Source organism: Scyliorhinus torazame, chromosome 9, assembly GCF_047496885.1.
Source record: "Scyliorhinus torazame isolate Kashiwa2021f chromosome 9, sScyTor2.1, whole genome shotgun sequence".
NCBI classification, from domain to species: domain Eukaryota; kingdom Metazoa; phylum Chordata; class Chondrichthyes; order Carcharhiniformes; family Scyliorhinidae; genus Scyliorhinus; species Scyliorhinus torazame.
This window is the reverse complement of record NC_092715.1, coordinates 266,934,925-267,006,939: the sequence shown is the minus strand read 5'-3', so window position 1 is coordinate 267,006,939 and position 72,015 is coordinate 266,934,925. Positions and strand designations below refer to the sequence as shown.

The following is a 72,015-nucleotide window of genomic DNA, read 5'->3' as shown; positions in this document are numbered from 1 at the left end:
CCTAACCCACTTTTCTTCTTTTGGATGCTGCTTAGAACCTGTCTCTTTAATAAACATTTTGGTCAATTACTCTAGCGTCTCCTTATTAGCTTGGCATCAAATTATCCCGGCCGAGTGTGGCAGCGATGGACATTGTCCGCAGCCGGCACACCAGCACAGTCGTACAAGTGATTAACACTGTAGCTTCACAGTGCCAGGGTCTCAGGTTCGATTCCCTGCTGGGTCACTGTCTGTGCGAAGTCTGCACGTTCTCCCCGTGTCTGCGTGGGTTTCCTCCGGGTGCTCCGGTTTCCTCCCACAGTCCAAAGACACGCAGGTTAGGTGGATTTGCCATGATAATTTGCCCTTAGTGACCAAAAAGGTTAGGAGGGGTTATTGGGTTACGGGGATAGGGTGGAAGTGAGGGCTTAAGTGGGTCGGTGCAGACTCGATGGGCCGAATGGCCTCCTTCTGCACTGTATGTTGTATACCAGGTTCCTCACCGCTGGGACCACATGCGGCCCGCGCCGTCGGGAACTCGGCCCATCAGGGTGGAGCATCGCAGGTGGGCCAGCTGATTATGCGCCAACGACGTTGCGACTGCGTGCGGTACGTGGCCCGATGACACCGATTTGGAGGGGGCAGAGCATCGCGAACCGCGTCAAACTGATGCCTTCCCCGATTCTGGCTTCGGAAGTCATTCCCCGCCCGATCGCCGATCCCGATCTCAGCGGAGAATTCCGCCCAATGACTCTAGTTATCAGGCGCGAGGTTCTCCGACCCCCTGCCGGATCGGAGAATCGCCGGGGGCTGGCGTGATCCCGCCCTGCCGGTTGCCGAATTCTCGGGCACCGGATATTCGGCGGGGGCGGGAATCGCGCTGCGCCGGTTGGCGGGCCACCCCCCCCCGCGATTCTCTGGCCCGGATGGGCCGAAGTCCCGCCGCTAAAATGCCTGTCCCGCCGGCGTAGATTAAACCACTTACCTTACTGGCGGGACAAGGCGATGCGGGCGGGCTCCGGGGTCCTGGGGGGGGCACGGGACAATCTGGCCCTGGGGTGCCCCCACGGTGGCCTGGCCCGCGATCGAGGCCCACCGATCCGCGGGCGGGCCTGTGCCGTAGGGGCACTCTTTCCCTTCCGCCTTCGCCACGGTCTCCACCATGGCGGAGGCGGAAGAGACTCCCTCCACTGCGCATGCGCAGGAATGCCATCAGCGGCTGCTAACGCTCCCACGCATGCGTCGCCCGGAGATGTCATTTCCGTGCCAGCTGGCGGGGCACCAAAGGCCATTTCCGGCAGCTGGCGGGGCGGAAATTCGTCCAACGCCGGCCTAGCCCCTTAAAGTTGGGGCTCGGCCCCCAAAGATGCGGAGCATTCCGTATCTTTGGGGCGGCGCGATGCCCGACTGATTTGCGCCGTTTTGGGCGCCAGTCCGCAGACATTGCGCCGATACCGGAGAATTTCCCCCCAGGAAACCTTTATATAAGCAAAATGAGCCCAACTTTTACGATGCTTTAATTATACCTTTTGTTGCCACAAAGCCTGGCTGTCTTTCAAACCAGGATTCTTATAAACATTACTGCAGCAGGCACATAGTAACTCCAGCTTTTAACCCTCACTGTACCAAATACATCACACTAGATTACGTACTCAGGGTTTTGGAGCGGACATTTGATGAGGGCAACAGGGTAGCATAGTGGTTAGCACAATGGCTTCACAGGTTCGATTCCTGGCTTGGGTCACTGTCTGTGCGGAGTCTGCACGTTCTCCCTGTGTCTGCGTGGGTTTCCTCCGATTTCCTTCCACAGTCCAAAGATGTGCAGGGGTAGGTGGATTGGCCATGATAAATTGCCCCTTAGTGTCCAAAAAAGGTAAGGTGGGGTTACGGGGAAAAGGTGGAGGTGTGGGCTTAGGTAGGGTGCTCTTTCCAAGGGCCGTGCAGACTTGATGGGCTGAATGGCCTCCTTCTGCACTGTAAATTCTATTCTACGAAAGAGGAATTGTTTCAACTGTTCTGTTCCCTGTAGTTTAATATCCTGCTGATACTAAATAAAGGTTACACAGTCTGTCCATTCACACCCAGTCACACACTCCTTCAAATATCTACCTAATTCTCCTGTACACTTTTATGCACTACCGGCCTCTTTGTACTATATGTTCACCATCCTCTGCATGAATTAGATCTGAGTTATCCACGCACTTTGCCGTAACTTGAAAACTTGCCTCCTTGAACCTTCCACCCCACACTCTCCCACTTCTTTATTCTCTCACATACTTTGTAACCTCTCAGTCCCCATAATCTCCACTTCCAAAAAGCAAGATTACCATTATGACCAGCACAGGCCACAGCCTCCTCCACAACTCTCTACGACTGCAAAACCCAGCTCTTACAACAAAATTCCAACCTTGTATCAGAAATGGTGAACATTTTGAAAGACTTGTCTAATTTAGTCTGTCGCCCCATCTTTTTTCCCAAAAGATGTGCAGGTTAGGTGGATTGGCCATGCTAAATTGCACCTTAGTGTCCAAAGGTTAGGTAGAGTTACTGGGTTATGGGGATAGGGTGGAGGCCTGGGCTTAAGTAGGCTGCTCTTTCCAAGGGCCGGTGCAGACTCAATGGGCTGAATGGACTCCTGCACTTTAGGGATTCTATGATTATGCCATTTGGTCCCAGATTCCCCAACCAGCAGAAATAGTTTCTTACCTCTGAGGTCAGAGGAGATTTAGAGCTTTTGTTGGCTATATGCAACTGCTTCGCTGGTAAGGAGAAGACTCCAAGCATAATTGCAAAATATAGTCTAATTTATAAATAAAATCCAGGAGAAAATGTTGATCTTGGAGGCGGCTACATTAATGCATTGGTACAAAGTGCTGTTTAATCGTTTTGCTGAGAGAGAATAGTCTGACCTTTGTATCTAATCATTGCAACGCCTGAGAATGGGGCTCCCTTCTCTAGAAAAGAGAAGATTACGATGTGACTTAACCTAAAAGTAATTCAAGTTATGAAAGGATTTCAGAGGGTAGAGAAGGTGTTTCCACTTGCAGGCAAGACCAGAGCTAGGAGCCATAGGCCTGAGACAGTCACTAATAAATCCAACAGGGAATTCAGGAGGCACTTCTTCACTCAGAGAGTGGCGAGAGTGCGGAACTCGCTATCCCAGGGAACGGTTGAGGTGAATAGGGTGCAGTAAATACAATTAAGGGAAAGCTAGATAAACATACAAGGGAGAAAGGAATAGAAGGATATACCAATGGGGTAAAATGAGGAGAGTGGGCGAAGGCTCAAATATAACCCCATTGTGGTCCAGATGGGCTGAATGGCCCGTTTCTGTGCTGAAAATACTTTATAATATTTGACTAAAGCAATTCTGAATGGTGGCATCAGATGTCCAAGATGCAAAGTGACCTATTCCCAGCACAAAAATCTAGCACTTGCTGTTCATGAAATTCAAACAACAAAATTAAAAGAGAAACCTATCCTAAAAGATAACGTATTGACATTGCATCATCATGGGCAGCATGGTAGCACACGTGGTTAGCACTGTGGGTTCACAGCGCCAGGGTCCCAGATTTGATTCCCTGCTGGGTCACTGTCTGCACAGTCTGCACAGAGTCTGCACGTTCTCCCCGTGTCTGCGTGGGTTTCCTCCGGGTGCTCCGGTTTCCTCCCACAGTCCCAAGATGTGCAAGTTAGGTGGATTGGCCATGATAAATTCCCCTTAGTGTCCAAAAAGGTTAGGAGGGGTTATTGGGTTATGGGGATAGGGCATGTAGCCATCTAAGATGGCCACCTGCAAAGGACAATGGGAATTATGGCCAACCCGGGACTCAGACAGGTACACAGCCTATGTGTATCTAAAACACAGGTAACCAGTCCCGACCGAAACTCCCGCTCGTTTACATTTTAATGCCCCATTTTCCCAGGACAATAGAACTCTAATCAAGCAACCGGTATAGCCACAGACTGATCGGTGCCACTCCCCTTACTCAGAAAGCACGACTGCCAAGGTCAATGACCGCTAAGGACCCGCCCAGCCACCAATGCACCCGCCCCTTTATTGGCCGAAATCGAATACCGTGATCAGAGCCCTGTCGAGCTATTGGGTCCAAGGTTAAGGACCGTCCCAAAGAGCGCAAAATCCCAGAGGGATAAAAGAGAGCACAGCCATGTGTTCTGTCTCTCTTGGATCTGGCCTGTGCCTAACCCAATTTCAGCAGGAACAGCCAGCTAAGTTCAAGACCAACGATTGCTACCTGACGGATGAGCCCAGCAGAGACAGAGCCACTTTCTTCAAACCAGCCAAGTGAAATCCAGATAAAGGCCTTTGTCCATTTGCACAGTGCCGGTCGCCCTGAAGTTAAGTATAGGTTATTGTAGCTGATAGGTGTAGTTTAACTCGTAGTAGATATTGTGTTTGCATGTTGAGATAACTCTTGTGTATGTAAATAAACCATCTTTTGAACTAACTAACTGATTGTTAGTTATGATCGATAATGAGTGGTCATTTGATCGATATAAGGGAAAGGATTGTGGTTCACCGAGAAATAAATAGAGCAACAGGCGGAGGTGAGGGCTTAAGTGGGTCGGTGCAGACACGATGGGCCGAAAGGCCTCCTTCTGCACTGTATGTTCTGCGTATCAAATATTCAGGAGGACATAAGACTCTAGGTTCTTTTGTTAATTCTTTTTGTTCTTCCATACACCTCAGGAGGGAGCTACAATACTGCTAATAGAGTCAAGTTATCTGGTTACAAAAATAACTTGAATTAAGAGTGCTTTTAAACCCTGGAGAGCTAAGTGACAGAAAAAAATACTTAACTGAAACGTTGCCCCCGAAACGCTGCAGAAAATCTCAAATGTCACAGTTTTGCAAAATGTTTTTCAAATGGTATATTGGGAGCTGAATAAATAGGTTGTATTTCTATAATGCCTTATATGACCTCAAGACGCTTTTGAGCCAGTGGAAACCTTTTGAAGTGCAATCACTGCAGTGATGTAGGAGACGTGGCAGCCAATTTGTGCACAGTAAGATCCCACAAGCCACTGAAATAACTGACGAGTTTATCGCTTTATAGATGCGCTCTTTGAGACATAGATATTGGTTAAGAAGGTGGTGAGAGCTCCCCTATTCTTCATTGAAATAGTGCCATGGGATCTTTCACATCTGCACGATAGGGCAAGACAGGGCTTTGATTTAATTTCTGATCTGAAAGACAGCTCTTCCGTCAATGTGCTTAAGCCTCAGGAGTGGAAGTTGAATCTATGAACTTCTAACTCAGAAATGAGTTTGTTACCCGCAGAGTCAGTGATGCCGGGCACGATTCAGTTGCCTCGTCGCGCTGGACTTTGTGTTGGGACGAGGCTATTGAATCTTGCGAGAGGCCTCTGACGTGATTTGTGACGCTCAAAACGTCTCGCAAAATTCAGCGGAATCTTGCGCGACGTCGCGATCCGGATCTCGCCCTCACTGGCCCATTTAAATACCTGGATTCATTCTCTGCCCGGGACTCACCGGCCACACTTGGGAGACCTTGCCAGGGTGCCGTTTAGTACTGGTCCACACAACCGTGTGGATGCAGGATGCCAGGGGTCAGGCCTGGGAGGCTTTGCCAGGTAGAGGGGGGCAAAGGGGGGTTTCCCAAGGGCCTCTCCAAGTTTGAGGGGTGAGGGCTTAGAAATGGGGGGTGCCTGAAAGGGGCGGGTGAAAGATCAGGGAAGCCTTCCTAAATGGCACCCCGATCTGCTAGGAGCCTTACCTGCTGGTGAGCTTCTGCTCGCCAGCAACAAACCCCTCCAAGTGAGGCCTTGGCAGAAGGCCAGACGTGAGGCCAAGTGCGGAGCTGAGAATCACCCCACTAAATGTGCCATTCAACGGACTTTGAATTGAGTCCACTGAATTGCACCCGACATCCTTCTTTATACTTTCCTCATGGTAGTGAAATATTACCAAGTTTGATTTTGCGAATAGGTTTGGTGGCACAATGGAAGCGTCCCTACCTCTGGACCAGAAACTCTGGGTTCAAGTCCAACACCAGCGGCATGATCTACCGGCCACGCTACACCCGAAAAGCAGTGTGCCATGGCACAACATGGCCAGTAAATGCCGGGAGAGCATGCTCCCAGGATCTACTCAGCTCACCGGGCCTCGCGAGATCTAACATGATGTCACAATGTGAAGCTCGCTTTTTGGCAAATCTGCATATTAAAGTGAGACAGCTAGTCTCACTCTAATATGCGGTTTCCTGAGATAAGGCGTTGGGATTTATCCCCTTCACCTCGGAGACCTCGGGGGAGCACTGTTCAGTACTGGTCTCCATAAATGGGGGCCAGACGGAACGGCACTCGTGGGGGTTTCCCAGGGGACCGGAGGCCCCCAGGTGCTTGGGCAAGGTGGCACCCTGGCACTGCTGATGCCAGCCTGGCAGTGCTACCTGGGTGCCAGCCTGACACGGCCAAGGTATCCAGTGCCAAGCTGAAATGGCATGGCGGGGATCAGGCCGGGGGAGGTGCCATGCGTGGGTGAGGGTGTGCGGGGCGGCCCGAGGACTCCATTATGTGTGACTTGGAGCTGGGGGGGTGTTCGGGGGTTGCATCGGGGGCTCTCCCTGCACTGAGGAGTTTCGGCGAGTGGGGGTCCTCGGTGCAGGAACTGGGACTTAGTGCGGCCTCCCAAACACAGCCCATGAGATTTGGACCTCAGGATCAGGTTTAACATCAGTAAAGTAGGTTTGTGCAGTCTTGAGGTCACAAAGGCTTGGCTTCTTGGAAGTCAACAGCTGAAATTTATTTTGTGTAGCCTCATCCGTGTCTGTGTTACCTCCAGACTACAAGTACTGCATTGCTATCCTGGCCAGTCTCCTATCGTGCACCCTTCGTAAACCCAAGCTCATCCTAAACCCTGTTTCCTGAGTCCTAACTTGAATCAAGTCCCGTTCACCTATCACCCCTGTGCTTGCTGATCTCCACTGGCTCCTGGTCTCGCAATACCTTGACTTTGAAATTCTCAACCCTGCTTTCAAATTCCTCAATTGCGTCGCTCCCTCCCTATCTCTGTAACCACCTCCAGCCCCATAATACTGTAAGATATCGTCGCTCCTTAAATTCTGGCCACGAGCACCCCCAATTTCTCTCGCTCCACCATTGGCGGCTGCGGTTTCAGCCGTCTTGCCCATGAATCCTGGACTTTCCTCCTGAACCTCTCCCTCTTTTTGCCCTCCTTCAATCCTTAGAACCTAAATATTTAACCAACATTTTGATCACCTCTCCTAATATCTCTAATTTGTCTTGCAGTCAAATTTTGTTTGACAATGTTCCAGTAAAGCATTATTGCTATGTTAACTATATAAATGTTATTAAGTCAGCATAGTCCCAGATGACCATAGGCTGCTTTCCCCCTGAGGGGGGAGAGCTGACTGGTGGTGATTTAACCTGAGGGTCACCACACCCTCAGGCAAGGGGCAAGGTTGAGAAGGCAGGGCCTTCACGAATAACCTCAGCCAGTACGGGGAATTGAACCCACGCTGCTGTCCTCACTCTGCATCATGAACCAGCTGTCTAGCCAACTGAGCTAAACCACCACCTGATATTAATGTTATAGGTGCTATATAAATGCAAGGTGTTGTTGTTGGGCCCCGAGGGTGCACTGCTGCTCCCATATATTTCCAACTAGAGCTCTACTTATGTCATAGGACCCCAATCTCTTCATTAAAAAGGGGTCTGATGCCTGAAACAGTTGATAGGTCTCAGGGTTATCAGGATGTAGTAAATGACCCGGTTTTGAGGCCATTACAGCTCCATTAATATCAGACAAAAGCAGCCGGAAAATACAGTGAGCCATTCAAAAGTTAATTGACTATGGTGGGACTGCAAGCTCCCGCTGGTGGGAGGGGCCTTAACATTCCGCCCTCTGCGCCTGAAGACAATTGTGAGAGCACGTTGGAGGTCACTTGTCCATCCTAAGTAAGAATGCTTTAGCAATTCCTGCTGGAAACAAAGATTAATTTATGGCACAAACTTAGGGGGCGGGATTCTACACTCCCACGCCGGTTGGGAGAATCGCCTGGGCCGCCAAAATTTTCCGCGACGCCGGTCCGACGCCCTCCCGCGATTCTCCCAAGCGGCGGGAACGGCACGGTCAAGTTTCGCGGGCCGCAGGCCGGAGAATCGCCCGAGACACCCAAAAAGGCGATTCTCCGGCACCCCCGCTATTCTCCGAACACCTGCTATTTAAAGTCGTCAGCCAGTCGTGCTGGCTGACGCTGAGCAGGGAGCAGGTGAGCGGACTGTAGCGCAGCGCCCGGAGACCGGGTCTCCTTCCCTGAGAAGGCTGCGGCCAAAGGGGGGGGGGGGGGGTACGGGAGAGTGTGCAGGTGGGAGGGGGGATGAGGGAGAGTGTGCAGGTGGGAGGGGGGGGCGGGAGAGAGTGCAGGTGGGGGTGGGTGCGGAAGAGTGTGCAGGTGGGGGGGGGTGAGGGAGAGTGTGCAGGTGGGGGGGGTGCGGGAGAGTGTGCAGGTGGGAGGAGGGTGCGGGAGAGTGTGCAGGTGGGAGGGGGGTGAGGGAGAGTGTGCAGGTGGGGGCGGGTGAGGGAGAGTGTGCAGGTGGGAGGGGGGGGCGGGAGAGTGTGCAGGTGGGGGGGGTGAGGGAGAGTGAGCAGGTGGGAGGGGGGTGCGGGAGAGTGTGCAGGTGGGAGGGGGGTGCGGGAGAGTGTTCAGGTGGGGGGGGTGCGGGAGAGTGTGCAGGTGGGAGGGGGGTGCGGGAGAGTGTGCAAGTGGGGGGGGGGTGCGGGAGAGTGTTCAGGTGGGGGGGGTGCGGGAGAGTGTGCAGGTGGGAGGGGGGTGCGGGAGAGTGTGCAAGTGGGGGGGGTGAGGGAGAGTGTGCAGGTGGGAGGGGGGGTGAGGGAGAGTGTGCAGGTGGGAGGGGGGTGCGGGAGGGTATGGGTGGTATCGTCCATCCCCGGATGCCACATGTCAGCCGCCCTGATATGGCAGGACGGTGACGAGGGCACGGCCGCAGGGTGCATGTGGCTGATGGGCACAGGCGAGTGGCACACTGGTGAGCAGTACGGTGTGAAGTGACCGTTGGGCGCAGACAGTGACCTGGTGTTAGGCTGGCTGCGTGTCTGCAGCGCGACCAGGCCACCGGGGCACACAGGGATCCCAGGCAGCCCGGCTGGCGAGGTGTGGAAGAACCTCCGTGTAACATGTCGTTTCTCTGCCCCCCACCACCCTCCTGCAGGTCACCATGTATGCGAACCAGACAGCGTTGTTCACTGCCGTGGTTGGAGCCGCAGTTCTGGAGTTTGCCATCCGGCAGCGTAGAGTCGGACGGCCCACAGTGGCTGCAGATGCAGCGGTTGCCGGCGCAGCAGAGGGGATGGCCGCGAAGTGGCCCGTCGTCGCCGCGCAGGCCGCAGGCGCTCAGGACCCGAATGTACAGGGGGATGCCGAGGGGAACATTGACCGCCAGACGGCGAGGAATGCAGAGGAAGTGCTTGGGGGGGAGCAGGAGGAGGAGCAGGTGGAGCACGAGGATCCACTGATGGTGGTGCCAGGGCGCCACAGGCGTCCAGCATGGCCGAGGGTGTACCGTGACAGAATGTCGTTCAAGACCCTAACGGACATCACATGCAGGAGGAGACTACGGTTCAGCAGGGAGACGGTCGCACATATATGCTAGCTCGTGGCGCACCTCGCACCACGTGGAATGGGAGGAGGACACGCGATACCAGTCTCCGTCAAGGTGACGGTGGCCCTAAACTTTTACGCTACCGGTTCCTTCCAGGCGCCGAGCGGGGCCCTATCCGGGATCTCACAGGCATCGGTCCACAGGTCCATCAGGGCCGTCACCGACGCCTTGTACGCCATCGCGGACAGGTACATTCAATTCCCCGAGGACCGAGCACAGCAGGAAGCACGGGCACGTGGATTTGCCAAGGTGGCCGGGATACCGATGGTCCAGGGTGTCATCGATGGTGTGCACGTCCCCATGCGCCCGCCTGCAGACAGCAGGGACGTGTTCATGAACAGGAAGGGCGCGTACTCCATGAACATTCAGGTGGTGTGCGACCCCCACATGAAGATCATGCACGTGTGTGCAAGGTAACCCGGGAGTGTGCATGACACCTACATTCTAGCACAGTCGTTCATCCCCGCAATGTTCGATGGATGCCCCCCCGGCTGAGGGGCTGGTTGCTGGGCGACAAGGGCTATCCATTGAGGTCATGGCTGCTGACGCCAATACGGAGGCCTCACACCAACGCGGAGAGCCTATACAACGAGGCCCATGCAGCAACCAGGGGTGTGGTGGAGCGGTGCTTCGGGCTGCTGAAGATGCGCTTCAGATGCCTGGACCGATCAGGAGGGGCCCTGCAGTACCGGCCCGACAGGGTCGGTCGCATAGTTGTGGTCTGCTGTGCGCTGCACAACATTGCCATGCAGAGGGGAGATGACCTGGTGGAGGAGCCGGAGGGAGGACCCGACGGCACCGGAGCCAACGCAAACGAGGGGGATGGGGAAGAGGAGGATGCGGAGGATGAGGATGATGGGGCGCATCAGGGTGGGGGGAGGGGCGCAGGACGCAGACACTGCCCGGCTGCTCGTTACGCCCAGGAGGCTGCGCGACGGCACCGCCGGGGACAGCGGGCACGCGACACGTTGGTGGCCGCACGGTTCACGCACTGTGGGGGTTCCGATTAGGGGGGGCGGGGGGGGGGAAAGGGTCACCACATCCGGAACAGACCTTGAACGGCTCGTATACCACAACGCCAATCGGGCACCCTCCCGAGCCCCCTGGCACCGGACATAGCACACAGTCTTACAAGTCAAATTTAACAGTGCGTTTATTCGTGTGGTGAACATAGGTGCCCTACCCACTACAACTAGACTGTGCCCTGCACCCGTGCCAACTTCTTATGTGCCTAATGGCTTTGCCTTACGGGCCCTACCACTACGCCTAGGTGAGTTCCCAGATGGTACAGCAGGAGTGGAGGTGGACTGCTGTGAATCACGCCCTTCGACATGGCTCCCCTTCGGCACACGTTTCCTGGGACGGCCCGGCTTCGATGGGCCAGGCTGCTCTGCGGGCGTGCTGGATGGCGTGGTGCCACCCTGACCTGCCCACTCCCCACCAGATGCGCCAGGGACGGAACGGGGGGAGGCCGAGTGTACCGGGATGTCCCTTGGTGGAGCTACCGGGACGGGCCCCAGAACCTCCTCCTTCCTTGGGGTGCCCGGTGGCCCCCGGGCCTCACTGTGGGACGGAGATGCGCTCGGAGACATGCCCCGTCGCACCCCCGACACCTGGCGCTGCCAGTCCTGGAGGCCTGCAGCGGTATCGACCACGGTCCGAATGTTCGCCGAGACGGGGCCCAGGGAGTGCCACATTCCTGCCAAGGTCTGTGCGATCTCGACCTGTGAGTGCGCGACGCCATCCATCACGTGCGCCAGGCGGTCTATGCTCTCCGCGACTGACTGCTGGGACTGAGCCATCGCTTGCTGGGACCGGGCCATGGCATGGTGAGACTCGGCCAGGGCCCGGAGAGCGGCGGCAATGTCCTGTTGGCTCTGGCGCATGGCTACCTGTGAGAGGGCAGCCCGCTCCTGGGCCATGGGTGACGCGTGCACGTGAAGCCCAACGCCTTGCAGAACCTGACCCATGGCCAAAACCCCTTCACCCATTGCCTCCACCGCGGACGCCACCCGTGCAGTGTCGGCCTGGGTGGTTGCGATGAGCGGTACCACTCCCTGCTCCTGGACGCGGATAGACTCCTCCAGCTGCGTGTGCAGGTCCTGGAAGATGGCCGTCATCCCGTTACTCAGTCCCTGGGTGTCCATACGCATCAGTTGTCCGGGTGGGTCAATTACATCCAGGAACCCGGGAACCGTCTGGGTGGCAGCTGGTTGCTGGGCATGGGCTGCCCTCCGACCGTCCAGCCCCTCGGCTGCTCCAAACTCCACCTGCTGTACCGGCTCGGCTGTGGGGTGCGCACCAGACCGTGACCCGGGAGCCTCATCACTTATATGCCCAACCAAGGTGAGTGTCTCTGCGATGGTGAACAGTGTGGGAGACAGCAGTGCCGCAAGCTCGAGGTCATCATCCGTCAAGAAGTCTGGTGTGTACTGGTCCCCCTCATGGCCCGGCGCAAGCTCCATGCGGGCCATGTCGTCTTGACCTCCAGTTCGATCCAGCGGGTGTGTGGCCGTGATGTGGGCTTCGGCATGACTGTCCACCCTGTGCCCCTGACTAATGTCTGTCCCGGAGGACTCAGCGTCCCGGTCCTGTGTCCCAGACTGTGAGGTCTGCCCTCCTGTCTGACCAACTGGCAACCTCTGGCGTGCGTCCCTGGGTGCCGTTGCAGTGGGTGGCGTTGCGCTGCTTCCTGGACGAGACGTCCCTGAAGGTTCGGCGGATGGCCCTGGGGAACATAAAAGATTCGGGGTTCGTTAGACACGGTGGCCCGGGTGTATGGTGGGTGCACAGTGTGAGGGGGGATGGGATCTGGGGTGCAGTGGCCAGAGTGTGAGGGGGGATGGGATCTGGGGTGCAGTGGCCAGTGTGTGAGGGGGGATGGGATCGGGGGTGCAGTGGCCAGATTGTGAGGGGGGAGGGGATCGGGCGTGCAGTGCCCAGAGTGTGAGGGAGGATGGGATCTGGGGTGCAGTGGCCAGAGTGTGAGGGGGGGGTGGGATCTGGGGTGCAGTGGCCAGAGTGTGAGGGGGGATGGGGTCTGGGGTGCAATGGCCAGAGTGTGAGGGGGGATGGGATCTGGGGTGCAGTGGCCAGAGTGTGAGGGGGGATGGGATCTGGGGTGCAGTGGCCAGAGTGTGAGGGAGGGATGGGATCTGGGGTGCAGCGGCCAGAGTGTGAGGGGGGATGGGATCTGGGGTGCAGTGGCCAGAGTGTGAGGGGGGCGATGACGGGTTGGGGGTGGAGAGGACATGCAGGGTTCTCTCACTTGCTTCTGCGCCTCCGACCTGGCATGGCGCGATCTCCCGGGTGGCGGATCCCCCAGCGAGGTCCAGGGCCCTCTGCTCGTGAACGGTTAGGGCTGCAGGACCGGAGAACCCCCTCCGGTTCTCATGCGCTCCCGCTGGTTATGCGCTGTCTTGTCCTTGGGGGGGGGGGGGGGGATAAAGCATCACCATTAGGCGGGTATCATCAGGGCATGCAGATATTGACAACATTGTTGCTGGTTCAGGAGACAGCACGCCATGGCTTCGCTCCAGGGGGGTCCCGGGGCTCATGTGGGTCGAGTAGATAGTTGGGCACCGTGACCCCCCCCAAACCCCCTGACCCCCTCCAACATCGCCCCTGATGCCCCAGTCCCTCCCAACACTCCGAACGCCCCCCCCCCCAACCCCACTTTCCCCCCTGTGCCGCGGGGGGGGGGGGGGGGAGCCTGGGGGCACCCTCATGGCACTTACCCTGGCAGCCCGGGTGAGGTCGTGCAGCTTCTTGCGGCACTGCTCCCCCATCCGGGGGGTCTGCCCCACAGCACTGACTGCAGTGCCCATCTCCCGCCAGCCGCGCCTCACCGCGCTGGATGGCTGGCGATGCCCACGTCTTGGGCAGAGGGTGTCCCTTCTCCGCTCCACCTCATCCACCAGGGTGTCCAGGTCCGTATCCCAGAACCTCGGTGTGGCTCTTCGGGGCTCAGCCATCTCCTCAGTTCTCCTCCGGGTCCTCTGTGCGCAGTTCGTGCAATTTATGACGCAGCGGTGCGTCATTCGGGCGTCGCACGGTGACGACGCGGCCTGCGCGGAACGCCCCCCCGAGGTTCTCGCGGCCCCGATCCTAGCCCTTTTTCGGGCCCTGAATCGGTCGGGATCGGGGCCGTTCCGCGCCGTCGTGAACCTCGACGGCGTTCACGATGGCGCGGCCACTTCGGCGTGGGAGTGGAGAATCGCGCCCAGGTTATACCGTTGAGCCACATTTAAGAGCAGCATCATAATAAGAAAGGTAAAAGAGGATCATACGTAAATAAAGATATTTGCCACTGTAATTTAAGTAGATGGATAGCGATATCAGCAGACGATCTAGTCATTTAGCTCATTGTTGTTTATGGGAGCTTGCTGTGCACAAATTGGCTGCTGCGTTTCCTGTCATTACTACAATGGCTAGAACTTCATTGACGGTGAAATGCTTTGGGACATCCTGAGGTCGTGAACTTTAGGTCAAATGTCAAGGAAGATATGCCCAACAACCGAACCCTGAAAAGGTGTGGGTGTCAGTGGCTGTCAGCAAGTCTGGAAGCATGTTGCCAGGATTTTTAACATTGGGGGGGGGGGCGCCATCACATCCTTCCCAAATCCAAAGATAGTGACTGCTGTCACATATTGATTTGAGGCCACCATTGCACAGGTCGCTTCATACCAGCACGATGTTATTGAGTTACAACACGTCATGCAGCAAGGCCGAGACAAAGTTTGTTTCAGTAGCCAATCTATTGATCACTGATGAGGATCGCTCTCTTTCACAAAGTAACATTGCAATTGTTAGTTACCTAACAACTGAATATCATTAAAGCTGCCCTTCAAAGCCATTAGCAGCTGTCTGACAATTCTCTGAGCTTTTTTCTGTGTAGGTTCCAACCACAGAGCCAGATTAAAATACTCAAACTCTCAATAATGTCCCTTGTCCCCTCATACAAAGAGACACATGGAACTACTGTGTGTGACTCTCCTCTCTCCCTCTTTTTTATTGAGAGGACATTACGTTTAATCAGTGAATCCCCTGGTCTGTACAGCTCAGATCAGAAATGCAGTGGAAGGATTAAATCGATATTGGGCCACGTTCCATGGTTCAATGCCATTCTTTGCCGTCCTACTATCTCTCCCTGTCAATTTCCCCCAGTTAAAATAGACAGTACCCATTTCACAAGTAATTAAAATGAATTGGAACTTCAGTGCGCAATTCAGCATCTTCCAGAAAGGAGCGAAAATTGGAAAATTTGCAAATCACTGAAGAGAAAAAGGACTTGCAATCCTGTTGCCCTTTGCATGACGCCTTGATATCTCAAGGTGCTTACTAATGAAATGCTTTGCGAAGTGTAGTGACTGTTTTAATGTAGGGAAGGCAGCAACCAATTTGCACACAGCAAGATCTCACAAACAGCAATGTGATAATGACCAGATCATCTGTTTTAGGGATGTTGATTGAGGGATGAATATTGTCCAGGTCAGCAGGCAGAACTCCCCTGCTCTTTGAAACAGTGCCCGTGGATCTTCTCCATTGGAGATGACAGACAGTTTACCACCTTATCTGAAAGACAGTTCCTCCAAACGTGCTTCTGTGCCCCAGTACTACACTGGAATGTCACATTAGTTCTTTCTTTTTTGACAATCTTATTCTTTCAAATACATCTGGACAAATTGTGTGGCATACCTTATACTTTTTGGAACATGTCAGCCAGTAAGTGATGGATCAGGGAGGAGATATTGATATAGAGATGTTATTAAGTGCCAAACTCAGCCATGTATCTGTCTATCCCAGTTTTTCTATTTTGCTCTAATGTCTGCAACATATTGTGATGAAAAACCATATAAAAGTTAGGTAGATTGTGCATTATCATCTGCATCTGAGACAGCACTGAGGCAGAGAGGGAGAGATTAGAAACCATTCACTGTAGAAAATCATGTTTGACAGTTCCATTGTTTAAATACAGTATAACCGTAATGTGACTGGATGAATGTTTATATATGTATAATTGAACTTAGTGAAAGCTAGCAAATGAATACGATTTTGTAAAATGCTGCACTCCAGTTAGTTGTTTGCCAACTTTATTTAAACATCAATGTGTTTTATTTTAGTAATTCGCGGGATGTGGGGCGTCGCTTGCAAGCCAACATTTATTACCCATCCCTAATTGCCTTTGAGAATATCATGGTGAGTTGCCTTCCTGAGCCACTGCAGTCCGTGTGCTACAGGTATAACCACAGGGCTATTCGGGTTGGAGTTCTAGGATTTTGACCCAGTGACAAAGAAGAAACAGAGGAACATTTCCCAGTCAGGATGGTGTCTTGAAGTAATCAAAATCTTGAAATGATTACAATTGAATTCCTTTTCACATCTTGAAAGACTTTTCACAAATTATAAAGTATCACATTAAATGACATAGATTATGCAGCAAAGAATGAAGTCTGTGGACTCTAGGAAGTCTGAGTTAGTGTCTCTATTTTACAGGAGCATCCGCCCACCATGTTTAATCTCACTCTATCACCTTAACCTCGATTCCTCTTTTCCTCATGTGTTTATCTAGTTTCCCATTTGACATAGAACAGAACAGCACAGAACAGGCCCTTTGGCCCACGATGTTGTGCCGACCATTTATCCTAATCTAAGATCAACCTAACCTACACCCCTTCAATTTACTGCTGTCCATGTGCCTGTCCAAGAGTCGCTTAAATGTCCCGAATGACTCTGACTCCACATACCTATACTGATCACCTCAACTACTCCTCAGGTAGTGAGTTCCACATTCTTTTTTTTTCTATTTTTATTCAAAATTTTACAGAATTTTTACAAAACCACTACTAACCAAAAGGCAACAAACAACAAAAAAAACCAAAACATATGGACATGGTTTGCTCGAGTTCCACATTCTAACTACCTTTGTGCAAATTTTCTCCTGAGTTCCCTCTTGGGTTTATTAGTGACTATATTCTATCGATAGCCTGTATTTTTATAGGGCGCAATCTAACGGGAGAAGCACTAAATGTGGTCGCGAGTGCGACTTGCCGGGAACTTCCCGAAGACCGACCCGGTGAGACAGTGATCATCAATTAGGGCTGGAAATGAACTCCCACAGGCTTCACGGCGGAGAAGGCTGTCCCGCCAGCTGATTCGCCTGGGCCTTGCCCGGCAGCTTCCCGCTAACCAGGGGGAGCAGCTCCTAAACTGTTCCCTGTGAAAACTGTTCCCTTTGAACACAATCCAGACAGCATACAGCCATGGCATCACGGAGACCTGCTCCACGTTTCGGAGATGCTGACCTGACCAGGCTGCTGGACGCCATGGAGTGGGGACGGGCATGACACCCTGTTCCCCCAAGGGGGTAGGAGCATCCACCACAGGGCCTCCGCTGTCGCCTGGGAGGCAGAGGTAGCAACTGTCAGTTTGGTCAGGGTCACAAGGAAAACCGCAGTACAATGTAGGAAGAGGCTCAACCACCTCCACCGGGCAGCATGGGTGAGTTGACATCGGCCCTCTGGCATCGGTCCCACCTGCCACCCCCAGACCTCCTCCCCCCCACAACGAGTCGGCAGCTGGCAGTGCACTTCACTCCCCCAGCACAACACCGCGCCCTGAGGAACGGGCCCTGGAGGTGGCGGGAATGACCGAGGAGAGAGCAGTCACTGACAGCGAGGATGGCCTGTGCCACAGAGATGAAGATCCACCTGCTCCTTCACCCAGATGACCTGTCTCAAGTGAGTCGTTCATGCCAGACAAAATGATCTTTCCCTTTCACTGACTACATGTCCATTCTCTCGCAGGATCTCCATCTGATGGCGCCGGCAATGCGTGGCACCGGGGCCAACACTGCTAGGGTGGCAAGTGCAGTGGAAAGCCAAGAGCATGACGTCCGTGCCATGAGTGGTAGTATCCAATGCGTGGTGACAGCCATGGCTGAGGGCCTGAACAGCATGTCCCAGTCACTGGGGGATGTGTCCCAGATTCAGGTGGACATTGCCGAGGCGCTGCGGTGCATGTCTCAGTCGCAGGCAGACATTGCCAGGGACTAGAGCATATCCCAGTCATTGAGGAGCAATGCTGAGGGTATTTACACCATGATGCAGACAATGGGGAGCTCACTCCAGATGCCCCTCAAGTCTCTACAGACACCATCCGGTAGGAGGGAGCGCCGGAGGCCTTCCAACAGGGAGACGATGGTGGTCTCCAGCTCTCCCGAGTCCTCCCCTTCATACCCCGGCGGGTCTTGAGGTCAGAGGGCAGAACAGGGCGGCATGGCGATGCCAGTGTCACTGGTAAGGAGGCCGGGGCCGCTAGGATGCCCGCGAGGGCCATCAAAGGTCAGAGGACATGTAAAGCAGCAGGCTGCCTCCACCTCTGATGTGCATCCTGGGGATACAGCTAGACATAGCGGCAGAGCATGAAGGCTTGAGAAGATTGAAGATCACTGAGTGGGCACCAGGGGGTGATACGCCATCAGCAGCTAGGGGCAGTTAGGGTTTTGAATGTTCACAATTAAAACATGTTACACCTGATACATGTGAACCTCCTGTCATGTTATCCTGCATAGCAGGCCGGTCTCCCCCCACCCTCTGTTGCCCTCTGCTGCCCTCAGCCCCTTCCTCCTGGGCATAACGGTCCTGGATCTGGAGCCCCCACGTACAGGTGATGGGTGTGGTCAAGCTGTCAACAGAAGACAGGATTCAGACTATGGCAGAGACTGAGGAGCACCAGAGCTACCCGCACAGTGAGCTATCATCACTCTACTGCCTTGTATAATGACCCGCTGACAGTGTCTTCACAGACCCATCATCCTGGAGTGATGTTACACAGACCCTGGGAGGGTGGAACAAGGTGGATTAGGGAGGGGGGGGGGGGCTGGAAAGGGTGAGGAGGGAATGGGTGGGAGGGTGGGGGATGGGTGGGAGGCTGGGGGATGGAGGTGGGCAGTAGGCAAAGGGGTGTGATCGGGAGGGGACGGGAAAGGAGGTGGGAAATGGGGGAGGGGATGAGATGATGGACAAAGCCTCATCCTATGAGAAGCGGGAGAGGATGAGGGCCTCCCTGGCCCTCTGTGCATGCCTGTCCATCACCGCCCCCTGTCCTTCTTCCTCTGGCTGCTCCCGTCGATCCTCCCTGGGCTCGTGTTCCAGCCCCTGCTGAACTGGCCCCTCCTCGCCCTCGCCCTCCTCCTCAAACAAGGTTGCATGTTCCTTCACCTCCAGTACTTTGCCTTGCTGCTGTGCCAGGTAGTGAAGGGCACAACAGACCACCAATCGGGCGACTGTCTGAGGGGTGTACTGTAGGGCACCACCAGAGCGGTCCAGTCATCAGAACCAGATTTTGAGCAGTCGATGTACTGCTCAATGGTGGCACGGGTGGCAACATGGGACTTGTTATATCGGTCTCCGCATCAGTCTCTGGCCTCCGTACTGACATCATTAGCCAAGACCTCAGCGGGTAACCCTTAACTCCAATAGCCAACCTGTCAACCCGGGGTAGTCCTCGAAGACGTAGCAGGATGTAGCTGCCATGCACACTCCCTGGGATGTGTGCACACTAGTGCACGTTCCGGAGGTGATGGTCGCACGCAAGTATAACATTTAGGGAGTGGAGCCCCTTCCAGTTAATGAAGGATGCCCCCAGACCGGCTGGTGTGTGCAAGGTGACATGCATGCCATCAATTACCCCCTGGACCTGGGGCATCCCGGCGATGCCGAAGAATCCTGCTGCCCGGTTCCAGCTCAAAATTTATATATTCTGTTGTCGAGGCGTACACTTGTGGGCGTAGGTTGTGAAATGCCACACACGTCCCCGCTCGAGCCCTGAAATGAACCGGTGGCAAAGATAATTAAGGGCTATGGTGACTTTCATCATCACCGGGAGCGGGTATTCTCCTTCTCCACGAGATGCCAAGTCCACAAGGGCATGGCACAGGTGCCACACCGTCCCCTTGTTGAGGAGGAGCTTCCTGCGGCATATTCTGTCCGACATCTCCTCAAGCGACCAATGATACCTGAACTTGGCCGTCGCTGGTTTCCCCCTCTAGGACCCTCCCCAGCTTGATGGGCAGCCAGGTCCTCAGGGTGTATGGCGAGCCCCTGCACATGGGCAGTCGCTTCGAGCCTGCGTTGACGCTGCTGCCGCCACCATCTCCGGCGTCTGGCTGCCTGGACTGCCACCAGTACCGTGAGGGCAGCTGTTGTAGGGTCTGTGATTGTTGGCTGCTGCCTCGGTGATGTTGATGCCTCTAGGGCTCAGGCAACATGTCCAGGCCTTTCAGCTTGATTGGGATGCTAGGCAATAACACTTTTCTGAGACATCGCATGTGTACCCATGGGATTCTACTCAAAAGCTGTGAAGTGCTCATAAAACTAACAATGCAAATTCCCTATTAGCACTAGCCTTCAGCTGTGCAGCCAGAGGCTGCTCACAGTCAGAGGGAGTTAAAGTGACCTGCACCATATTATCACAGACAGGGCACTGCCGTGGTGTTCGGTGGGACAGGCAGCAGCTGAGGTTGCCCCTGTTATGGGTATACATAATCCGGCGGGTGCCCTTTAGTATCCGTGGATGCTGAGCCCCCACCCCCCAGTCCCCCAGTTCAGGGGTGACCCCCCCCGACCGATGGCGCCAGGCTCCCCGCCCTGCGGGCTCCCCACGATCCCCGAGCATCGGGTCAAGCAGCTCCAGTGCCCCTGGGGTGCATGCCCGATTTCAAAGATGGCTACGTACGTCCTCCGATTCCCGCAGTAGCCATTGCACTAGGTTCCCATTTTTAAATAGGTGTGCTAAAGGGCGCCTGCATGACCTCCCGCTGGGGAGCCGGTTAGATCCTGCGAGTCCGTTAAATAGGGGGTCCAACCTATTAGCGATATGGAGATTGCCTTCAATTGGTGATAATTGCTACCTCGCCACGTCAAGGCAGGATCCCGAACATACCAATGGGAGCGGGCCGGTTAGATCGGATTTCGGCCTCTCGTGTTATCTAACTGGCTCGCTCGGATCCGCGTGGGGCACAACGTGGCTATTAGATCGCACCCATAATGTTATAATCCATATAGTTTATTTCTCATTCACTAAAAATAACTCAACCAGCTACTTCGTGTGCTAGGCCTTGCATTAATAAAATACGCATTCTCCATTCATATTAGCAAACATTGATTTGTCAGAACTTTCAAACCGGAATTTATTCATACATTTTATTGCATGGAGCCTGCTCTAAGTTTGCAACTATTTTAATTTGATATATCTACTTTTAGCGCCAATAGAACCTAAATTCTATATATTGGAAGTGCCTTGTGAATATTTTGTGCGACTGAGTGGTGTATTTAGATAACAAGACTTGTGCAGCATGTTGCCTGTCAGATTTTGCTGCGTAATAGGATACTCCCTCTGCAGTACAGATAAAGATTAGCCCGAGTATTCATAGTATGGCTGTTGCTCTGGTAACAGGCGAGTATTCTGCACCATTTCATTTGCGATAATAACAAGCAGCCATATGGCAGCTAATTGCAGCTGTTTTCTGAAGTCCAGTTAACAGCTTGTGAAACCTGCTGCTCACCTCCCTAAATGCACAGTCATTGCACTAAGTGAATATGAGCCTTTGAAAGTTCATCTATCCATGCGTGTTTAAGATGGTTAAAGAGGGGTCATTCAGGTAGGTGGAGAGGAAACTATTTCCTCTTCTGGGCGTGGATAGGGGAAGAACTCTGATATTCAGGGTGATGTCAGGAAGCACTTCTTCACATAAAGGGTTGTGGGAATCTGGAACAGGGATTGATAGGTTTTCTCATAGAATTTTTTTTCATAGAATTTACAGTGCAGAAGTATACATCGAGTCTGCACCGGTTCATGGAAAGAGCACCCTACCCAAGGTAAGCACCTCCACCCTATCCCCATCACCCAGTAACCCCACCCAACACTAAGGGCAATTTTGGACACTAAGGGCAATTTATCATGGCCAATCCACCTAACCTGCACATCTTTGGACTGTGGGAGGAAACCGGAGCACCCGGAGGAAACCCACGCACACACGGGGAGGATGTGCAGACTCCGCACAGACAGAGAACCAAGCCGGAATCGAACCTGGGACCCTGGAGCTGTGAAGCAATTGTGCTATCCACAATGCTACCGTGCTACCCTTTTTATGAGTAAGGTGATTAAGGGTTTCAGAACCAGGAATTGATTTAAGGTACAAGCACAGCCACAATCTAATTGAATTGCAGAACAGGGAAAGGGCGAATGAGCTGCTGTCCTTGTGTTCCTGTATGTTTAATAATGATGTGGAAATGCCGGCGTTGGACTGGGGTGAGCACAGTAAGAAGTCTTACAACACCAGGTTGAAGTCCAACAGGTTGGTTTCGATGTCAGTAGCTTTCGGAGTGCTGCTCCTTCCTCAGGAATGGACAGTTAATAATGGACAGTCGAGACTTATTTGATTCGCAACATCACAATGCCAAACTTGCACAATTGTTGCAGTAGCATCCGAAAGTAAAATGTGTTAACAACCATTTCTCTCTAATAACACAGTAGAATTCACAATTGGCTGGAGAAAGTGAACTGCAATTTTGAAAGAATTAACTTCTGTGACCCTTTCTCATTTGAGATTTATTTGGATCTGCTACTCCAAATTTGGATTACCCTTCCAAAACTGGACAGGTAATCAGGGTGACCAACTGTGCCGTATTTTAAGCAATTCCTCCTTATTTTGACTGTTTGTCCTGTGTCTACCCCCCCCTCTTTTTGTCCCATATTCTCTGGGACAGTTTGTGGGAGAGCGATCCCGGGAGTCTGCGGGGTGAGTTTGAGTGATTCAAGTGGGACTGATTCTCCGATTTTCAGGCTATGTCCTGATGCCGGTGTGGGAACGGTGGCCTTTTACGACCTTAATTTGGTGCAAAATGGCCACCGATCCTCCATTTGGTGGGAGGCTAGTAGGCAGGCAGCATAGAGCACCCGGCTCTAGCTGCCAATAAGGCTGGAGAATTGCTGGGTGGCAGCCTGCAGTGGCCGTGACGTGCAACATGGCGCCGGCCGCCCGCGGACCCGGCCTGCCAAATAGTGCCGCCCCTTTGGCTCGCGACCCCCAGACCATCCCCTAACATTGCCCCCAGCCCCTGCTAAAGTCTCCCCTGTCCCCGGATCGGCTCTCCCCTGACTGTGGCAGTGCTGGACTCAGTCCGCAGCCGTCACGCGGAGTACCTGACAAGTAATAGCGTGAGAGACCCACGCCGTCGGGAACTTGGCTGGACAGGGGCGATTTCGGTGTCGCCGACCGGAGAATCCTGCCGAGAGTGAGTCAGCCAACAGAACAAGAATGACTCAACAATACGTTGTAGCTTTACTTGATTTTAACACTCGCTGACATTATAATCTGAAGTCACTCCTCTCCTCACTCTCTGTCCTTTTGAAATTCACCACCGCTCTCACGCTTATCAGCACCACCACAGTAGCCGCCAAGCCCGTGGTGGAAGTTGTTCTTATTTTGTTTCAGAAGAATTGATCACTGGTATGCTTTTAGTCAGGGTTTCATCCATCATCGCTAATAGACTTCCAGGCCTTGAGTTTCCACTTTGGGCATAATCAGTGATCCAGGTGTAAATTGCACCCAATCGCATTGATTTTGCGAGCCTTCCACTCAAACTCTTTTGCAGCATATTAGAATGCAACCTAAGAAAATAATTTGCTTCAGAAAATATTCCTTGTGTTATGAGCCCCCTCGGTAGATTATAACTTTATTTATTGTTTCGAGACACGAATGAACCGAGTAATACGACTCCCAATGAACTTGTAACAAAAGAATTATTAAACAAGAAAGTATGAACTATAATACATTACTCCTTCATCCCATCTACACCGTCACAGATATTTGCAGATTTGTAAGGATAACACACTACAGAATGTATCTTATACTCTAATGTTTTCAATAAGTCCATGGAAAGCCAATAAGCAAAACATAGTCAGACACACTACACTTTGAAGCCAAGTATCAGGTGCTACCCAATACGACAGGCAGATTTGCTTCACAAATCTTCTGTAAGGCGAATGCGCTCACTGCAACTCTGATTTCCAGATGCGGGTTTCCAATCACCACTCTCGAAGGACATGCTCTGAACTCTTCTTCCACACAAGGCTTTCTCTCAGATACCGTCGCCAAGGATCCATATCCAAGGTTTCAAACTCTTCTTTCATTATTCTCCCACAAGAGGAAACACCCTTTCCACATCCACCCTGTGAAGACCACTCAGGATCTTACTCTTCTACAGCGGATACACGTCCAACCTCTCCTCATAAACTCCTGACCTACCCCGCAGAGATAAAGAACAGCATATAGCATATTGTGGAACTATGTAGCTACGTAGTGTCATATCTGTGAGGAGTAATGCGGGTGCTTGTGGTATTGTAAGACATAGCTTTGTTGTATCGACTGTTTAAAATGAAATTTACCACTTTGCCTGTTAATTCATGTTTAATTTGTATTGGTTCCAATTTGTGTCAAAGAAAGAATTACAAAAAGTGAAATCTTCATTTGGGGGGCATTTTGGTAAATTTGGTTATTTGAGATTATGGGATTTGTAACCACTGTAATCAGTCTCTTAGTAAATTAAAAAATGTCATTAAATTAAAAATATTTTAAAATGTGCTTACTAGCGTCCCTACACTAAAAACAAGCTTAATTTTAAGTACCTCGAAGGTCGCAGATGGGCTCAATTAGTGGAACCTCACCATGCAGAGATATGTGCTGGATTCTCCATTCTGGAGACTAAGTCCTCACGCCGGCGTAAAAACGGTAGCGTTTCACGATGGAAAAATCATCGTGAACCAGCCACCGATTCCCCGTTTTGCTGGGGGCTAGCAGGACGGCAGCGTAGAGCACCCGGCTCTAGCTGCCGATACGGCCCGGAGAATTGCCGGGTCCGTGGCCACGCATGCGCACGGCGGCCTGCAACGGCCGCGCTGTGCTTCACGGCGAAATCCACTTGCAGACCCGGCCCGCGAAATAGTCCCTAATATAGAACATAGAATATACAATGCAGAAGGATGCCATTCGGCCCATCGAGTCTGCACCAACCCACTTAAGCCCTCACTTCCACCCTAACCCCGTAACCCAATAACCCCATCTAACCTTTTTGGACACTAAGGGCTCTTTAGCATGGCCAATACACCTAATCTGCACATCTTTGGACTGTGGGAGGAAACCGGAGCACCCGGAGGAAACGCACGCAGACACTGGGAGAACATGCAGACTCCGCACAGACAGTGACCCAGTGGGAAATCGAACCTGGGACCCTGGTGCTGTGAAGCCACAGTGCTAGCCACTTGTGCTACCGTGCTGCCCCTAACTCGGCTGATCGGGGGTGGGGGGGGGGGGGGTGCCTCAGGCAATGGCCCGAGGCCTGGATACGTGGCACGGCGCACTCGCTTTCGAGGGGCGGAGCATCGCGGAGGCGGTGCCACCCCCGATTCTGTCGGGAATTTGGATTCTCCGGCCCGTCGCTGAACGCGATTTCGGCATCAGTGACCGGAGAATCCAGCCCATGGCCTTTTAGTGGCGGGGCCATGTAGTGTTTATAAAGTAGAGCAAGAGATTGCAGAAACATGATTTATGTTAAACGTAATTTGTGCTTACATTTTCTTAATCTTTTATGCTGTTTTGGCAACGTCAGGAAAATTAGAGTCCAGGAGACCATGGAAACTATGCCGGCCCTCCACAGAGCAATCCAGTTAATTCCACTATCCAGCTCGATTCTTGTAGCCTTGCCTGGTTATTTTCAAAATTCATTCGTCGGATGTGGGCATGGGCCCGTATTTATTGCCCATCCCTAATTGCTGGGCCATTTAAGAGCCAACTACATTGCTATTGGTCGGTCTGGAGTCACATGACCAGGTAAGGGCAGCAGATTTCCTTCTCTAAAGAACACCAGTGAAGCAGATGGAATTTTAGCACAATTGTCAGTGGTTTTAGGGTCATCCAGATTTATTTGTTCAGATCTCATCATCCCATTCAAATCCCAGGTCTCTGGATTACTACTCCTATACAATACCATTGTACCACCGCCTTCCTCTGTGACGCCCATCCAATTTCCTTTCAAGATCATGGATTGTTTCTGCCTCCACCATCCTCCTGGGTAATGAATTTTGGGCCGTTACCACTCGCAGATCTGAAATACTCCAGTACAGCCTATAGTGGAAACTGCTTCCCTCCTGTGTGTTTGAAGATTAAGATTAAGGGTGGGATTTTCTGCCCCCACCAGTGGTGGACGTCATCGCACGTGGGGTGGAAAAATTTGGACTCTTGGCCGTTCTCCAATTTTTCCGTCCTGCCCATGACGTTGCCGATTGCTGGCGGGGCCAGAAAATCTTCGGCCGATGAATTTCAGGAATTACATGATTCAAAAAGAAATCATCGGTGACTGCCTTAATGTTTGGTTGCTGTTCCAGAAGTTCTTCAACAAAGTTACCTTTATCAGAGAGCTCACGGGTAAAATATGGGCGGGGCGGAGAATTGCCGGGGGGCGGCGTGAATCCCGCCCCCGCCGGCTGCCGAATTCTCCGGCGCTGGGACTCCCCTTCCCGCCGGGTAGGGGAGAATTCCGCCCTATGTATTGTTTACTGGTACCTTCCAACGCCACGGGAAAAACAAAGGTGTTCTTTGAAAATTGGGAGAATAGCACAGATGCCTTTGAGGGGAAGTTAGGTAAGTACATGACTGAGAAAGGGATAGAAAAATACATTGTTAGGGTGAGACGAATTAGAGTGGGCGGAAGCTGTGTGGATCATAAACATCAGCTGGTTGAGCCAAATGGCCTGTCTCTGTACTGTAAAATTCCAAGGGCTGGATTCTCCGTCCTGCCAGTCCCGTTTTCCGCAGCCGGCCAACGGGGTTGCCCATTGTGGCCAGTCGATGGAGAATCCAGCAGCATGTGTTTAATTACCCGATCTGTTATAACCCTACAGGGGATCTGCAACCGGCACACCTGAGTACGTTCTACCCATATGAGGGGGGGGGGCAGAGCTACCCCCTTAATCCAGAGACTGCTAGGACATAAATATCCTGACCCAAGTGTGGGCCGAGCATGGGAGACCCTTCGGGGAGTAGGAGGTGTAAATATAAAAGGAAATAAATCTGACTGTTTCTACAGTCGCCACTTCCAAGTGGTCACTTGCCTGAAACTTTACACTGGCGAAGAGGGTCAAGTGGAGCGGCAGGAGACGCCACTTCCTCCGGACCAGGCCCACCTCAGTTCGGCCTCGAGAGGCCTTCATTTAGGCAGCAGGGATGCCACTAATGGGTAAGCTGGAGGCCTTCAACGCCGAGGCTGGGGAATGGACCCAGTTCATTGAGCGTATGCACTATTTTTTCCGACTGAACAATGTTGTCTTGGACGACAGGCAGAAGGTGACCCTCCTCACGGTCTGCGGCGCAGAGACCTACAGCGTCATCAAAAGTTTGACTTTTCCAGACTCACCCAACACCTGGCAGTTTACAGGTTTACTTACTCTGGTAGGCAACTATTTTGACACCAAACCACCGCTAATTGTCCCCATTTTCATTCCCACATGGCTGCCCAGAACCTGGGAGAATCTGTGACTGAATTCCCAGGATGTTTCACGGAAACTCGCCAAGTTCTGCGAGTTCGGCCCGACATTATCTGAGGCTCTCAGAGACTGGCTGCTCTGTTGCATCCTGGATGCGGAAGCTCAAGAACACTTGTTGGGAGAGACCCCTCTTGACCTGAAGAAGGCGACTGAAATAGATTTGTCCCTGGAGGGTGCTGAACGCGATGTCCAGGAACTTCGGGGAAAGGCCGTCCTGAGCCTAGGACGCCCAGCAGGGCACGGACCGCCCCCCCCATCCCCCCGCCCTGTTATAGTTCCACACTCCTGCCGTTGGAGACGCACTCCAGGAGACCAGGACCAACGGTGAAAAGTTCTGAGCGAGAGACGCCGTACCTCCCCACGCTGGAGACCCCCGACACAGGGGATGGACGCACTGGTTCTGGGGGCGCGGGGGGGGGGGAGCGCTGATGAAATGGATGCCAGCGAGGAAGCCCCCCCGCCGCCACTACCCTGATGACAGTCCCAGAGGGTGGACAGACGACCAGCTGGAAGGGGCCCACCACCTTTACTGCATCTCAGTGAAACGTTCCAAGCGAGAGACGCCGTACCTCCCCACGCTGGAGACCCCCGATACAGGGGATAGACGCACTGGTGCTGGGCGGGGGGGCGGGCGGGGGGGGGGGGGCGCTGATGAAATGGATGCCAGCGAGGAAGCCCCCCCGCCGCCACTACCCTGGTGACAGTCCCAGAGGGTGGACAGACGACCAGCTGGAAGGGGCCCACCACCTTTACTGCATCTCACTGGGGAACCAGTGGAGGTCACGGGCACCTCGGAAGTCCCCTGGAATACGGCGCACAGGCAGCAAACCTACCATTGTGGTAGTGCAAGGCTCGGGGCCAAATCTGCTGGGGCGCGATTGGCTGAAACGGCTCCAGTTGGACTGGCAGCAAGTGTGCTGTGTACCCCAACGGGCCGGACGCGGTACTGGCACATTTCCTGGGCGGTTTCCAAGATGGACTTGGTTATATCCAAGGGGCCTCCGCCAAGATCTCAGTGGACCCAGGGGCCCAGCCACTGTATTTTTGGGCCCACCCTGTCCCTTATGCACTGAAACCAAATGTTGATGCAGAATTGGACTGCTTTGAGCAGTTGGGAATCATCCGCCCGGTGCAGTTTGTGGATTGGGCTGTGCCAGTCGTGCCGGTAATAAAGCCTGATTATCATAGAATTTACAGTGCAGAAGGAGGCCATTCGGCCCATCGAGTCTGTACCGGCTCTTGGAAAGAGCACCCTACCCAAGGTCAACACCTCCACCCTATTCCCATAACCCAGTAACCCCACCCAACACTAAGGGCAATTTTGGACACTAAGGTCAATTTATCATGGCCAATCCACCTAACCTGCACATCTTTGGACTGTGAGAGGAAACCGGAGCACCCGGAGGAAACACACTCACACACGGGGAGGATGTGCAGACTCCGCACAGACAGTGACCCAAGCCGGAATCGAACCTGGGACCCTGGAGCTGTGAAGCAATTGTGCTATCCACAATGCTACCGTGCTGCCCAGGTTCCGTCCACTTTTGCAGAGATTATAAGATGACATCAATTGAGCATCCCATTTGGATCATTATTCGGTACCCAAGATTGAAGATCTCTACGCGAGGCTCAGCAGAGGGTAACTTCACCAAGCTTGACATGAGCCATCTTATCTTCAATTAGTTTTGGACCCGGCCTTGGGGAACTATGTAACCATCATCACACACTGGGGTTTGTACGAGTACACCAGGCTGTCGTTTGGAGTTTCTTCAGCTTGTGCCATATTCCAATAAGTGATGGAGAATATCCTCCAAGGGTTACCACAGGTAGCGGTTTATTTGAATGACGTCTTGATCTCCGACCAGGAGCGCATTAAAAACCCGGTTGATGTGCTACGTCGATTCAAGGCAGTCAAGGGTCTGCCTACGGCGTAAAAAGTGTGTATTCCACATGAAAGAGGTCGTCTACTTGGGCTACAGGGTGGATAGAAATGGGTTATACCCAGTGGTCAATAAGGTACAGGCAATCTGACAGGCGCCCGTGCCTAAGGATCAAACAGAACTCCGTTCTTTCTTGGGCCTTATAAATTATTACGGCAAGTTCGTCCCAAATTTGGCAAAAGGGTTGATCCCACTGCACCAGTTGTTAAAGAAGGTCCAATGTTGGTTTTGGGACTCGCTACAGCAGGCAGTGTTCGACAACGTAAAGCGACGACTGTCGTTGTTGCATCTGCTGACGCATTTCAATCCCTCAAAACCTTTATTGCTAACATGCGACGCCTCGCCCTAAGGCATCGGGGCCGTCCTGTCACACCGGATGGAAGACGGTACAGAGCGGCCCATAGCATTCGCTTCGTGCACTATGGCAGCAGCAGAGCGAAATTACGCTCAAATAGAAAAACATAGAAAATAGAAGCAGGAGGAGGCCATTCGGCCCTTCGAGCCTGCTCCGTCACTCATGGCTGATCATCCGTTCAATACCCTGATCCCGCCTTCCCCCCATATCCCTTGATCACTTTAGCCCCAAGAGCTGTATCGAATTCCTTCTGGAAATTACACAACATTTTGGCCTCAACTACTTTCTGTGGTAGTGAATTCCACAGATTCACCGCTCTCTGGGTGAAGAAATTTCTCCTCACCTCAGCCCATAAAAGTTTACCCCTTATCCTCAAACTATGACCACTAGTTCTGGATTCCCCCACCATCGGGAACATTCTTTCTCAATTTACCCTGTCTAATCCTGTTAAAATGTTGTACGTTTCTGTGAGATCCCCTCTTCTTCTTCGAAATTCCAATGAATGTAGCCCTACCCGACTTAGTCTCTCCTCAAACGACAGTCCCGCCCTCCCAGGAATCAGCCTGGTAAACCTTCGCTAAACTCCCTCCACAGCAAGAACATCTTTCCTCAGATAAGGACACCAAAACTGCAAACAATATTCTATGTGTGGCCACATCAATGCCCTATACAATTGCAGTAAAACATCTCTAACTGTTAGATAATTTGGACATTCTGAATTCTCCCTCAGTGTACCCGAACAGGCGCCGGAATGTGGCGACTAGGGGCTTTTCACAGTAACTTCATTGCAATGTTCATGTAAGCCTACTTGTGACAATAACGATTATTATTATTCCTATACTCAAACCCTCTCGCTATGAAGGCTAACATACCATTTGGTGGCTCAAAGCTACGTGTGGTAGCCCTGAATAGACGCAGAGATTGAGAAGTTAGCAAAGTAAACTCTCCCGGCAGCTCCACTTCACCCATGGGAATGGCCAGTCTGCCATGATCCTGACTCCATGCGGATTTTGCAAGGGGCGATGTATCTAATCATCATGGATGCACATTCCAAATGGACGGATGTTCACCGAATGACCTCAACGACATCACAAGCCACCACCGAGAGGCTCCGGCAATCCTTTTGTGTTCTCGGACTCCCCGAGATACTGGTATCGGACAATAGCACTGCCTTTACAAGTTTGGAGTTCACTGCTTTTCTGAAACAAAATGGAGTCTGTCATGTTCAAACCGCACCCTACCACCCGGCATCCAGTGGGTTGGTAGAACGAGTGGCGCAGGCGTTTAAACACGGGATGCGGAAACAGACCTCAGGTTCCCCAGAAACCCACCTCGCCCTTTCCTTTTTTACTATAGGACCACACCGCACTCAATCACCAGGGTAGCGCCCGCAGAGCTTTTGATGGGACGTCGGCTGCCCACGCGGTTGAGCCTCGTTTCACCGGACATCGGAGAAAGGATCCGCAACCAACAGGAACAGGTCGGGACAAAATGACCCCGACGAATTAGGGAATTTCAAGCAGGCAACGCCGTTTACGATCGGAATTTCGCAGCTGGACCATTGTGAATCCTGGGAATGATAATAAAACGGTCTCTAATTCTGTATGGGTACAGGGAAAGGACTCTAACCGCCACATGGACCAGCTCCAAAGCAGGGCTGTACAGGTGCCCAAGGACAGCCCGAGGCCCCTTCCTCCAGAACAGCTGCCGGTGATACCCGTGGGGCGGCTGAGCCCCACAATTCAGAATTGCAGGACGGCAACTCGCCCGGCCCGGAGTCAGACATGGAGACTTTACCCACAGAAGTCGAAACAGATCCGGTAGTGACCACAGGGCAAAGCACAGCAGAAACCGCCCAGACGTTCGGCCCGAAAACGACGCTCCCCAGCCCGTTGTACCCCTCCTGGCCCGGAACAGCGGACACTGGATAGATAGCACCGGTCAAGGAGAGCAAACGATATCCCCCCTCCTGCCATCAAAATGGAAGATGTATCAGACTTGGGGGAAGCCCAGGGATCTGCAATCTCAAAGTCCCTGTGGCCTCACCTGAGTACGATCTACCCAGATGAGGAGTGTGGGCCGAGCACAGGAGACTCTTCAGGGAATGGGCGGTGTAAATATATAAGGAAATAAATCTACCTTTTTCTGCAGTCGTTGCTTCTGAGTGGTCGCTTGCCTGAGACTTTACACAAGCCCAGGTCCTTTCTTTGTCAGACACTAACAGTTTGTGTTCAAGTGAAGTAGTAGCTTTTGAAAATCTTCATCCCAAATTTGCTCCTTTAGGTTTTGGTTTGAGTTGTTTAGACGCTTCTGAAGTACAGCAAGGTTCCTCGAGACTTTATATGAGCTGAGGGCTTTTTGCTCCTGAATATAATTGTGTTGTCTGAAACGGAAACAAGGTTAGGAGCAGAATTTATAGAAATGGAAAAAAGCACTAACCCTCTTGGCAATGTGGGAGGCAGTAGGGTTAGCTCGTAATCCTGCCTGGGTTTAAACTTGGCGTGGACCTAACATAAAGCTTATTTATAGCTGCTGTTTTGTGTTCATGTGGGCCAACATTTCAAGCCAGACTGATACCCGGTCACCAACTTCACCAATAAGAAAGAACTTGCATTAAAAAGCATTTCCGTCTTCTCAAGTATCTCAATGCACGTTGCAACTGGTGGATTACTTTTAAAATGCTGTTGTTCCATGATATCTAATATAGACTGCTGTTTCTCCAGCGTTTCGCTGAATGATGGTTGAATAGAGGAACCAACGCAGAAACTCCAGGCGATGATCATTATTGAGATGTGTTTAGGTTTATATCACAGTCGCAATTTCAATGAGTACATTCAGTGAACCTGATCTAAGTGGGATTGATCTGCACTTTTTAAAATTGGTACAAAAATTAAATGAGAAATATATAGTTTTTAAATTGCAGTACTAATCACATCAGAATCTTGTGCCATTAATGTGAAGCTGGCTGGCACATCAGGAGTGCAGGAATCATTTCTATCTCGAGGAAATAAAGGTCAGGGATTAGGATTTTCATCACAACGTAGAGATATGGGAGAGGTTGTTTCAATATTCACATGCAAGTTTTAGTAAACTATAGAGAATATCACAGACAAGACTTTGTCCTCTGCTGATGTCTATACACGTATGTTTCAAGCAGTGGTCAGAAATAATGATTTATCCACGTCTAATCCAGGAACATTGAGGGAAAGAGGAGTGCTCCTTCACACCAGTACGAGCAACCAACTCATCATTCTGGAGATCAAATCTGTAGTCTTTCTGGTCTGCCATGAGTACTTATGGCTGAGGAATTGGGTAATGCATTTAAAATAATTGAATAGCTGACTTTGTTTTATTAAGAAAATTAATGAAAGCATTTTTTTTAGAAAGCACAATCAAACTAAATAAACATGTTCAATTGAAATGACAAGCTTTCTAGCATCCCGAGTTAGCAGTAGCGTCCATTCAAATCCCTAATCCTCTTCCAGTATTATTGTATTCACTGCTCACGAGGCACTCTCCTCGACACTGGGAAAACCAAATGCAGATTTCCTCCAAATCCATCTTTTGTTCTTCACTTTTTCTGTTGCCACCATCTTTTACCTTGCACCATCAGCTTGGTTGTCATTTAATTGCTCCTGCCTTCCAACCTGTCAAGGGCCTGCTCTTTTTAGACCTTTCCCCTGGGACCCTGTACTTGTTTAAAACCTGTTATATCTCCAAATTCTGGCAGTTTTGACAACCATTTAGGGAGGTGGGTAATTAGCCATAATCCACAAGGGAAGGTCTTCTCTCTTTCTGAGGGGGGGCAGTTGATTACATAGCTTGAGGGGCACCACTCTGAATCAAGCATGGGGAAAGGTGTGGAGGCAGGTCTTGCTTCAGACTGAACAAGCATTGAACTCCTCATTCTGAACCACACGCCAGCCATCGAGCCAACCCTTTCCCTTGACAACAGGTTATTGACCTGAAATGTTAATTCTGTTTTTCTCTCCACAGGCGCTGCCTGACTTGCTGAATATTTTCCAGAATTTACTGTTTTTATTTCAGTTCCTTTGCCTTGTCAGCTCTGTTACTCCTCGATATTTTGTCAGCACTCAGTCTAAATATAAACAGTGGGGTGGCGCAGCCTCATGGCGCTGAGGACCTGGGTTCGGTCCCGGTCCTGCATCACTGTCCGTGTGGAGTTTGCAAATTCTCCCAGTGTCTGCATGGGTCCCATCCCCACACCCCAAAGATGTGCAGGGTAGGTGCATTGGCCACGCTAAATTGCCCCTTGGTTGAAAAAAAAAATTGGGTACTCTAAATTTATTTTTAAAAACAAATAGTGAAATAACCAATGTTAAAGTAAACATAATTAAAACATGTTAAACTTAATCAAGTTCTTTGCATTGTTTGATCCTATATAAGTACCAATGTTGAGAATCCCATTTATGACTTTTGGTTCTATGATCTGTACTATTTCATGTGGACAAGTGTACTTTCACAATAGCTGTGGTAATGGAGTTGTGGAGACAAAGTCCCATCTTCACACTGAGGATACCCTCCATCGTGTTGTGTGGCACTACCACCGTGCTAAATGGGTAGACTTCGAACAGATCTAGCAACTCAAGACTGGGCATGTATGAGGCGCTGTGAGCCATCAGCAGAATTATATTCAGCCTCAATCTGTAACCTCATGGCCCAGCATATCCCCCACTTTACCATTATCACCCAGCCAGGGGATCAACCCTGGCTCAATGAAGAGTGCAGGAGAGCATGGCAGGAGCAACATCAGGCAGACCAACAAATGAGGTGTCAACCTGGTGAAATGACAATACTTTAAAAAAAAAAAAATGTTTATTAAGAATTTTTCAACAAAATGTTCAACCATACAAACCCCCCCCCCCCCCGGAACAAAAAGAAAAGAAAAGTCGCATAGCAAGACATAAACATATCAAATCAACATAATACAGAACTTTGTACATTGGATTCCTCCCGCACATATCAACTTTCCTGAACATTTATGTATTTTCTTGCTCAAGTACCCCCAGGTAAACCCCCCTTCCCCGTCCACCCTTCTCCCCCCCCCCCCCCCCGAAAGAGATGTCCCCCCCCCCCTCCTCCCTCCCTCCCTCCCCCCCCCGCCCTCCCCACCCGGGTTGCTGCTGCTGCTGACCGAACATCATCTAACGCTCCGCGTGATAGTCTAGGAACGGTTGCCACCGCCTGGAGAACCCCTGCACAGACCCTCTCAAGGCAAACTTTATCCTCTCCAACTTGATAAACCCTGCCATGTCATTTATCCAGGCTTCCACACTGGGGGGCTTCGCATCTTTCCACACTAACAAGATCCTTCGCCGGGCTACCAGGGACGCAAAGGCCAGAATGCCGGCCTCTTTCGCTTCCTGCACTCCCGGCTCGTCCGCCACTCCAAATAGTGCTAGCCCCCAACTTGGCTTGACCCGGACTTTCACCACCTTAGATATAGTTCTCGCAACACCCCTCCAGAACCCATCCGGTGCCGGGCACGACCAGAACATATGGACATGGTTCGCCGAGCTTCCTGAGCACCTCCCACATCTGTCCTCTACCCCAAAGAACCTACTCAGCCTCGCCCCCATCATATGCGCTCTGTGAATAACCTTAAACTGTATCAGGCTAAGCCTGGCACATGAGGAAGAAGAATTAACCCTACTCAGGGCATCAGCCCACAGACCCTCTTCAATCTCCTCCCCCAACTCCTCCTCCCATTTACCCTTCAGCTCCTCTATCAAAGCCTCCCCCTCTTTTTTCATCTCCTGGTATATCGCCGACACCTTGCCCTCTCCGACCCATACACCCGAAATCACCCCGTCTTGAATCCCCTGTGCATGCCGGGAGCAGTGGAAATTCCCTCACCTGTCGCCTCACAAATGCCCTCACTTGCATGTACCTGAAAGCGTTTCCCGGGGGTAGCCCAAACTTCTCCTCCAGCACCCCTAGGCTCGCAAACGTCCCATCAATGAACAGGTCCCCCATTCTTCTAATCCCTGCCCGATGCCAGCTCTGAAACCTCCCGTCCATCCTTCCTGGGACAAACCGATGGTTACCCCTGACCGGGGACCACACCGAGGCTCCCATCGCACCCCTGTGTCGTCTCCACTGGCCCCAGATCTTTAGCGTTGCCATCACCACCGGACTCGTGGTGTACCTTGTCGGCGAGAGCGGCACCGTCACCAGCGCCCCCAGGCTCGTTCCTTTGCAGGACGCCATTTCCAACCTCTTCCATGCCGCCCCCCTCTCCCTCCATCAACCACTTACGGATCATCGCCACATTGGCTGCCAAGTAGTAGTGAAACGACAATACCACATGTATGCCAAACAATATAAGCAGCAGCAAGTGATAAACAGAGCTAAGCCAACCCACAACCAACAGATCAGATCTAAATTCTACAGTCCTGCCACATCCAGCCGTGAATGGTGGTGGACAATTAAACAACTCACTGGAGGAGGAGGCTCCACAAATATCTCCATCCTCAATGATGGAGGACCCCAGCACATCTGTACAAAAGAGAAGGCTGAAGTATTCATCATAATCTTCACCCAGAAGTGCCGAGTGGATGATCCCTCTCTGTCTTCTCCAGTTTCCTCACATCACAGGTGCCAGTCTTCAGCCAATTCGATTCACCCCCCTCGATATCAAGAAAGAGGTGAAGACACTGGATACTGCAAAGGCTGTGGGCCCTGACAATATTCCGGCAATAGTACTGAAGACCTGTGCTCCAGAACTTGCCGCACCCCTAGCTAAGCTGTTTCAGTACAACTACAATACTGGCATCTACCCGGCAATGTGGAAAATTTCCCAGGTGTGTCCTGTACACAAAAAGCAGGACAAATCCAACCCAACTAATTACCGCCCTATCAGTCTACTCTCCATCATCAGTAAAGGGATGGGAGGGGTCATCAACAGTGCTATAAAGCGACACTAACTTAGCAATAATCTGCTCACGGATGCTCAGTTTGGGTTCCGACAGGATCACTCAGCTCTTGAGCTCATTGCAGCCTTGGTTCACACATGGATGAAAGAGTTGAACTCCAGATGTGAGGTGAGAGTGATTGCCCTTGACATCAAGGCAGCATTTGACCTAGTATGGCATCAAGGAGCCCTAACAAAACTGGAGTCAATGAGAATCGGGGGGGAAAACTCTCCACTGGTTGGAGTCATACCCGGCACAAAGGAAGATGGTTGTGGTGGTTGGAGGTCGGTCATCCCAGTCCTAAGACATCACTGCAGGAGTTCCTCAGGGTCGTGTCCCAGGCCAATCATCTTCAGCTGCTTCATCAATGACCTTCTTCCAATATAAGATTATGAGGGGCATGGACAGGGTGGATATGCAACAGCTGTCCCCCTAGTTGAAGTGTCAGTTACGAGGGGGACCCAGGTTCAAGGTGAGGGGCGGGAGGTTCAGGGGGATCTGAGGAAAAACCTTTTTACCCAGAGGGTGGTGACGGTCTGGATCGCACTGCCCAGCAGGGTAGTAAAGACGGGTTGCCTCACATCCTTTGGAAAGTACCTGGATGAGCAATTGGCACACCTTCACATTCGAGGCTGTGGGCCAAGTGCTGGCAAATGGGATTCGGATTGGCAGGTCAGGTGCCTTTCATGCGGCAGTGCAGATTGGATGGGCCAACAGGCCATTTCTGCACTGTATTTTTCTGTGATTTTGTGATAAAGTCAGATGTGGGGATGTTCGTTGATGATTGAACAATGTTCAGCACCGTTTGCGACTCCTTAGACACTGAAGCAGTCCACGTGCAAATACAGCAAGACCTGGACAGTATCCAAACTTTTTTTTTGACAGTATCCGATCGTGATCTGACAAGCGGCAAGTAATATTTGCGCCACATAAGTGCCAGGCAATGGTCAACTCCAATAAGAGAAAATCAAACCATCCCCCCTCGTCATTCATTGGCATTGCCATCACTGAATCCCCAATGTCAACATCCTGGGGGTTACCATTGACCACACACTGAACTGGACTAGCCATAATAATAGTGTGGCTACAAGAGCAGGTCAGAGGCTTGGGACTGGCTTCTCCAAAATCCCGCCAGCGTAAAAATGCTGGCGTTTCACTCTTGACTTTTCTTAAAAAAGTCAAGAGCGATTCTCTTACCTGCAGGGGGCTGGCAGGGCCCCAGAGTGCTTCTTGCAGCTCTGGCTGTGGATACGGGCCCCCGCACTTCCGATCGGGCGTCCGCGCATGCGCTCGGCAGCAGCCTGCGGCGGCCGCGCCATGCGCGATGGCGGACTCGTACCGACATCGAGAATGTAGGCCCCCCTGAGAGGGCACACATCCTCGGATCTGAGCCGCCCAATTGCTGCCTTGGCCGCCCATGAGACTCCCCCCGGTGCTTGATCCCACGCCACCCGAGGTTCCCGACAGCTAATACGTTGTTAGAACCACGCCGTTGGGAACTCGGCCAGTTTTGCCCGGAGAATCGCTGTGGGGCCCTCTTTCAATGGCCTCCCAGCCGCGCCGCGTAATCCGTGCGCGAGCGATTCTCCGGGGACCGGAGAATCACGGGAGCGGCGCCGGCTACGATTTCCGTGAAGATTGATTCTCCGCCCCCATGCCAAATGCGATTTCAGCACGGGGCTGCGGATAATTCCGCGTGTGGAATCCTGTGATGAGTAACTCACCTCCTGACTCCCCAACTCCTCTACCTACAAGGCACAAGTCAGGAGTATAATGGAATACTCTCCACTTGCCTGGATGAGCGCAGCTCCCAACAACACTCAAGTAGCTCGACATCATCCTGGACAAAGCAGCCCCACTTAATTGGCACTCCTTCCACAAACATTCATAGTAGCAGCTGTGTGTACTACATACAAGATACTCTGCAGAAACCCATCAAGGTTCTTTAGGCAGCACGTTTCAAATCCACGACCACTACCCCATCTAGAAGGACAAGTGCAGAAGATACCTGGGAACCCCACCATCTGGAGGTTCCCCTCCAAGTTACTCACCATCTTGACTTGGAAATAAATCGCTACTCCTTCACTGTCGCTGGGAAATAAATCCCGGAACTCCCTCCCTAACAGCACCGTGGGTGTATCTACACCACATGGACTGCAGCGATTCAAGAAGGCAACTCGCCCACCATTTCTCAAGGGCAATTAGGAATGGGGTGGCCTAGCCAGCGAAGACCACTTCCAGTAAAAATGGATTTACCAAACAAATGTTTTCCGCTGATATACAACAGTCAGCTTCATTTACAGGTGTAGATATCCATTATATCAGCAATAAAGACATCTGCCCAGGTGTCCAAAATTACCAAGAGAAGTAGGTATCTTTCTTTTATATGTTTGATTAAGAGAAATCGAAGTTCTGAAGTTTAGTGGTATGATAATATTTTAACAATCCGTTGAACTATAATCGTAAATAATTTCTTTATTTTTCCAAATTGTTTCACAAAATTAGTTTTATTTCTTTTTGTGGTCATTACACAGCACAAAAACTAGCACATCGTCTTAAAGTCACACCAAGAACATTAATCATTTTCTGAAACTGAATTACTTTGCTGGGGAATGCCTTGCAACATATAGATAGTTAACAGGGTGTAATTGTGTACTGACAATCCTGGAATATTGTGATGGAAAGATAGAGATGCTGATAAAATTGGTTACTCCTCAGTTTTACATTTTCTGACAAGGAAGTCACTGTGAAAATTATACTCCATTCCTACAGCTTTATAAATGGGCACTATCTCGGAAGTTGTAGCTAATTCTCTTTAACGTGCACCAAGTCCCATGCATGTATAACCCTCTGCTCACTGACGCACATTGGTTTCTTGTCATACAGCACCTCAATTTTAAATTTCATAAGAATAATCTTTATTAGTGTCACAAGTAGGCTTACATTATCACTGCAATGAGGTTATTGTGAAAATCCCCTCGTCGCCACATTCCGGCGCCTGTTCGGGTACACAGAGGGAGAATTCAGAATGTCCAATTCACCTAAAAACATGTCTTTCGGGACTTGTGGGAGGAAACCGGAGCACCCGGAGGAAACCCATGCAGACACGGGGAGAACTTCCAGACTCCGCACAGACAGTGACCCAAGCCGGGAATCAAACCCGGGACCCTGGAGCTGTGAAGCAACAGTGCTACTCACTGTGCTACCTTGCTGGCCTTGACTTCATGTCCCTCACGATCTGTGTGATCTCCTCCAACGTCTGCAATGTCTGTGCCCATCTAATTCAGGCCTCTTGAGCACCCCCAATTTTAATTGCTCTTCCACTGGAAGACAAGTTTCAGCTGTCTCGGCACTACGCTCTGGAATTCACTCCCTCTGCCTCTGTCTCTCTCCCACTCATCCGTCCTTCAAGACACTTATTAAAACCTACCCCTTTGACCCAGCTTTTGGTCACCTGACACTAGGCTCAGTGTCATATTTTGTTTTAGAACATAGGATATACAGTGCAGAAGGAGGCCATTCGGCCCATCGAGTCTGCACCGACCCACTTAAGCCCTCACTTCCACCCTATCCCCGTAACCCAATAACCCCATCTAACCTTTTTGGTCACTCAGGGCAATTTATCATGGCCAATCCACCTAACCTGCAAGTCTTTGGACTGTGGGAGGAAACCGGAGCACCCGGAGGAAACCCACGCAGACACGGGGAGAACGTGCAGACTCCGCACAGACAGTGACCCAGCGGGGAATCGAACCTGGGACCCTGGCGCAGTGAGAAGCCACAGTGCTACCCCCTTGTGCTACCGTGCTGCCCATTTTGTAATGTTCCTGTGAAGCATCCTGGGATGCTTTATTCTATTGATGGTGCAATATAAATAAAAGTTGTTGTTGAAGGTAAACTGTCAGTATTTCAAGCTAAACTGTCAGTATTTCAAGCTATGTCATGAATCCACCTCCTTCGGGGAGAAAAAAAGTGTCCAAAGTTAGATAAAATCTGAAACTTGGGAATTTTTCAATTACACAAAGGCTTGTTACCTGGACAGATTTAAGGGTAAATAGGCCTGGGTACAATGATTGATTGATTGATTGATTTGCAAGTGACGATCATTGATAAGTACATCGGGAAGAAAAAGTTGTAAAGTGGAAGTGCCTGCATGGATTCTCTGTTTATCCTCCTCACTAATAAATCCAAGGGAGAGTTCAGCAGAAACATCTCTAGTGTGTTTCCACTTGTGGGGAAAAACAACACGAGAGACTATCTGTACAAGGTAGTCACCAAGAAATCAAATAGGGGAATTCCTATAATGAGGAAGAACCTCGTTACCCAGAGAACGGTGAGAAGGTAGAACTTGCTACCACATTGCTCGAGGTAAATAGCAGCGATGCATTTCAGGGGAAGCTCAATAAACCCAAGACGAAAGGGAGCCAGCAATAGAAGGATATGCTGATAGGATGAAATGGTGGGGTATTTCTTGTTAACCAAAGTTATTCCCAAAGGTATTAAGGAGATATGGAGCAACATGGGTATGTGGAGTTAGGTCACAGATCAATCATCATCTCAAGGAATGGCAGGTCAGATTTGAGGGGTTAAATGGCCTCATCTTGTTCTTATGTTCCTTTGATGAAGGAGGCATATCTAGCGCATAAACATTGGGCTGAATAGTCCGTTTCCAGGCTCTAGATTCTGTGTAATTTACCTGCCTGCAGAAAGAGCTGCCCTCTTGCTTGAAAAGGGTTGCCCTTCCCCTTTCTTGAGTATCTGTGTACAATGCTTCAATAATGAATAGGGTTAAGGGTTCGGGTTAAATTGCAGGGAGTCAGTTTTACGTCCCATCACTACATGGTGCATTAGGTGCTGTTGCATCAAATAAAACAAAGATAGCAACATTCATTGAAATTAGTTACACCATATAGTGACAGGGCGTGAGTTTACACCTGCAATAATGAGTGCTTGATGGTAAGGGAGAGCAGTCTAGTCTTTTCCAGTAGAATGATTGTCAGAGAAAACCTAATGAATTCTATGAAGTTCAAATGTGTTGATGTTTTACAAAACTAATGGTTCTTCAAAGGCTGCATTTTCCTCGGGCACATGTTCGGATTGGAATTGTAGAAACTCTGGTATTTCCACACAAGCTGGTTGTGTTTCTCCAGGCATGTCTATAAGAAGGGGAAATAAATGCAATAATTAAACTTTATTGCCAAGGCACAGTACACAAGAATTGGGAGCAGGGGTAGGCCATTCAGTCTTTGAGCCTGTTGCAACATTCGATTAGATCTGATTGTGGTCTCAGCTCCTCTTCCCCTAATAACGGTCTCGCCACCTCTCTCTCTATCTCTGCCTTTCCTTTGTACCTCTTTCCCTGCCTCGTACACGATGCTGCTCTGTCTTCCCCCGTCTCTGTCTCCAACTGTCTGTCTCCCTCTCTCCGCTCTCATTCTCTCTGTCTGTCGCCCTCGTTATCAGGACGATATAGGCAGGCTGGTCAGATGGACAGAGCACTGGCCAAACCTTTAATTTAACCCTGGAAAGTGTGAGGTGATGCATTTTGGGAGGACTAACTAGGGAATGGAATACACAATGATGCTAGAAAGTACAGAGGACTAGAGGGAGCGTGAGGTGCATGTCCAAAGATCCCTGAAGGCAGCAGGACAGGTAGGTAAGGTGATTAAGAAGACATATGGATACTTGCCTTTATTAGCCGAGGTATAGAGTAAAAGAGCAAGGAGGTTATGATGGAGATATATAAAACACTCGTTAGGCCACAGCTAGAGTGCTATGTGCAGTTCTGGTCGCCACATTATAGGAAGGATGTGATTGCACTAGAGAGGGTACAGAGGAGATTCACTCGGACACTGCCTGGACTGGGACGTTTCAGCTATAAAGAGAGGCTGGTTAGGCTGGGCTGTTTTCCTTGCAGCAGAGACGGCTGAGGTGGGACCTGATCGAAGTGTGCAAAATTGTGAGGGACTTAGATAGGGTAGACAGAAAGGGCCTTTTCCCCTTAGGAGAAGGGTCAAGATCCAGGGGCATATATTTAAGGTCAGGGTCAGGAGATTAAGAGGGGATTTGAGGAAAAGCCTTTCCACCCAGAGGGGGGTGGGAATCTGGAACTCGCTGCCTGAAAGGGTGGTACAGGCGGGAACCCTCACAGCATTTAAGAAGTATTTTGATGAAACGCCACAGCACACAAGGCTACAGATCAATGGGATTAGAATAAATAGGTGCTTGATGGCTGGCGCAGACTGGGTGGACCAAAGAGCGTCTTTCTGAGCTGTAAAGCTCGATAACGGTATGACTCTATAACTCTTGACCCACTGCTCTGATTCAACCTTGAATACCCAGCCTCCACTGCTGCCTGATGAAGAGTTAACTAATCTATTGAAAAATTTGATAGGAATTTCAAATGGTTTTGGTGATTATTGTAAGACAGTCTTTAAATATTCGAAGAGATGTACAGTCCGCCACATTGTTTCCAAGGTGTTTTATTTTCTAAAGTAAGTGCATAAGAAGAGAAGAAATATTAGTTGGCATAGGTAATTTGGCCCCTTCAAGCCTGCTCCACCATTCAACAAGATCACGGCTGATTTGCTACCTCAGCCTCTCGCACTGTTAGCCGGACGACACAAAGTGTAATTTCTGTTGCGGAAATCGGTGCGATTCCCACCAGCCCCGGCGGCGTGATCCGGACAAAACTTTCAGGACTTTAGAAAATTGTTCCCCATGTGAAAAACAACATGCCTCCACCTATCCTCTGGATCCTCAGCAGGCTCTTCCTTGATACCCTCCAGCACATCCTCCGCGTCCGAGGTCATGTGCCACTCCTCAAGGTCGTCCTCAGGTAGATCCTCGTCCAACTGCAGACCTAAGTTGTGGAGGACACAATAGACCACGACAATGTGGGAGACCCTCTGGGGACTGTATTGTAGGGCCCCACCGGACATCGCATCTTCAACCGGCTGATGCACTGCTCGATGACAGCTCATGCCGCACTGTGTGCCTCATTGTACCTGGTCTCCGCTGTAGGGTTTGGCCTCCGCACTGGTGTCATCATCCAAGACTTGAGGGGATATCCCTTTTCCCCAAGGTGCCATCCCTGTAGCCGGAGATGTCCTTCTAAGATTCCAGGGATCAAAGACTTGCCGAGGATGAAGTTATCATGCATGCTCCCTGGAAAATGGGCACACATGTCATGACACACATCTGGTGGTCGCACACCAGCTAGGGAGTGGCACCCCTTCCAGTTGATGAAGGAGACTTCCTGGTGCCATGGGGCACCTATGGCAGACCAGCTATCTCCCCGAATCCCGTAGCCCTCTTGCCCTGCTGGGCCTGATCCAGGTCAAAGTGAATATAGTTCCGAGCCTGTGCATACAGTACGGATGCCTGTGCTATCCAATAGAGGTCCCCCTTAGAGCCCTGGAAGGAGCATGTGGTGTTGGAGTTGAGGGCTGTCGTGATCTCCATAGAATTCCTACAGTGCAGAAGGAGGCTATTTGGCCCATTGAGTCTGCACTGACCCTTTGAAAGAGCACTCTACCCATTCGCCTGTCCACCCCGTCCTATCCCCGTAACCCCATAACCTAACCTGCACATCCCTGGACACTTAAGTGGCAAGTTATCATGGCCAATCCACCTAACTTGCAAACTTTGGACTGTGGGAGGAAACCCGAGCATCCGGAGGAAACCCACACAGACACATATCTGGGTTTTTCCTTAAGCTCACTACCACTGGGGTTCTGACAGGAGGGTTATCTGTACCTCATCCAGAATGGCCAGGGTCAGCTGGATGGCTATGTCCGCCTTGGGGGGTTAATGGATCCTGACTGGCAGGCATTGGGGCCCAGCAAAGAAGCAAGTCCAGTGTTTCTTGACCCGTGCAACCAGACTTTGAGCCCTGAACCCTGAACCCCACTCCTTGACTTTGAGTTCAACCAATTAAACTAAAATAAACAAACCGAGGGACAAATTAAAAGGGGCAGCTCCTGAACAGAAGCAAAAGGCAAATGAAACTTAAAACATCAAACTGAAATGTGGTAAAAAGGTCAATAAAGTACCCAGATCCTGCGGTGCCCACCGAGCATGGAAGGACACGATGGCGGTCAAAGGGGGAAATAAAGCATCCTTGATTTTGAGACTGTGGGCATCGTCAAGGGCTAACTCTTGGTGGCCAATTAGTTTGACGAGCATTAGTCTCAGGATTGTTAGAGGGCACAATTTCTTTCTGCTTCAGAGGGAGGCAAAGCTAATGGACACCCTTCTTACTCAGGCTGCATAAACACAAGGGGCAGGAAGAAATAGAAGGATGTAACGATAGGTGAGATGAAGTAAGGGTGGGAGGAGCATCAACACCAGCGCAGAGCAGTTGGGCTGAACACTGTTTCTGCGCTGTAAGATTCAAGACCATTTCTTGCCTTCACTTCCTCACTTGCCCGAATATAGGAGCATATGAGCAGGAGTAGGCCATTCAACCCATCAAGCCCGCTCCGCCATTCAGTACGATCATGGCTTATCATCCACTTCAATGCTTTTCCTCCCACAATATTCCAATGTCCTTACTGACTAAATACTTTGATGTCGGTCCCTTGGCACTGACTACCCTCACTTGCACTTCTGCCCATTATTTAGGTGTGATGCTTGGTGGTTATGAGCAGACTATTCAATTGTAGCAGTACTCACAGCCCATGTGCAGACACAAGATACAGCAAACAGAACCTGTGTACTGATTTGCACCAAATCCTGTTCCTCTATTACCCCTGTGCAGGCTAATAATCTATATTAGCTCCCAATCTGGCCATGCTTCAATTTTTAAAATTCTCTTCCTTATTTTCAAATCGCCCCATGACCTCATCGCTTCATCTCTGTGTAACATCCTCCCACCCTACAACACTCCAAGATATTTGCTTTTCATCTCTTGCACACTCCCCATTTTTATCGCTCCACCATTGGCGGCCGTGCCTTCAGTTTTCTAGGCCCCAAGCTCTGGAATTACCTCCCTAAACCTCTCCACTTCTCTACCTCACTTCCCTCTTTTTAAGACGTCTTACAACACTAGGTTAAAGTCCAACAGGTTTATTTTGAATCACTAGCTTTCGGAGCGCAGCTCCTTCATCAGCGACTCACTTGATGAAGGAGCTACGCTCCAAAAGTTAGTGATTCCAAATAAACCTGTTGGACTTTAACCTGGCGTTGTAAGACTTCTTACTGTGCCCACCCCAGTCCAACACTGGAATCTCCACATCATGGCTACCCTCTTTTTAAGACACACTTTAATACCTATCTCTTTGACCTTCCTTTCGGTTCTGGTATCTTGGGTTGAGCGGGCGGGATCTGCTTAGGAGTGGCATGGTGGTCAGCACTACTGCCTCATAGCACTAGGGACCCAGGTTCGATTATGGCCTTGGGTCACTGCGTGGAGTTTGCACTTTCTCCCTTGTGGTGGTATGCATCAGGGGTATTATGGTACCCTGCGATGCCGAGAGGTGGATAGACTCCGGGTCCCGATTGGATCAGCCGCCTACTGGCTCCACCCTGTAAGGCGGAGTATAAGAGCCCGGGTTCTCCCAGCAGCCACATTCTGTAACTGTGCTGCTGGGGAACAAGTCTGCGTAATAAAGCCATCGATTGACTCCATCTCATCTCGTCCCGTGAGTGATTGATTGTGCTACATCCCTGTGTCTGCGTGGGTTTCCTCCCACAGTCCAAAGATGTGCAGGCTAGGTGGATTGGCTATGCTAAATTGACCCTTAGTGTCCAAAGATGTGCCAGCTAGGTGGGTTTATGGGGATAGGACAGGGGATTGGGCTTGGGTAGGGTGCTCTCTCAGAGGTTCAGTGCAGACTCAATGGGCTAAATGGCCGCCTTCTGCACTGTAGGAATTCTATGTTATTCAGATATGTTATTGCTGTCATGCCTCAACACTGAAGCCTGCTGGACAGCTACTCCATAGGTTGAGTCTCCTACACCCCTCCCCTACCCCCCCATAAATAAATTATATTGGATCTTTGGCACTAAGCTTACCCACTCATAACTGGACATGTTAGAATACCTGTTGAAGTAACGGGAGTCTCCTCAGTTAATAAAGGTTCTTCACTTTCTTTCAGAGGTGCAGGGGTCTCGCTTTCAGCAACCGGATGGTCATCTTTGGTGTCCCCCTGGTATTCTTCGATAGCCGCTGGTATTGGGCTAGGTTCTGGCTCAACCACTGGCTCTTTTGTAGGTTTGTTGCTTGTTCCTCCAGCCTTTGCCTTTCTTCCTCTTTTTCTCTTTGATTCCTCCCTGTGAATTCGCGACAGCAAATACAAAAGGACATCTTTACTTTGTTTGTGGTGACATCTTGGTGTAACTCAACAATGCGCAGATAAAAGTTTTCAAAAAAGCACTTAAGGAAAGATTTTTTACCAACAGGCGATAAAGATCTTAGGAGACGTAAAGGTAGAAATTACTTTTGCAAATAAGCAAAATCGGCACTATCTGAATATCGTCCATTATACAGCGCACCTCTTATTCAATCACATTGTGTCAAAATAATTTGAGGTTCAGATGGGCAACAGAGACTTTCATGTTAAAGAGAAGTTCTATGGAAGCAAAATCTTAGTAAAATTGGACGAGTAAAAAGTGAAACAAAGATCTCAATTTTCAGGCAGAAAGTCAACAGCGTTCGTGCCCGAGATGTTGGACAATGCAACAGGGTGACATGGTACTAAAGCAGAATGCTGTGCATGCTGGAAATCAGAAAAATGTTGGAAATACTCAGCAGTTCAGGCAGCATCTAGGGAGAGAAACAGAGTTAAAGTTTCAGATAAGGGACTAGAACTAATTCCGGTGAAAAGTCATCGACCTGAAATGTCAGCTCTGTTTCACGACTCACAGATTTGCCTCACCTGCTGAGTATTTTCAGATTAACGTGGTCATTTTCTCATACATAAGGTCGAAAGACATTTGACCTTCTTAATCATTTTATAAACAAAAACAGGAGAGTCCTTCCAATTAATTCTTGCTCTAAAAATATCCCATGGGAAGAACTCTAGCTGAGGATTCACTGTTCAAAGATAATTAGTGTTGATTGATTGGTGGTCTTTTGACCTCCTGGCATAGTTTTCACTCTGGAATGAAGCTTATTATTGTGAATGGAATGGAGAAGAGAAAGATAATCAAACACAGAATGAAAAACGCAAATTAAAAGACATATTTATTCAGATATAATGGGCATGATCTACCAGCCGGGATGCGCGCGGGCGGGACCACGAGGTGTCTGGTAGATGCCGGGACAGCCAAAGATTGGATGGGCCAAACATCCTTTTTATGACTGTATATTCTACGTAATTCTGTGTTTTCTAATATCCTTATGGACTTTGGATTATTAAAGTATTAAAGGGCCGTTGAAACTTTTATAGCTATATTACCAGGATTGTCGTAAAAACCCAACTGGTTCACTAATGTCCTTAATGGAAGGAAATCTACCATCCTTACCTGGTCCAGACCCACAGCAATGTGGTCGACTCTTAACTGAGATGGTCTAGTGAGCTACTCAAGCTCACTACTACCTTCTCAAGAACAAATAGGGATGGACAATAACTACTGGCCTTACCAATGATGTACATATCCTATGAATTAAAAGAATCTGGTTGAAAAATATCTGCTACTTTTAAGTGGAAGGGCACTTGCTTATTTCAAGAGAAAAAAGTATACTCTCTTCACCCTCCTTTCACTTTACTGAGGAGGGAGGCTGGTGGAATGGACAATACAGTACAAGCAATTATGGTACTAACATGGCCACAATTATTACCACGGAAAATTCATCAATGAATCCCACCAGCCAAGACCCGTTTGGGTTGTGAGCTCACACCCATCAGGAATTGACCGAGTTTAATTTTGCTTCGAATGCTTCCAGCCATCAGAGTCCATCCCGTTAATCTGGGCTGGATCTAAATCATCATTCCTCATAACTGAGGTTATTATATCAAGCCTTACTTAATCACCCACAGTGCAGTTTTCTTCTCTTGAGATTCCAGCTTCCTTTTTCTGAGCTGTTCCCGGTCTCTCAAACGATACGGAAGAACTCCTGGTGGAAAAAGAAATCAACTTTCAACACAATGTAAATCTTTTTTACACACAATACTGTATTTTTCTCAGATATGTCTTACATTTGTAGAGTTAAAACTCATGAAGTAATAACTGCTTGATATACTAGCTCACCAATATAAATTTGATCATTTACTCTACTCTTTATAAAGCCTCAGGTTAATGCTTGATTTGATATCTACAGTTTTGTGTGCTTTGTTCTTTGTTATAGCCACAAAGAGAAAGAATCAGAGTGGCACATGTCGAGTTTGTATAACGTAGTGCGAGGGGTTTATTTACAAGATATTGCTCAGCAGGTTACAACGGTGGGTTCCACAAAAGCTCGCGAAACGCTCCGATTACGTCATTGTGTATAGCACGTGACATTACGCCAGCCAATGGGGTTACTCTGATACATAGCACCCCTCCCTTTTTACTCCTTTTAACGTTCGTGGCATTTTTACTTAATCAAACACTTTAACACAGATCCAGGACACCATGCCAAAACTAACATTGTTATGCTACGGATACATATGTACAGTCATAAGACAGTCCCTTGGGTGGATGGCGGTCTCATTTTTGGCAAAACACGACATTCAGGAACTTGGCTCTTAGGGGTACTAGGAGTGTCTTCCTGTACACTGGTCAATGTTACATCTGGCAAAACCAACTCAGGAACTGTCTCTGGCTGTCTGGATGATTCTGTCATTGCAGATTCTATAATTTCGGCAGTTGTAGTCCTGAAGTTGGGAATGTCACTGTCTGTGCAGACTCGATGGGCCGAATGGCCTCCTTCTGCACTGTAACTTCTATGATTCTATACTCTCTGTGGCGTAAACATCTCACTATGACAATAATTGGTCAGCATGCCGGTGCCAAATTTGTTCATCGTCAGATTGTACAGTATATGAAATTGGATCCATTTTGACTAACACAATTGCTGGAGTCCATTTTCTGCCTGAGGTGTAATTTCGCACAACACACCCCCCACTGTCAAAGACTCTGCTTTTGAAATGTTATTCCCTTCTAACCACTTGCGTCTGATGTTGTTGCCTGACTATCTCTGAAGTTGAAGGGGGAGTCAAGACTTTGCTTGAATGTTTTCGCTGATTTCTGACTATCACTGAAGTTGAAGGGGGAGTCAAGACTTTGCTTGAATGTTTTTGCTGATTTCTGCGTCCTTTACTCTAGTTTTTACACTGACCTACACTAAAACGACCCTCAGAAAATGTTAAAGTAACTTGCCACCAGCAAGGTCACCGTAAACAGTGGCACAATTCTAGCCCTAGTCGATGGGACAGAATCGGTGACAAGTCAAGATGGAAAGGGCAGTGGCGGTATCACTCTCGATGGTTGGGTTGAGTTCTTTTAAGAATAGGACAGCATGGAAGTAAGCCATTCGGCCCACAGAGTCTGTGCCAGCCCTTCCAAAGAGCAATCCGGTTAGTCCTATTCCACTGCTCTTCTCTGTGCTGTTGCAAAGCTTTCCCCTTCAAATATCTTTCTCCTTCAAATACAACACTAGTAAAAGGCAAAGCAACATCTGTAATGTAAAATTGTAGCTACATTCAAGATATGTAGAATTAATTATTTTCCATATGTATATGCATGTTCAGCAGTCAACAGCAAAATCTAAAATTTTACATTTATATAGCACCTTTAATAAGTAAAATGTTCCAACTTGCTTCACAGGAGCATTATAAAACAAAATATGACACCGAGCCACATAAGGATTTTTAAAAAGGAGGAGTGAGGGGTTAGGTGGATTAAGGAGAGAATTACAGAGCTTTCGGCCCAAGCAGCTGACTGCATGGTCACCCAATGGTGAAGTAATGAAAACGGGATGCACAATAGGCCAGAATTGGAGGAGTGCAGAATCTGGGTGGATTGTAGAGCTGGGGGAGATAGCAGGAATTTGAGAATGAATGCTGGAAAACCCAGGGGTCACGTGCTGCCACCAACTGATGGCTGTCTGCCACAGGGTTTGGCAGAGGGTGGAGGGTGTGGCGTGTTGCATTTCCGATGACAGGGTGAAATCTGGGCGTAGCAGAGGTCCAGACCTTCCTTATAGAGCATGGAAAAGCACTAAAGTAAAGTTCTTGCTAGGAAGAGTTTTCCACTTACATTCGATATTCTTGCTGGCTTGCCAACACCTTTAGCTGGGAAGCTGGGATAGACTCATTCAAGTATGGGTTAAATATCATCGTGGCGTCATTCAGATCAAAACCGGTGGGCAGTACAAAGAACAACAAAGAACAAAGAAATGTACAGCACAGGAACAGGCCCTTCGGCCCTCCAAGCCCGTGCCGACCATACTGCCCGACTAAACTACAATCTTCTACACTTCCTGGGTCCGTATCCTTCTATTCCCATCCTATTCATATATTTGTCAAGATGCCCCTTAAATGTCCCTATCGTCCCTGCCTCCACTACCTCCTCCGGTAGTGAGTTCCAGGCACCCACTACCCTCTGCGTAAATAAGGAATGTGTACGACTGGAGATCCACTATTTTAATTACTTCCAAATTCATTTCCCACCAACCAGGCACAGTTAAAATCCACCCCTGAAGTACTTGACATTATCAGTTGTGGAAGGATCAAACCCTATTTTAGATGAGTGTATTTTGGTAAGTTTTCTATACTTTAAAAAAAATTGCCAGGGCTGATTTTACATCGTTAAATTTTGGGATTAGTAGATGATTAGGAGTTAAGAGTTAGGAGCAAGCTGGAAGAGTATCAGGCTTAGAGAGCAGTTGTACACTTGAGAGTTCTGTAAATTAGAGATAGCTTAGTTTTATACAATAACGTTCTCCTTTAGGAATGTGAACAAATCTTGGTTAGTAGTGTAATAAATTTGTGGTTTTGTTTGTTAACAAAGCTTTGTGTTCTTTATTCAACACTACGCATCCGAGCCATCCAGATAAAGCAGAATAGAGAATACAATGTCCCCAGACCCCGCACATTCCAGATAACAAGTCTTGTCTGGGGCTTCTCACCCCACGTCTGTAAAGTGGTAATGCTACCAGAGGTCCAGGCTACAGCTCTGGGGACACAGGTTCAAACGGCAGTTGGTGATATTTAAATTCAATTAATAAAATCCGAAATATAAAGCTAGTCAGTAACGGCGACCATGAAACCATCACTGATCTTCGTCAAAACCCATCTGGTTCACTAATGTCCCTTTAGGGAAGGAAATCTGCCGTCCTTACCCGGTCTGACCTACGTTTGAATCCAGACCCACAGCAATGTGATTGACTCTTAACTGCCCCTCTGAAACGGCCGAGCAAGCCATTCACTTTGTGAGCAATTAGGGATGGGCAACACATGCGGGCCAAGCCAGCGACACCTATATCCCCAAGAAATAATTTATAAAACACGCAGCACACTAGTATTTGTGCATAATCTTCCTCCATATTTGACAATATACAGAAATATTACTGAGACTGAATTTTCCACCTTGAAGTATCAGAGGTGATGTGACAATAAAAGGTTATTATTATAAGTATGAAGTTACTGTGAAAAGCCCCTAGTCGCCACATTCCGGCGCCTGTTCGGGGAGGCCGGTAAAATTGAACCCGCGCTACTGGCCTTGTTATGCAGTACAAACCAGCTGTCTAGCCCACTGAACTAAACCAGCCTCACACAATAGCTGTTGTGTTGTGGGAGTCTGGTAAAAGCAATTAATTATGGTCTTATAATTGTGGGACCCTATTAGATTTGATTTATTATTATTGTCACATGTATTAGTACACAGTGAAAAGTGTTGTTTCTTGCATGCTGTACAGACAATGCATACCGTACATAGGGAAGGAAGGAGAGACTGCAGAATATAATGTTACAGTTATAGCAAGGTGTAGAGAAAAGATCAACTTAATACGAGGTAGGTCCATTCAAAAGTCTGATGGCAGCAGGGAAGAAGCTGTTCTTGAGTCGGTTGGTACGTGACCTCAAACTTTTGTATATTTTTCCTGACGGAAGAAGGTGGAAGAGAGTATGTCCGGGGTGCGTGGGGTCCTTAATTATGCTGGTTGCCTTTCCGAGGCAGTGGGAATTATAGACAGAGTCAATGGATGGGAGACGGGTTTGCGTGATGGATTGGGATACATTCACAACCATATGTAGTTTCCTGCGGTCTTGGGCAGAGCAGGAACCATACCAAACTGTGATACAACCAGAAAGAATGCTTTCTATGGTGCATCTGTAGAAGTTGGTGAGGGTCGTAGCTGACATGCCAAATTTCCTTAGTCTTCTGAGAAAGTAGAGTCGTTGGTGGGCTTTCTTAACTATCGTGTCGGCATTGGGGGGGGGAAACCAGACAGATTGCTGGTAATCTGGACACCTAAAAACTGAAGCTCTCGACCCTTTCTACTTTGTTCCCATTAATGTAGACAGGGGCATGTTCTCCTCTACGCTTCCTGAAGTCAATGGCAATTGTATTATAATTGACATTGCAAAATAACTCTTACAATGAGAAATGCTGTCGATCTATTAAAACCAACTAGACCACATCTAGCTTCCACTGTGCACCATCAGAACTCTGTGAAATTAATTAATACTGTCTATTACATATATAGTCATGCTGTATGTGTTCTCAAAATACTGACTGTGTTCTCAAAATACTATAAAATATTTGTGTTATTTCCACTGCATTGAACTCTATGGAAGGATTCAGCAACTAACCCAAATCCAAAAGAACTAAATACCCATTGCATTTTACGGAAGTAACAGTTACTTTTACACTCTGTCACAAACAATATTACCTGGAATCTCCTGATCAGTGGGTGTCTGGCCATGCTCAGTGATGTCCATTTTCTCCCCGCCGAGAGAATCCTTTTTCTTTTAAAAATAACCCAAGTAGAAATGTTTAACAAGGTAGTGATGTCTTTTGTTGAACTAGATTAGGCGGTTTCAGGGTTGACACCCTCACAAACGTCGTTATCTAACGTGCACAAACAGGGGTCTTGCAGCATCCAATAACAACTTTCCAATTGCTTAAGGAAGGTATATTCTAATGGTCGCATGAAGAATATGAAAATGAAAGTGGAAAAAGCGGCCAGATTAAAAAAAAACTGCTTTAAGGCCGAGTTCTTGACAAGACTGCAACAGGGCAGGATAAAAGATAAAACAATGATCTAGGTTTACACATTAGCTCTTACATATGTTAGGAACTAGATTGATTTTGCTGACAAAATTTAAAATATGAATTGCTTGATATATGATTGTTGGTTTGCTTTTCATGAATTAGTATTGGATTTTATTTTGCACTCCTTATTTTCCTTTGAAAATTTACGATTTAACTACTTTCCTCCTAAAACGGACAAGCGCATGGTCAAGCACTACTCTGGAAAGTAGAAAAAAAACCTGGCTGTTCGCCACTTCATCAAATTATTCTGAAATATTCCGAGCAGATAAAATAATTTAAATAATAATAATAAAAATAACTCTCAAAGTACCAGTGAGTAAAAATGTCATGCCCAGAGAGGTTTGGAGCCTATCTAGTGTAAGGAAAACTTAGGGGAACTTTCTAATGAAGTATTTAAAAACAAACTTTTATACACATTACTGCAGTAACAAATACGTTTAGATATGATTTTGGAGTAGTGATGAGAGCAAATCTGTAATAATTCATCAGCATTATGGCCGTAACTTCCTGTCTGTTTTCAGACTCAAGTTGATTGTCTGCCACTCATGCGCGGCTTGTCCAGCTGGAAGTGTAGACGCACGGGATTGCGTGCTGGAAGTGCGCGCTCATGTGCGGCGCGACCAGCTGGAAGTGTAGACGCATGGGATTGCGTTCTGGAAGTGCGCCACGTTTAAATTCTCAGTGCTGTTTTTTTCTACCTACTTTCCTCCCCCCACTGCGCTGATGAGACAGGTGAAAAATCCAGGAACAGAGCTAACTTGGCTGGCTTGCCCCGATATTAAGTAGGTTTTTACACTTTTTTACTTGCGCTTTTTTTCCTTGGTCCAGAATCATTGAGCAGAGGCAGGAGACATCGGAAGCCATTTGTTTGATGGGTTAATGTTTTATTTTATAAGTTCAGCGTTTCTAAATATGTCTAAAATGCAAATAAAGTGAAAGGAAGATATTTTTTATTTTGTTAAAAGTTTGGTTTGTCATGAGACTGTTGATTCCATTAAAAATGTATTTTACTATATAAAGTGAGGTCAGAGTCACAGAAAGTGAAATAAATATTTCTTTTAAACTCTAGTTGGTCATGAGGATGTTAATTCCATTAAAGGAACTATAATGGATAGGGTGGGTATGGCGTATATGTAATCTTCGGCGATCACTTGCTGTGTTGCTGGGCACGGGTTCGGTGGGTTCTTGCGTGGCTGATGCGCCCGATCCTAGAGCGACATCTTCAATCACTCATTTGGAGGGGTTTCCAAAGGTGGGATCGGTCCTTGGGACTCCAGGATGTGGGTATTCCTTCCTCAGGCTACTTTTCTGGGCCTCCTCTTGCCATTGGGTGTCCTGGAAGAATTGTGTCCCTTCAATCAAGAGGTTCCTCCAAATAGGTCTCTTCCGAGCAAGGGTCACCCAGGCATTGACGTCTATGTTCCATTTCTTGAGGTAAGCATTCAAGGTGTCTTTGAAGAGCTTCCTTTATCCTCCTCTTGTTCGGGATCCTTCCTTGAGCTGGGTGAAGAAGATTTGCTTTAGTTGTCGGGACTCTGACATCCTAAGCATATGGGCGACGCAGCGGAGTTGGTTTTAGATGATCATGGCCTCGATTCTGGTGCTTTTGACTCCTTCAGGGATACTAATGTGAGCAAGCCTGTCCTCCCAACTGATTCAGAGCTAAAGTACATTTGGACTTTGCAATGTATTTTAAACTGTGTGGTTTAAGAATCTCCCTGATGTAAAGTTCATTCTTACAAGCTTCAGTGATTACTTCAAATGCTTTAACAAAGTTTAACACCTTAGTTGACCTATGCAAGCCTCCTGCAAGCTAATGTGAACTATCTCTCTGACAGGTCTTGCAGAATTCAGTGTAGATTCAAAATTTGTAGCCATGCTTCACCTCCGCTGGGGCATCACTCTAATAGCTTGGCTTCTTAAAATCTGTGAACTTCTTTTGAGGCTTTGACAAATGCACAGGAATCATGAGAGAAGAGTCAGGCATCATCTCCACCTGGTGGGGAAGCGAATCAATTACCCACCCCTAAGAATGCACATACAAAGGACACCATATGAAATGATGTCAGAGGAGATGTGGACAAGGAGACTGTGCTTCAGCAAGGGAGCAATGGGACGCCTTTGTGAAATGTTGAAGGAAGATCTGAAGCTGAACTCCAACTGCCGCACTGCCTTAACAGTGGAAATAAAACTCACGACAGCGCCGAATATTTTTGTGTCTGGGTCCTTTCAATATGGCATTAGTGTCAAATGTAACATTTCCCACAATGCTGCGGGGACCTGCATTCAGCAGGTAATGAATGGGATTTATTGTCAGGCTTCGGAGCTTATTATCTTTGACACATCCCCTATGAAGATGAAGGAGAGGTCCATCACATTCCACAGGATTGCTGGTTTCCCAAATGTAATCAGGGCTGTCGATGGAACACATATTGCATTGAAGGCACCAAGAAATAACACTGTGTCATTCATCAACGGGAAGGGGTTCCATTCTTTAAATGTGATGACAGTGTGTGATACACAAATGAGGATCCTCACTGTAAATGCAAACAACTGGGGAAGTGCCCACGACTCATTTGTCCTTGAAAGCTCAATGTTACACCTGTCCATGACAACCTCACCAGAAATTAAAGGATGGTTACTGGGCGATAAGGGGTACCCATTGAGAACATGGCCTCCATTCTGGAGGAGTAACAATGAAGCACTGGAACGATACAACAGTGGACACGTTACAACACATCAGACAGTGGAGAAGACAATTGGGGTTTTGAAATCACATTTTGGATGTCTCGACAGGTCAGGGGGGCATGTTGCAGTATGCACCAGAGATAGTCGGAAAGATTGTTGTAACGTGTTGTGCATTACACAACTTTGCAATTCTACATGGACTGAGAATTCACTCGGAAGATGTCTTGCAACCAGAAATGGACGAGCTGGACTTTCGGTGATGTCATATGAGAGCAAGTTGCACAAAAGGTAGCCCCCACCAGATTCCTACTTTTTCGATCCTTTTTGCCCAGTATTCTGGGATTTTGGTGTCGAACCCAGCCTGCTGAACTGTGTAAATAATTGCTAGTGAATTATGTCAAAAGATTTGTCAAAGAGGCCTGCTGGAAAGAAGCTTCAGGCCGATAGTCCGATGAGGGAGTCGGAAGGAGGGTAGATGGCATGCGCGGCCACACCCATCATGGTCAACATGCTGACTGTGGTGGTGGCGCAGGAGTTTGAGAAGTTTGGGAAACAAATAGACAAGCAGTTTGGTCGGCAAAGAGCTGGAAGAGTCCTTCAAAGCTATCATTGAGGAAGCATTGGGCCCGAACCAAGAACAGTAGGGAAAGAAGTCGAAAGCTGTGAAGGAGCAAGGTGAAATGCTGAAGGGCTTTGTTGTGGCATGAAGGGTGGCTCATCTGACTGGAAGCAGCGATACTGCTCATGGAAGAGAGGAACAAGGGCCTGAAAGCAAAGTTGGAAGACCTGGAAAATAGCTTGAGGCGACAGAACCTCAGGATAGTGGTGCTGCCGGAGGGTGTTGAGGGCCTGAGGCGAACATAGTACTTTTCAGAGATGCTCTCTACGTTGGTGGGGGGGGGGGGGGAGGGGGGGAATGAAGTGTTTGCCCCTCCAGGATTGGATAGGGCCCATCGGGCACTCCAGCAGAAGCCATGGGCGAACGGCCGCCACAGGCGGTGATAATCCGTCTCCACAGCTTTCAGAGGAAGGAGGAAGGGCCAAGAAGAATCGTAACATCGACTAGGCGGGAAACACAGTTTGAATTTACCAGCACATCGGGGCCAAACTAGCAAAGAGACATGCTGCCCTTAATGAAGGCAAAGGCTGTGCTATGTAAGAAAGGAGTGCGGTTGGCAGAGGTATACCCAGCGAGGCACGATGGAGTGAAAGATCACAACTTCGACACACCGGAGCAGGCAGAGGCCTCAATAAGGAGAAAGGCCTGAGACTCGACTGAAGAGGGCCAAATGGGACTTTTGAAGAGGTGGATAGGAAGGGTTAGTTGGGGGCATTATGGTACTCTGTGTTAATTATTTGATTTCTGGACAGCGGGTGGTATTTTGTTGGGGTGAGAGGTTGAGGGGGCCAAGCCAGTTGGGGTAGTAACTAAATGGTGAGATGTGAACCGTATGGCCCCCAGTGGGAAGTGGAACACAGTAAGGTTGCTGAGGCTCAGGCACAGGAAGGAGGGTGGACCAGGGGGATTATGTTTTTGTTTTCTGTTGCTTTTTGGGTGTGGACCTATGCGGGGGGTTATCTCATTAGCAAGAAGATGCAGGCTAGTGAATGGGAGGGGAGTGGGGGCTGGGGCTGCAATTTGTTGGACCTGGTTAAACGAGGTTCAATGAGTCTAGCTTGTTTGGTGGCCTATGGGGGATCAGTTCGCTGGGGCAGCAGGCAGTCTGCGAACCTGGGAAGGAGTTACTGGGTGAGGAGGGGGAGCAGTAGGGGGGGCAGTGGGGGACAGTGACCAGGGAACTTTCTTTGTCCCATTCTTTGGAGGGGGCTGGCAGCCTTCTTAGGTGGGCCTGAGACCTTGGGATTCGTATTGAGGACAAGATGACTCATCATGGTGCAAATGACCGATTTAAGGGTAATGCGGGGAGGGGGGGGGGGGGGGAGGAGGGAGAGAAGCTCCAGACAATCTGGGATGAGCGGGGTCTGGTGGCATTGTATTCTCTATTCTGCTTTATCTGGATGGCTCGGATGCGTAGTGTTGAATAAAGAACACAAAGCTTTGTTAATGAACAAAACCACAAATTTATTACACTACTAACCAAGATTTGTTCACATTCCTAAAGTAGAACGTTATTGTATGAAACTATGCTATCTCTAACTTACAGAACTCTCAAGTGTACAACTGCTCTAAGCCTGATACTCTTCCAGCTCTCTCTCTCTCCTAACTCTTAACTCCAAATCATCTAATCATCTACTAATCCCAGAATCCCCGCATCACATGATATTTATATGACTGTTCTGAAGTTCCCTCTGGTGGTAAGAAGCATTATCATTAACTTGTTAACAGCCCAGTCAATATACATATCATTACAGGGGGATCTGTGGAAAGGGTGAGAGTTTTCTCTCACCTAAAGAATCTCGAGGCCAATGTGGTGTTTTTACAGGAGATACATTTGCGGGTGCAGGACCAGACCAGGCTTAAGTTGGGCTGGGTGATCCAGGTATTCGTCTCGGGCTTTGATGGTGGGGGCTTTGGGGTGACGGTCTTAATCAATAAGAGAGTCCACTTTGTTATGACCCCCTTGGGGGCCAATGACTGTGCTCCATTCGATTTCCCCTTTACTCAGCGGAATAGGAAATACCCTGATAATTGGGGCGGGGGTTAGGGGAAACTACTCTGTTTAAAACCCTGACCTGGTTGTAGGTCAGGGAGTGTTGTCCTACGGGGAGAGGAGTAGTAGTTTTTGTGATTCTGCGTATACCGTTATAAACTAGTCATAAGAACGTAAGAACGAGAAGCAGGAGTAGGCCATCTGGCCCCTCGAGCCTGCTCCGCCATTCAATGAGATCATGGCTGATCTTTTGTAGACTCAGCGCCACTTTCTGGCCCGAACACTATCTATCTTTATCTTAAAAACCTGCCCGCATCTATCCTATTTATTCCCTTCATAATTTTATATGTTTCTATAAGATCCCCCCTCATCCTTCTAAATTCCAATGAGTACAGTCCCAGTCTACTCAACCTCTCCTCGTAATCAAACCCCTTCAGGTCTGGGATTAACCTAGTGAATCTCCTCTGCACACCCTCCAGTGCCAGTACGTCCTTTCTCAAGTAAGGAGACCAAAACTGAACACAATACTCCAGGTGTGACCTCACTAACACCTTATACAATTGCAGCATAACCTCCCTAGTCTTAAACTCCATCCCTCTAGCAATGAAGGACAAAATTCCATTCGCCTTCTTAATCACCTGTAAACCAACTTTTTGCGACTCATGCACTAGCACACCCAGGTCTCTCTGCACAGCAGCATGTTTTAATATTTTATCATTTAAATAATAATCCCTTTTGCTGTTATTCCTACCAAAATGGATAACCTCACATTTGTCAACATTGTATTCCATCTGCCAGACCCTAGCCCATTCACTCAGCCTATCCAAATCCCTCTGCAGACTTCCAGTACCCTCTGCACTTTTTGCTTTACCACTCATTTTAGTGTCGTCTGCAAACTTGGTCACATTGCCCTTGGTCCCCAACTCCAAATCATCTATGTAAATTGTGAACAACTGCGGGCCCAACCCTGATCCCTGAGGGACACCACTAGCTACTGATTGCCAACCAGAGAAACACCCATTAATCCCCACTCTTTGCTTTCTATTCATTAACCAATCCTCTATCCATACTACTACTTTACCCTTAATGTCATGCATCTTTATCTTATGCAGCAACCTTTTGTGTGGCACCTTGTCAAAGGCTTTCTGGAAATCCAGATATACCACATCCATTGGCTCCCCGTTATCTACGGCACTGGTAATATCCTCAAAAAATTCCACTAAATTAGTTAGGCACCACCTGCCCTTTAGGAACCCATGCTGCGTCTGCCCAATGAAACAATTTCCATCCAGATGCCTCGCTATTTCTTCCTTGATCAAAGATTCCAGCATCTTCCCTGCTGGAATCTAAGCTCACTGGCCGAAAATTACACGCTTTCTGCCTACCTTCTTTTTTAAACAGTGGTGTCACGTTTGCTCATTTCCAATCCGCCAGGACCACCCCAGAGTCTAGTACATTTTGGTGAATTATCACTAGTGCATTTGCAATTTTCCTTGCCATCTCTTTTAGCACTCTGGGATGCATTCCATCAAGGCCAGGAGAGACTGACTCCATTAGCTTGCCCATCACTACCTCCTTAGTGATAACAATCCTCTCAAGGTCCTCACCTGTCATAGCCTCATTTCCATCTGTCACTGGCATGTTATTTGTGTCTTCCACTGTGAAGACCGACCCAAAAAACCTGTTCAGTTCCTCAGCCATTTCCTCATCTCCCATTATTAAATCTCCCTTCTCATCCTCCAAAGGCCCAATATTTACCTTAGCCACTCTTTTTTGTTTTATATATTTGTAGAAAGTTTTACTATCTGTTTTTATATTCTGAGCAAGTTTACTCTCATAATCTATCTTACTCTTCTTTCTAGCTTTTTTAGTAGCTTTCTGTTGCCCCCTAAAGATTTCCCAGTCCTCTAGTCTCCCACTAATCTTTGCCACTTTGTATGCTTTTTCCTTCAATTTGATACTCTCCTTTATTTCCTTAGATATCCACGGTCGATTTTCCGTCTTTCTACCGTCCTTCCTTTTTGTTGGTATAAACCTTTGCTGAGCATTGTGAAAAATCGCTTGGAAGGTTCTCCACTGTTCCTCAACTGTTTCACCATAAAGTATTTGCTCCCAGTCTACCTTAGCTAGATCTTCTCTCATCCCGTTGCAATCTCCTTTGTTTAAGCACAAAACACTAGTGTTTGATTTTACCTTCTCACCCTCCATCTGTATTTTAAATTCCACCATATTGTGATCGTTCCTTCCAAGAGGATCCTTAACTATGAGATCATGAATCAATCCTGGCTCATTACACAGGACCAAATCTAGGACCGCTTGTTCCCTCGTAGGTTCCGTTACATACTGTTCTAGGAAACTATCACGGATACATTCTACAAACTCCTCCTCAAGGCTGTCTTGACCGACCTGGTTAAACCAATCGACATGTAGATTAAAATCCCCCATGATAACTGCTGTACCATTTCTACATGCATCCGTTATTTCTTTGTTTATTGCCTGCCCCACCATAATGTTACTATTTGGTGACCTATAGACTACGCCTATCAGTGATTTTTTTCGCCTTACTATTCCTGATTTCCACTCAAATGGATTCAACCTTATTCTCCATAGCACCGATGTTATCCCTTACTATTGCCCGGATGTCATCCTTAAACAACAGAGCTACACCACCTCCCTTACCATCCACTCTGTCCTTCCGAATAGTTTGATACCCTCGGATATTTAATTCCCAGTTGTGACCATCCTTTAACCATGTTTCAGTAATGGCCACTAAATCATAGTCATTCACGATGATTTGCGCCACCAACTCATTTACATTATTCCGAATACTACGAGCATTCAGGTAAAGTACACTTATGTTGGCTTTTGTACCTCTGTTTTGGATCTTAACACCTCGATCAGTAACCTCTCCTAAGTTATATTTCCTCTTAACTTTTCTCCTAATTTTCCTTGTCGTTGAACCCATATCTTCATGTAACAACGTGCCGCATCGCTTACCATTAATGTTTTTACTTCCCGTTTTATTCCTTTCAGTATTACTGGGCCTATTCAGTGAGCTCCCCTCAGTCACTGTACCTAGTACTGTCACCCTTTTTTATTTTTGACTATGGATTCTCTGCTTTACAATTTCCCCCTTACTGCCTTTTGTTTCTGTCCCTGTTTTACTACCTTTCAACTTCCTGCATCGGTTCCCATCTCCCTGCCACATTAGTTTAAACCCTCCCCAACAGCTCTAGCAAACACCCTCCCTAGCACATCGGTTCCAGTCCTGCCCAGGTGCAGACCGTCCGGTTTGTACTTGTCCCACCTCCCCCAGAACCGGTTCACATGCCCCAGGAATTTGAATCCCTCCCTCTTGCACCATCTCTCGAGCCACGCATTCATCCCATCTATCCTGACATTCCTACTCTGACTAGCTCGTGGCACTGGTAGCAATCCTGAGATTACTACCTTTGAGATCCTACTTTTTAGTTTAACTCCTAACTCCCTGAATTCAGCTCGTAGACCTCGTCCTGTTTTTTACCTATATCGTTGGTGCCTATGTGCACCACGACAGCTGGCTGTTCACCCTCCCCCCCGCCCCCCAGAATGTCCTGCAGCCGCTCCGAGACATCCTTGACCCTTGCACCAGGGCGGCAACATGCCATCCTGGAGTCTCGATTGCGTCCACAGAATCGCCTGTCTATTCCCCTTACGATTGAGTCCCCTATCACTATAGCCCTGCCATTTTTCTTCCTGCCCAGCTGCACAGCAGAGACAGCCACGGTGCCATGAACCTGGCTGCTGCTGCCTTCCCCTGGTGAGCCATCTCCCTCAACAGTATCCAAAGCGGTATATCTGTTTTGCAGGGAGATGACCGCAGGGGACACCTGCACTGCCTTCCTACTCTTGCTCTGTCTTTTGGCCACCCATTTTCTATCTCCCTTAGTAACTTTCACCTGCGGTGTGACCAACTCACTAAACGTGCTATCCACGACGTCCTCAGCACAGCGGATGCTCCAAAGTGAGTCCATCCGCAGCTCCAGGGCCGTCAAGCGGTCTAACAGGAGCTGCAACTGGACACAGTTGTTTATTTCTACCCTCCCGTGTGTTCCTGTCATCTCTCCCATTCGAGTTCTACAAGCTTCTTAGCAGAAAGGGTGATAGTCGATCAGGGAGCAGGTATGTGATGGTCACAGTTACGCTGGAGGGTACGTTGGTGGTCTTGGTAAACGTGTATGCCCCAAATTGGGATGATATGATGTTTATGAGGTGATTGTTGGCCACAATACCAGATCTAGATACTCATCAACTGATTCTGGGGGAGATTTAAATTGTGCCTTCTATCCGCGACTTGATCGACCTAGGCTGAAGTCGTTGGCCACTTTGGGGGTGGAAAAGGCACTGTTGGGGTTTATGGAGGAGGCAGGGGGAGCGGATCCATGGCGGATTATGCACCCTGGGGGTAAGGAATTCTCGTTCTTCTCTCCAGTACACAAGGTGTTCCCTTGGATAGATTACTCTGTGATGGGCAGGTCTCCTCTTCCCGTGGTGAGGAAGGTGGAATTCTCGGCTTTAATCGTCTCAGACCATGCTCCGCATTTCGTGGATTTGGCGCTGGAGGCGGGCCCGGCATTGGACGGAGGATGGATGTGGGGCCTTTGGCGGATGTGAGGTTTGGCGGGCGGGTTTCGAGAGCCATAGATGAATACGTGGAGTTCAAAGAGAACGGGATGGTTTTGCTCTCTTCATTGAAAGGCATTGAAGGCGATGATTAGATCGTATAAGGCACACATGGAAAGGGAGGCTAGGAAGGAGCTGCAGAGGTTAGTTGACGTTTTGGGAGTGGACTGTAGATACTTGAGTGACCCAACCCTGGAACTCCTAGTGAGCAGGAAAAAGCTGCGAACTTGACCTGCTGTCTACTGCACCAGTTTCAGCGCCTGAGGGGTATACCTATGACTATGGGGAGAAAGCCAGCCGTCTTTAGGCTCACCAGCTAAAGCGGCCTCTCGGGAGATTATCCAGACCAGGGATTCAGGAGGCAAGCTGGTTTCTGCCCCGGATAAAGTGCCGGGGCATTTTGAACCTCTTTAGAGGTCAGAGCTGCCAGAGGAAGAGTCTGAGATAGCAGAGTTTTTAAGAGGGCTTGGAGTTTCCTGAAGTGGCGGTGGAAATAAGAGAAGGGCTGGAGGCACCGTTGGTCCGGAGCCAGTCCGAACAACGATAGGACAGATGCAAACTTTGGCCTGATGGGTGCCCAGTGGAATTTTACAAGAAGTTCGCGCAACAGCTTATTGTGCTAATGATGGGGATGTTCAGTGACTCTTTGGCCCGGTATTCCCTTCCTGCGACGCTTGAGCAGGCATTCATCTCCCTTCTCCAGAAAAAGGACAAGGATCGTGTGGATTGTGGGTCATACCATCCTATTTCACTGCTTGACGCTAAGCTGTTAGCTAAGGTTCTGGCATTGAGCTTGGAACTCTATCTTCCGGAGGCAATTGGGGAGGACAAGACTGGATTTGCCAATGGTCGAAGACTGTCATCCACTGTGTGTTGACTGCTGAATGTGATTCTTACCCCAGCGGCAGGGCCAGAGCTAATTGTGTCATTCGATGCAGAAAAGGCATCTGATAGGGTCACTGCCAGATCTGCTGTGATTTTCCAACATTTTCTCTTTTGGTTTCTGCGCCCTCAGTTTTCTCTCCCCATGTCTGCGTGAGTTTCCTCCGGGTGCTCCGGTTTCCTCCCACAAGTCTCGAAAGACGTGCTGTTAGGTGAATTGGGCATTCTGAATTCTCCCTCTGTGACCCCGAACAGGTGCTGGAGTTATGGCGATTCGGGGATTTTCACAGTAACTTCATTGCGGTGTTAATGTAAGCCTACTTGTGACAATCAAGATTATTATTATTATATAACTCTCAACTATTTGATTCCAAACCAAAGATCCTACTTGGAACCTATGCAAAATATTCTGTGATAATTGCAAACAATACAGTAATGGACACCAACACACAAACTAGCAACAAAAATTATCTGTTGAGCTGAAGAAAAGCAGTACGACATATTAAAAAAAGACTCGCGTTTAAATAGCAACTTTCACAGGGTATTCTACAGTGCTTTACAGCCAGTGACACACGTTTTAAACTCTGGTCGCTGTTGCAATATATTCTAGTTGAGACTGGAAAAAACCCAATGCTGATATGAAATTTTGACAGATTCTTTTACAATGAAGTAAATATTGCCAGTATTTGTCTAGCTTAGAAAGCATGTATGCCAAACTAGAAAAGGTTTTAAACACAGAACAACTTTCAAAACTCCCATGTAGTGCATGAATTTGAGCAGCAAACCCCCACAAAATCCAATATGATAATGAGCAGATAAGCAGCTTTTAGGAATGGTGGTTGAGGGATAAATACTGGCCAGGATTCCGGGTGTACCTCTTGTATACTACTTTGAAAGAGTGCCATCTCATGTCCACCGGAGTGGGCAGGCAGAGATTTGCTTTAACATCTCATCTGAACAATGACTCCTCTGACAATGCAACACTCCTTCCGTTGTACACTGGGAAGTGTCAGCTTTAGATTTTTGTGCTGATGTCCTAGAGTCCGTGGAGGTGATAGTGAGACTCATTGAGCCACAGCTGATATGGATGACAAGAATGAATCTGGATTCCTTCTCCTGATCGCTCCCGGTAGCACTGGGCAGCGCGGTAGCACAGTTGCTTTACAGCTCCAGGGACCCAGGTTCGATTCCCGGCTTGGGTCACTGTCTGTGCAGAGTTGGCATGTTCTCCCAGTGTCTGCGTGGGTTTCGTCCGGGTGCTCCGGTTTCCTCCCACAGTCCAAAAATGTGCAGGTTAGGTGGGTTGGCCGTGCTAAATTGCCCTTAGTATCCAAAAAGGATTACTGGGTTACGGGGATAGGATGGAGTCGTGGACTTAAGTAGGGTGCTCGTTCCAAGGGCCGGTGCAGATTCGGTGGGCCGAATAGCCTCCTTCTGCACTGTAAATTCTATGATTCTATGACTGAAAAATGCACTTGTGCATAACGTAAAGCCAGGCCTGGTAGTGATTTCTGATTGGTGATTAATGTTTCCTGCACATCAATAGTGACCACGCTACAAAAAGTACTTACTGTTCAAGCTTCTGGGTTCCTGTAGAGCAAGGTAGACAAGAGTTCCGCTTCTCCACAAAACATCTTTATTACTTTAATCCAACTTCAAATCTCCACCAACAAATAGTGCCACCTGCAAACCCCTTTGTATATATCAGTGACTTCTATTGAATAATTGACATCAAATTAGTATTTAATTGGAAGGCCTGTAACCCATTCCTAACACTTAATTGGCTGTAAAGTCCTTTGATGTTAAGAAAGGTGCTATATAAATGCAAGTGTTTCTTTTCACATATAGTTAGGAGTAAACGCGTCAGCATATTCTAACGATGAAAACAATAAACTGGTAAAAATGAACAAATATATTGCTGGCATTTATTTTGCGCAATAAAGAAAGTGTCTATATTCCAGTTAATACCAATAACTGAAGAGTATCGGTATCCTGAATATTGCTGTGTGATGTGAAGTATGCTGCCTTCTGCCATCACAATCAATCAATTCCAGTCATAAATGCTACTTTTCTTTATTAAAGTAGAAAAGATAAATGTGAGTTTGTATCTTAAATCACTCTGCGATAATTTAATTGGAAGCTTAATTCTATTTATGATATTAAATCCATCTTCTTATATTTATTTCCGGTAATATATCGGTGGGGGGGTGGGGGGTTGCTGTAAACCAAGAGATGCTGAATACTGGTTCTGGGCCCATTCTGTAAAATGTTGGTGTGCTGAGTATCCTTATATTTAGTGTGAATACTAGTTGGATGACAGGACTGCACTGTCGGAGCCCCCGGGGTCTTTTGATTAAGGCGTTCAAAGCTGAGGCACTGTCTGCTCTGTCCGGTGGGTGTAAAAATCGATGGGTAATATTTAACGAACAGCAGGATAGATCGTCACATTTATCCCTCATTATCACATTGCAGTTACCGTGCGCAGACTGGCTGCTACATTTCCAATATTACAACAGTGGCTATACCTCAAAGATATTTCATTGGCTTTAAAGAACACTTTTAAAATAAATTTAGAGTACCCAATTCATTTTTTCCAATTAAGCAGCAATTTAGTGTGGCCAATCCACCTACTCTGCACATCTTTGGGTTGTGGGGCGAAATGCACGCAAACACGGGGAGAATGTGCAAACTCCACACAGACAGTGACCCAGAGCCGGGATCGAACCTGGGACCTCGGCGGCGTGAGGCAACCCACTGCGCCGCCCCTGTCAAGCACTCTTTGACATCTTGGGGTTGAGAAAGGGGCTATATTTCAATACCAGTCTTTCTTTCAAAATACTTCCAACCCAGTGGAAGAACAACAAAACCAATTTATATTCCACCAGCTGCCATGGTGGGATTCAAACCCACATCCGCAGGATTTGGGCCTCTGAAAATAGGAGTAGGCCATTCGGCTCTTCAAGGCTGCTCTGCCATTCATTTTGATAGTCACCTTCAAAATTGGGGTCATCACCCGCGGGTGGGTCGCGGGTGTTGGGAGGGTCATGGAGCCATCCATCCCGGCGTTCCCGATCGGGGGAATTAACGCGCAATGGGCCACAGCAGCCGGCTTTAAAAAAAGGCGGCTGCCACCGGCTTTAAAAATGACTTTCAGAATGCGACTGGCTTTCAGAATGCGGGCGCGCTGCGCATGCGTGCCCGTTCATCAGTGGCAATGCCCTGGGCAGCACGGTGGCGCAGTGGGTTAGCACTGCTGCCTCATGGCGCCGAGGTCCCAGGTTCGATCGCGGCTCTGGGTCACTCCGTGTGGAGTTTGCCCATTCTCCCCGTGATTGCGTGGGTTTCGCCCCACAACCCAAAGATGTGCAGGGTAGGTGAATTGACCACACTAAATTGCCCCTTAATTGGAAAAATTAATTGGGTACTCTAAATTTATTTTTTTTAAAAGAAAAATCAGTGGCAATACCCATAGTCCAGCAAGAAACACTACCTCCTCCTGACGTCAGCGCGCTGACCCAGCAGAAGATTTTTAAAAATTCATTGCAGTCTTCCTGCCTAAAGCGACGGCAGACAACAGGTCACGCGACCGAACACTGACGTTACGTGCTCTGGGCGTGATTGCGAGTCCTCCATTCTGTCAGCAGCAAACAAGCAACAGGACTGTAAAATTTAAAATGGATCCTTTTTGTAATAAGGAAGAGAGGGCCAGACACAAAGAGGCCAGGATCTCACAACCAGACCTGCTGGAGAGAGGGGCTCAGGAGAGTCCACAGCAGTACAAAGCAGTGGTGGTGTGAGCTCCAGGAGAGTCCACAGCAGTACAAAGCAGTGGTGGAGGGAGCTCCAGGAGAGTCCAAAGCAGTACAAAGCAGTGGTGGTGTGAGCTGTTCAGGAGAGTCCACAGCAGTACAAAGTAGTGGTGGTGTGAGCTGTTCAGGAGGGTCCACAGCAGGACAAAGCAGTGGTGGTGTGAGCTGTTCAGGAGAGTCCACAGCAGTACAAAGCAGTGCAGGTGTGAGCTCCAGGAGAGTCCACAGCAGTACAAAGCAGTGGTGGTGTGAGCTGTTCAGGAGGGTCCACAGCAGTACAAAGTAGTGGTGGTGTGAGCTGTTCAGGTGAGTCCACAGCAGTACAAAGCAGTGCGGGTGTGAGCTCCAGGAGGGTCCACAGCAGGACAAAGTAGTGGAGGTGTGAGCTGTTCAGGAGGGTCCACAGCAGGACAAAGCAGTGGTGGTGTGAGCTGTTCAGGAGGGTCCACAGCAGTACAAAGTAGTGGTGGGGTGAGCTGTTCAGGTGAGTCCACAGCAGGACAAAGCAGTGGTGGTGTGAGCTCCAGGAGAGTCCACAGCAGTACAAAGCAGTGGTGGTGTGAGCTGTTCAGGAGGGTCCACAGCAGTACAAAGTAGTGGTGGTGTGAGCTGTTCAGGTGAGTCCACAGCAGGACAAAGCAGTGGTGGTGTGAGCTCCAGGAGAGTCCACAGCAGGACAAAGCAGTGGTGGTGTGAGCTGTTCAGGAGAGTCCACAGCAGGACAAAGCAGTGGTGGTGTGAGCTGTTCAGGAGGGTCCACAGCAGTACAAAGCAGTGGTGGAGGGAGCTCCAGGAGAGTCCAAAGCAGTACAAAGCAGTGGTGGTGTGAGCTGTTCAGGAGAGTCCACAGCAGGACAAAGTAGTGGTGGTGTGAGCTGTTCAGGAGGGTCCACAGCAGGACAAAGCAGTGGTGGTGTGAGCTGTTCAGGAGAGTCCACAGCAGTACAAAGCAGTGCGGGTGTGAGCTCCAGGAGGGTCCACAGCAGTACAAAGCAGTGGTGGTGTGAGCTGTTCAGGAGGGTCCACAGCAGTACAAGGTAGTGGAGGTGTGAGCTGTTCAGGAGGGTCCACAGCAGTACAAAGTAGTGGTGGTGTGAGCTGTTCAGGTGAGTCCACAGCAGGACAAAGCAGTGGTGGTGTGAGCTCCAGGAGAGTCCACAGCAGGACAAAGCAGTGGAGGTGTGAGCTGTTCAGGAGGGTCCACAGCAGTACAAAGTAGTGGAGGTGTGAGCTGTTCAGGAGGGTCCACAGCAGTACAAAGTAGTGGTGGTGTGAGCTGTTCAGGTGAGTCCACAGCAGGACAAAGCAGTGGAGGTGTGAGCTGTTCAGGAGGGTCCACAGCAGTACAAAGTAGTGGAGGTGTGAGCTCCAGGAGAGTCCACAGCAGGACAAAGTACTGGTGGTGTGAGCTGTTCAGGAGGGTCCACAGCAGTACAAAGTAGTGGTGGTGTGAGCTGTTCAGGTGAGTCCACAGCAGTACAAAGCAGTGGTGGTGTGAGCTCCAGGAGAGTCCACAGCAGTACAAAGTAGTGGAGGTGTGAGCTGTTCAGGAGGGTCCACAGCAGGACAAAGCAGTGGTGGTGTGAGCTCCAGGAGAGTCCACAGCAGGACAAAGCAGCGGTGGTGTGAGCTCCAGGAGAGTCCACAGCAGTACAAAGCAGTGGTGGTGTGAGCTGTTCAGGTGAGTCCACAGCAGTACAAAGTAATGGTGGTGTCAGCTCCAGGACTTCTGATGAACAACTTCTGATGTAACATTGAATGGCAAAACAAGTGAGGTCGTGAGGACCAAGCAGGCTCACCTGTCGCTTTAAAGGTAAGCGAAAATGGTGGGTCGCGATGGTCGTGGTCGGCCGGCATTGGTCCTGAAGGTTGGCCGGTTGGTAAATATAGGTCCCCGGAAAAAAAGTTTGAAAAACACTGCATTATGATCATGGTTGATCATGCAATTCAGTAACATGTTCCCGCTTTCCCTCCATATCCTTTGATCCCCTTAACCCCAAATGCTATATCTAACTCCTTGAAAACATACAATGTTTGGGCCTCAACTGCTTTCTGTGCTGGCAAATTACACAGACTTACCACTCTGTGGGTGAAGAAGTTTCTCCTCATCTCTGCCCTAAATGGTTTAACCTGTATCCTTAGACTGTGACCCCTGGTTCTGGACTCCCCTGCAACAGGGAACATCCTTCCTGCATCTACCTTGTCGAGTCTTGTTAGAATATTATCGGTTTAATCCGTGTGGGGTTTGCACATTCTCCCCGTGTCTGTGTGGGTCTCACCCCTACAATCCAAAAAGATGTGCGGGGTAGGTGGATTGGCCACGCTAAATTCCCCATATGGAAAACGAATAATTTGGAACTCTGAATTTATTAAAAAATATACTTTGAGGACCTTGAGAGGATTGTTATCACTAAGGAGGTAGTGATGGGCAAGCTAATGGGGCTAAAGGTAGACAAGTCTCCTGGCCCTGATGGAATGCATCCCAGAGTGCTAAAAGAGATGGCAAGGAAAATTGCAAATGCACTCGTGATAATTTACCAAAATTCACTAGACTCTGGGGTGATCCCGATGGACTGGAAATTAGCAAACGTGACATCACTGTTTAAAAAAGGAGGTAGGCAGAAAGCGGGTAATTATAGGCCAGTGAGCTTAACTTTGGTCGTAGGGAAGATGCTGGAATCTATCATCAAGGAAGAAATAGCGAGGCTTCTGGATGGAAATTGTCCCATTGGGCAGATGCAGCATGGGTTCATAAAGGGCAGGTCGTGCCTGACTAATTTAGTGGAATTCTTTGAGGACATTACCAGTGCGGTAGATAACGGGGAGCCAATGGATGTGGTATATCTGGATTTCCAGAAAGCCTTTGACAAGGTGCCACACAAAAGGTTGCTGCATAATATAAAGATGCATGGCATAAAGGGGAAGGTAGGAGCATGGATAGAGGATTGGTTAATTAATAGAAAGCAAAGAGTGGGGATTAATGGGTGGTTCTCTGGTTGCCAATCAGTAGCTAGTAGTGTCCCTCAGGGGTCAGTGTTGGGCCCACAATTGTTCACAATTTACATAGATGATTTGGAGTTGGGGGACCAAGGGCAATGCGTCCAAGTTTGCAGACGATACTAAGATGAGTGGTAAAGCAAAAAGTGCAGAGGATACTGGAAGAGGGATTTGGATAGGCTAAGTGAATGGGCTAGGGTCTGGCAGATGGAATACAATGTTGACAAATGTGAGGTTATCCATTTTGGTAGGAATAACAGCAAAAGGGATTATTATTTAAATGATAAAATATTAAAACATGCTGCTGTGCAGAGAGACCTGGGTGTGCTAGTGCATGAGTCGCAAAAGGTTGGTTTACAGATGCAACAGGTGATTAAGAAGGCAAATGGAATTTTGTCCTTCATTGCTAGAGGGATGGAGTTTAAGAATTAAGGAGGTTATGCTGCAATTGTATACGGTGCTAGTGAGGCCACACCTGGAGTATTGTGTTCAGTTTTGGTCTCCTTACTTGAGAAAGGACATACTGGCACTGGAGGGTGTGCAGAGGAGATTCACTAGGTTAATCCCAGAGTTGAAGGGGTTGGATTACAAGGAGAGGTTGAGTAGACTGGGACTGTACTCGTTGGAATTTAGAAGGATGAGGGGGGGATCTTATAGAAACAT

At 49.0% G+C, this 72,015-nt stretch overlaps 1 protein-coding gene across 2 annotated transcripts; it reads right to left on the bottom strand.

Moving 5' to 3' along the window:
* Positions 1 to 38,988: 38,988 nt before the first annotated feature.
* Positions 38,989 to 53,503, bottom strand: hemgn (hemogen). Of its 2 annotated transcripts, none has more exons than XM_072517446.1 (4): positions 53,320 to 53,503; positions 48,483 to 48,561; positions 46,546 to 46,775; positions 38,989 to 41,656 (listed from the first exon to the last, which is right to left on the bottom strand). In XM_072517446.1, the coding sequence occupies exons 1-4, from the start codon at positions 53,366 to 53,368 to the stop codon at positions 41,544 to 41,546; spliced, it is 471 nt and encodes a 156-aa protein (XP_072373547.1). In that variant the 5' UTR covers positions 53,369 to 53,503; the 3' UTR covers positions 38,989 to 41,543. The 2 variants fall into 2 exon arrangements, with proteins under 2 accessions (XP_072373547.1, XP_072373546.1); XM_072517445.1 differs by having other exon boundaries at positions 48,471 to 48,561; positions 53,320 to 53,502.
* Between the last annotated feature and the right edge of the window lie 18,512 nt (positions 53,504 to 72,015).

Coding starts and splice junctions, on each gene's coding strand:
- hemgn (XM_072517445.1), bottom strand. CDS start 53,368: ATGGACATCACTGAGCATGGCCAGACACCCACTGATCAGGAGATTCCA. Junction 48,562..53,319: donor CACTGATCAGGAGATTCCAG/GTAATATTGTTT, acceptor TTTTTCCACCAG/GAGTTCTTCCGTATCGTTTG. Junction 46,776..48,470: donor ACTGCACTGTGGGTGATTAA/GTAAGGCTTGAT, acceptor GCGAATTCACAG/GGAGGAATCAAAGAGAAAAA.